General features: G+C 42.2%; 1 protein-coding gene across 1 annotated transcript; it reads right to left on the bottom strand.

Annotated features, from left to right (window-relative positions):
• Positions 1 to 40,734: 40,734 nt before the first annotated feature.
• Positions 40,735 to 65,385, bottom strand: BEND2 (BEN domain containing 2). The gene is made up of 12 exons (XM_027689242.1): positions 65,121 to 65,385; positions 60,110 to 60,256; positions 57,168 to 57,328; positions 55,034 to 55,105; positions 54,775 to 54,849; positions 51,896 to 52,000; positions 49,379 to 49,892; positions 47,665 to 47,865; positions 46,605 to 46,741; positions 45,786 to 45,999; positions 44,482 to 44,685; positions 40,735 to 42,609 (listed from the first exon to the last, which is right to left on the bottom strand). Exons 1-12 carry the CDS (start codon positions 65,383 to 65,385, stop codon positions 42,398 to 42,400), a joined length of 2,307 nt encoding a protein of 768 aa, XP_027545043.1. The 3' UTR covers positions 40,735 to 42,397.
• Between the last annotated feature and the right edge of the window lie 6,704 nt (positions 65,386 to 72,089).

Below are 72,089 nucleotides of genomic sequence, written 5' to 3'. Positions count from 1 at the left end.
AAGGTCAGTGTGATTCCCAGAGTGTTCAGCTTGACCCATTAAATTTTGAATTAATCTTTCTTTGCTTTTTTCCACTCTTGTAGGAAGAAAACATTCACGAAGTACTCAAAAACAGAGGCAAGCTCTGAAACATAGTTTTGTATCGCAGTCTTGATGGAGTCAAATCTGTCTCCTATCCAATTCAAGCAAGAATTGAATCCTAATCATACAAAATAGAGGACTGTGAAGTGTGGGCTGTTCAGTGTTGCTGAGCAGTTTGGCTTTAGCAGGCTCAAGGGCAGCTTCACTTGCACTGTAGTGGTGAGGCACTATATGGAAGAGCTGGGGGCTTGCTCCTCTAGCAGGGCAGGGAATTTGCCTACCCAGTCCATTAGATATGTCTATTTCAAATGAACTTTCCCATCACCTGCCTTTTTACCCTCCTCTGAAGTAGATAGCCATTAAAGCGTAAAAAATAATGTAAGAGAGAGAGAAACATTAGGATTAAACCCCCGGAGGCACTTTTCTTCCCATGTGGTATAAAGTGCCTTGGTAGTCACTTAGCCTAGACACCCACTAAAACCAGACAATGTGAATCCTATTGTTTATGCTTTCTTTTGCATTTCCAATTAAAAACCTGATGGAATTCCACAGCCTGATAAATTTTAATAGGTCATTTCTGCTGACTCTAGAGGCTTGAGGCAGACAGACCTGTCCCACTGAGATGGCACACAACACCTTGAGCCTGAGCCATCGGACAGTTGATCATTGTAGAACGGCCAGTGGGGTTTAGGATCATACCTCCTGAGTGATAAAGGTGATTTCCCTCTCCAGAGAGCCTACAGAAACAGAGATGTAATAGTGTGGGTAGTGCCTGGGATAAGGGAGCCCAAAGTTCAGGGCCTTGATTCACTTGATTCAAACAAGAGGCTTGAAACAAAAGGTGCATCTATGCTGCACTGTGAAAAGTGGGGTGGAAAGCCCCAGCCCAACAGGATCTACCTCCCTGCCAGAATGGGCGGGTTTTACAGCTGTGTCAATAGAAAGCTGCACCCAAACTGCTGACCCCACTGGGCAGCAGGGCTTGCCAAAGTAGGCACTTCAAACGGGCTTGTGTTTGAGTGGAAGGTGTGCCCACGGCGGCATTTTGGACTGTGATGGTCTAACTTTAAGCACCCTCATCAAAGTGTCTAAAAGGCAGCAAAAGGCTGCCTCTAATCTAAACAGTAGTGTTTATTATCAGCTGAAATGCCATAGGTACAGTAGGACCCCAGCTGGTGGCCCAGAAGAGCACAGGTTACCCACAGATTTGTTGCCATATCTGCCAGTCTCATGTGGATCTCATCACATCTACATCATGTGGATGTCTCAACCTATGATATCTAAATGTCTTTAGAGACCCCTGATAAGGCAACTGTAGCAAGCCCTGAATTGCCATTGATACCAAAGGGGAACTTAACTGTCCAGCTCACATAGATCTATGTGACAATTCCAAACCAAATCACACCCACTGTCTCCACAGGTACCCTGGATTAGTCCCTTAAGACTGGCTTTGGTACAGTCTGTAGCTCACTCCATCCTGTCAGCTAGAAATTACCTCAAGTCACACAAGCTGTTGCCCTAAACAGGCCTCTGGCTATTTTGGAGCCCCTCCACAGCTCAGGCAGAAATTCCACCTCAGAAGTGGCAGATTTTACCTCTATATCTTTTGTTTCAGCAAAGCAACATGTTAGAAAACTACCATCTGGATTTCCTTGAAGATGCTTGAAAACGGCACTGATTTTTTTAGAGGTTACTGCCTATGCTGAGGTTGCCATCAGGACCAGTACTCCATCCCTTGATTGCTCCCTTCACCATGTTGTTCCAGAAAGACACAGGAGTTGGTCATAGGCCTGAGTTTATTCTTTCCAGCAGCCCCTTGGCAACCCCCATGGGGGTGGGGGTAGAGAGAATAGGCAGAGACACTGGCTGCTTCAGCGGGCAGGGGCCTCCCAGAGAACTGGGATGGTGGTTTGGGCGGAGGGCACAGCCAAGGGATGTGTTTGGACAAGAACTTCTCAGAAGGGATGACGCTCATACTGGCATCTTTACTGAAACACCCAAGAAGGGTGTCCTTTCAGCTGTAACCTGAGTGTTAACATTGTTGTCTGCTAATGAACTGTATCTTTTTTAATCTTGCAGATGCCCAGATATGTAAAGCTGCTCCTTAAACTGCTCCCGGATGAATAGGTCATAGGTGGTTACTTCCTTAGCACTTTACATTCCTGGGAAACCAATTATTTTTATTTCAGAAGCAGTGAATCCTACAAAGCCTGTTCCTAGCTCAGAAATGTAGCTGAAAGCATAAGTACGCTAAATTAGGAGCATGATCTAATTGATTAGTTTTACAAAAATATGAGTTCCAAATTGAAGCAAGGTAGAAGCTTTCATTGTCTTGACTGTTTTAAAGCATGAGTGTTTCCTTTTTAATATTGCCTCTCAATAAATATTCTTTTTAATGAATTCCAGTGATGTCTTGTGCATTGCTATAATTTTATCAGGCTACGTTGAGACTTTTTTGGTTTTTTTTCCTTGAGAGGCTTACATGGGTATTCAAGGTACTTGATCTTCGGGGAGGGTGATTTGGGAGGCCATCTGATCTAATGTGCTGGGCACAAGCCTGGGATGGTGAAGACCCAGGTGCTAATCTCCATCCTGTGACCTTGGGCAAATCATTTCATCTTCCTGCATTTATTTCCTACCTTTTATCTTTCTTTAACACTCTTAATTAAGCCAGAGTGCTACAGATAATACTGATAATAACCAATTCTTCCCTTTCATGAATTAGACATGTTCCTCTTAAAATGCCACAGAGGTTGGACTGTGGTGAATATGTGCAATTACCTTTAGTGAAGAAAGTGGCCCTTGCCCACAACCTCCCTGAATTTGTATGAACATCTGGATTAATTATATCCTGTCTTCAGTAATCCTCTGGAGAATGAAAATAATGAAGGGTAAATACCTTTTATTAATACAATTATGAAGTGTAATATGAAAAAAGCTGAATGCATCATACATTTCAGTAACTACTTAACGGAGGACACAACCAGAACAAACACCTTGTCCTCAGACATGCTCCATGCTGAGTTTCAGCTGATAGGTCTTCTTACAGGGAAGCAGAGCTTCCCACACCACCAGCAGTACATCACCAACACCCCCCTGTTTTTGACATGGAGACATGGCCAGGTAGCAATCAATGGGTCCTGTGATACTGAGAATGTGCTGCTTGGAGCTCAAATTGTGTGCCAAGAGACGTTGTTCCTCTCCTACCCCAATGCTGCAGATGGAGGGAGGACTGGGATCCATGAAGTCAACATGAGCAACCACAGCAGGCTGCGTATTTTGGAGGGGTGGAGGCAACTGCCAAGCTTCCAAGCCACCATTCAGTGGCTGAGGATGTCTCTGTGGAAGTCGCTCAGCCATGATTAGGAAAGTAAACTTTCAGCAGAAAATAATATCCTGGTTAAGCACTCTTAGTGCCTAAAGTAAACAGTGGCATCTTTGTATTGAAAAGAAATCAGCAGGAGAAATCTAACCTGTGAAAGCCATCTGGATGAACACAGTGGAAAATGGATCATGACAGTCTGAGTGCAAAGGGATGTGATGAAAGGTATATTTGCATTCAAACAGATAAAGTAGATGAAATGTAAAAAATCCAGAGTACTCTTAATGCAGCTCCAGTGTGTTTAGTTGAAGGTCACAACAGTGGGGCACTCAAGCACTCTGAGCCCCCCAGCAATGTTAATGCAGCCTCCTTGCAGAGCCACACCACAAATGGCCAGGGTGGTCTCTCGCTAATGCCAGCTCTCAGACAGACAATGCACAATGCATGGTTATTACTTGAGAATAGCTGTAGGAGCACTTTAAAGAGCCACTTATGTAGGACATTATTATCCAGGAAAGAATTGGAAAAAAGAGGCAGTGTCTGTATAAAAGCCTCTGGAGCAGAGAGACAGTTCTGCCCCCTGTCTTGAGTGTGGCATTGCTCTGCTCCTTCATTCATTGAACATGATTTGCTGCACACAGTTCGCTAGGAATACGTTCAGTTTACAATATTTTAAAGAATGGCTTGAATTTCACCCTCAGAGAAATCCTTAGGACATAATAAGTTTTTCAGATTACAAAATCGGCTGTCTGCTTCTCATCCTTCTGGTAGAAAGAGAGAAAAATTAATGTATTTTGCAAATTGGTGGGGTGTGTCTTTCTTTTCTCTCAGCTCATTTACTGCTAGAGCCTAAGACCCTGCAAGGAAAGAAATACACACTTAGTATCTAAAATCCAGTTGAACAAGCAGGTTGGGCTAGACAAACTCAGAGGTGTTGTCAACCTCGACTCTCCTATGATCCTGTGTAGAAGTGCACAGTCTTGCTGCCAAAGAGGTCCCACAGCTTTGCTATCCAAACACCACTATTTCCATGCAAGTGAACCCTAGTCTAGTCATCTCTGGGAAAATATGGTGCATCTCTACTACAGAACTTGTGCTGTCTTTATTTTTTGGCTTCCTATTATCTGATCAGGAATTAGAGGAAAATGAATTCACTTCAAACCAGATTGAGCTTCAATTCTTTATAAGTGAAACAAACAGACCTTCAAAGTTGTGCAGACATGCCTAGCTCCAGCCATCGCAATGTGTGCAATTACTTTAAACCCTGAGAACAGGATGTAGCAATGGGACTGCTGGCTTTTATTTTCTAAGAAGCACGTGTTGCCCCCATCTCTGCATTGTTATAAACCCTCCATGTCTGTGTAATTTTTATTTTCCGCTCAATTAAGTAAAATATAGTCCCCAGCAAAATATTCAGAATGTTTGGACTGATAACGCTTTACAGAGGCAATCACAGCCTTCTGAAGATGGGGAGGAGGGGTGTTGCCCGAACATGCTTCACCTCCCTTTGCAGCAGACAGGGCTGCTTAGTGCTAGTCCTCAACTGCCTGCTTCCCAGCTCACACTGAGGTATCCAGCCCCTTCCAGTTATCCCTCCTGGTCTCAGTAGCCGTTCAAAACAAAATTTTCAGGTATCTCACTCTCTAAATGCCTAAGGTTGACATGATCTTCAGGGGCAAGTCACTTCCCTACTGGGAAGGTAATGCATGTTCACACACTATCATTTTCTCCCTTAGCCTATGCTGCTATCCTCGTCAAACACACATGAGCACACACACACAGATGCGATGCTTTTAAAAGCACAGTCAAGAATTAACCCTGTGTTCACATCAAAGAGCATAAAATACCCCTGCTTTAAAAAACTACCAAAATCATCAACAAACTAAACTGCATATGCATCAAGGAACAGTTAAGGTATCCAAATAATCCTAATTCTTACCCTGCTGAGAGACCAACCATCTGCCATCTCTTATTTCCTGTGCAGACTGCTGAAAATACATGCCACAAAATGCTAGGTCTGTTTTTGTTTACATATATACATGCATATATATGTCTAGTATACAGTACTAAATGTCGTCATGCCAACCTTTATATTTTTTCATGTGAGTACTATAATTTTATGATCTGGCCCCATGAGATCAATGCATAGAGAGCAGAGCTGGCAATGCATCTAATGGCATTGGGTAATTCCCAGGAATAAGCCAGGTGCTTGGCAGCCTGGAGCAGCAGACGAGGAGGAGGAGGAGAAGGTAGTACCTGCCTCCCAGGGGACGGGTGTGAGGTTTTAAGCCACTGTCTGGCCCCACAAATAAATGCCACGAGTCCATGCTCCCTGATAATGTTTCTGAATTCTCCAGCAACCTCCACCTTTTCAATCAGACCAACCAGAGCACTGTGAACTGCACACACAGCTTCAATGAAGCCATGTCTGAAATGTTTTTCACAGTCGAGGTAGCAATGGCAGAGAGAACAGACCCAGAATGATAGACAGAGGAGATAAAGAAAAGGAATCTGAAGGGTAAGGATGAGGTAACAGCATATCAGAGACTCAGGTTCAAAACCACGTTCTCCATATGAGTGAGGTGACATGTCTGAAGTCATCTGCCACTGTCCCTGAGGACAAGTGCACCTCCTGTCTTCAGTGCTAACCTCCACAAAGATTTTTTGGCCACATCCTCTAACGATGAATCCCTGCTGGACTGCTGCTGTGGAGTTTAAGAGGTCCAGGTCCTTGGACCCCCAGGTGGTAAAGGCTTTCTACCAATATGCAGCAGGTCTGACACCAGATACGCCTCACTGCCTGTGCAGCCTCTCATAGCTGATATGAAAGCACACAGGAAAACTTTATACCAAAGGCACAGGAAAAGTGGACTTGCCACATGTCCATGGGAAGTCTGCTCTGTGCATTGCAGCATTAGCTGGGGCCCTCCATCACTTCTAAAAAAACTCTGTGCAGGTATGCAGCTGGTGACTGTATGGACAGCCTCTGGACTCTCTGATGACCATTTCTTACCCAGGTTTGCCTTGCTCCTAGAGCAGATGAAGCCTTCACTAACCTTTATGCTTGGCCTCATATGCCATTTAAGATCCTGTGTGCTCACACTGCTTACCCAGGCTTCCTTCTATGACTCCAGTTCACAAATGTTTTGTCTCCAAGGAACATGAAAAGGCTTTTCTGACAACATCACCCTGTGGACAGTGCTGGGGCATGAGAGAGGGCCTGACGTGAGGCTTGTCCATAGCTTAGTGTTCCTGGGAGGCTGCAACCACCCTTTCAGGTGCGGGGGATCAGTGCTCTTGTAGTGTTCCCTGAGTGGCATGCAGCATGTGCCATCTCATGGGGGAATTCACAGTCCACAGTGGACAAATGGAGCCAGCCTTGTTCATGCTGATATCTGCTGCCACTAGCTTGCATCTCTGCCTGTCTGCAGTACCACTGCAGGACTCTCCCACAGATGCTCCAGCAGGGACTGGTCATCAGCAAAGCACAACACCCTTCACAAGGCAAGCATCACCTCAGAACAGAGCTCTATCTCCCCAGGGAAGCAGAAAAATTAACAAACCATGTTAGATGTGTGTGTCACAGCCCTTGCTGAGTGTACTGAGGCCATTTCCCTTCTAACCACCTTTTTTGTGGTTAATTTCTGTGGCATGATGGACAGGGTTCAAAGAGCTGCCAGTGGGTGCAAGCCCTGCCACAAACTGACAGAGGGAAACTTTCTTAGTCACAATCCACTTGTCCATCTGGGTTAGCTACTTCAGTGAAAACAAGGTTACACAGGACACGGTTAAGAGCAGTCACAGGGTCTTGTCGGATTTCACTGCAGAGCCTCAGCCTTTGCTGTAATGACCTTCCACACAGGTCCTCAGAGGTTCCCTCTGGTAGATAACACCCTTATTTGGCCTCATGGTGAATACTGTGACTGTCAGAAATACTATTGCCATTGAAAAATCTAGTAAGTGCAGGCAAGTGCAACAGAACATCAACAAGTGTCTTCCATACTCAAATCCCTTCTTCTTCTCAAAAACTACATGTAACGCTCAAGCAACAGGGCCTAAAACCTGCCACATAGCCAGAACATCTGTGCTGAAGTTTGATATTTTGGAGTCACTGGGAAATAGTAAGTAACACCAGAGTGAGTAAGGTAGATGATTAAACTAGCACCCACATCTTCAAAATAACTGGGAACTGTAGGCTGATGCTTTTGCAGCCACATGAAGCTGTTACAGCCCACCCTGAAAGGCAGAAGTAACTTTTGTTTTTCTGCTAATAAATCCCTTGGAGGAAATTAAAGTAAATTGGTACTAGATGATCAGTGTTTACATATATATATATATATATATATGTGTGATTTCTTTTAGAACAATTTGGTTGCAAAGGAAAACAGGTATGTAGCCCTTTTGATTGTTGTTATCTAGAGTAATATGGCAATATAAAAACATAAAGATATTACCCAAGGAAATGTGTAAGGGAAAATAGAGAAAGAAAGATAGAGAAAAAGTAAGAGTTTATAGTCACCACTCGGACCTCTCCAATGAACTTGGTTCTTACTGGTGTCACTGATGTCTTGCTCCACTGGGGAGTGGTGGGGGAAAGAAGACCACAAAACATAAATTCCAATGGGTTTATATACCCTCAGGACCCTCCTGGTGCCTCCTCTGCATGTGTGTGGGGTGCTGTTTTTGCACAGTCATGCTGGTTTTGCAGAGGCTGTATGTGCTGGTTTTTGCAAAGCATTTTAGGCTTGGGTGAGGGCAGGGATGTGCTTTGGAGGCATCTCTGCTAAAAGTGAGGTCTTCTCCAATTTAGTGGTGAGTGTATGCACAGAGGGCCTCCTTTGACATGGCCTGGCTCATAGGAGATAAGCATCACACCCCTTGAGAGTTGCCACTGACCCTTTTTAGGTAAACATCATCCACCCAGAGACTCGTGCCTGGGCCTCCACAAATCTAACAGTTTGTGGACTAGGGCTTCCTCCCCTCAGCCTTTGTTTTTTAATCTCCTGGCTGGGCTTCTTTGCACAGTAGCAATGTTTTAAGGCAATTAAAAAATCCAATTTCTTTACAGTAGCCAGTGAAATGTCATCTGTTGTCAGCAAAATATGAAACCCACTCACTCTTCTGCTGTGCCCAATGCATTGCCATATACCTGCCATTAATTTTCTATACCCAAATCAGTTAAGCAAAATCCATGCCAGCTTCAAAATCACTTCAAAGACACCTTTGTAACTTGCATTTAATCAGTTTATCAACAGGTTGCATGGCAAGGCACTCATAGACATGGCAGTGCTTTCAGGATATGTCTGGTGAGAAAGGAATAACCTCTGTCAGTAGGAACAAAGAAATATGTTGAGCTTCTTGTTTGTTCACCCGATTTTGGTCCACTCTGTATCATGTTGCTTTTGCTGAGCAGCCTGGACCACCTGAGGGCAATACTGGCAGCCCCCATGGAGAAAAAGAGACAGAAAGAGACACCTAAATATGTGCCCAATTGCCCAATTGCAGATGCTGACATCTATCATCAGTAAATTGTTCCTGTCCAGATCCCAAAGGCCTGAAGACACACAACACAGCAAATATGGAAGCTACTCTTGCTCAGTGAAATTCATGTCTGCTGGAAAAGAAGGCCTCAAGCAGTCAGCATAAATTGCAGCAGCCCTGCATCAGCTCACACCAGGGAATAAGACCAAAGCATCTTGGCATAAATCTTCCCCAAGATACGCTCCATTGCTCTTTGCTCACCAACAAGGACGAGGGCATAACCATTTTGTTATCTGTCATTATCTGTTTTCGTGTTCTCACAAACAAATGGGTAATATTCCCTCTGCAGGTAGCACTCTCCAAGGCTGGCCCCTGGGAATACATCAATGCATTCATTGCAAGGACCTTTGCATTGAAACTGAACCCAGCTGATCTCTGTGGCGCTGGGCTGCAAAGGCAGGCTAACAAACAGAAAAGGGGTCAGTGAAGTTACGCCAGACATACCCTCTGCAATTGATTTCCAGATCTGGTTCACTGTTTGTATTATCAAAGATCAAAGGAGGATAAAAACTTAAAATATGATGCATGATATAAGTATTTCTCAATGGAATATTTTTAAAGTTTTCTGTAAGGCATCATCTGCTCTTTAAGCCTTGACTAACATTCCACTTTCACAATTTATAGCACAAATAATAACACATTTTCTTTCTTTTAGAAGTATCCGTGCAGGTTCTTAAATAGTTGGCTATCAGCTTGATGAACAAATACCTTATAGATAGATGACTCCCCTAACCAAGTCTTCAAGAGATAAGAGGATACCAACATTATGCATTAGCCCTAAGTGTTCTGCCCACAGACACAACTACTTCCCAGCACAGAGTTAGTTCACTCCAGCAACTTGCACTGCATTTCCTGCTGTCCCTTTCCCACTTTCTCAAGAAAACTGGGATGGAACAAAACAGCTTTTGAGGCCAGAGTTGATTACCATCCCCACATGCTTTACGTTCAACATGCCATCTGTGTTTTGTTTTCTTGTTAAGAGGGTTTTGTAACAGTTTCTATTATCTACTGTAACTAGAAGTAGCAGCAGGAAATCATGTAGTGCAAAGCAAGTATAGCGAGTGATTTGGCTTCACAATCACTGGCCATCAATCCTCCACTTGAAACTTCTCCATTGCAGGCCTTTTCCATCCTTGCTTTCACATGTTTATATGAGAGACAGAGGATGCAAGTGTGGGGCAAAAGCATGCATGCGGCAGAAAGGCAGGAGATAGGTAAAAAAACCCCTAAAATAAGGCATAGCAGGACTTGATGCTGTTGCAGATATCATTTGCAGACAGCATACAAATTAGTTATCTCATCGCTCATTTTTCTGAGGGGGACACAAACTTTTCTGCAGCTTTGGTCAGCCTAAGAGATTATCTGACTGCCTAATTTCCTCAGTCCTGTGCTCTCAGCAATTTGATTAACAGTTTCATTGATTAATAGTGATTAGTTTAACCAACGGACTTAACCTCAGAATTAATGTGTGGTTGGTAATTTAAGTGACTTGTAAAAAAAATTTCATCCTGATTGCTGTCTTGCAACCCATTTTCCATTAAATCTTTCTTTTAATTTCTAACCTTCTGCTTTCTGTACAAATCTACCATCTCACACAACTCCAGATTCAGTGTTTGTACTCCTCTGTATACACTAAGTGGAGAAAAAAGGAGGAAGCAACATGGATTATGATATCCTAGTACAGGATTATTGTAAAATTGCACTTGCTGCGTGCCAGTGAATAGGAAATTTCATTTTCAAGGGCTCCCTGGGGGGCGGAGATAAACTACAAAAGTCACAACTTGTCATAATTAAACACTCATGCCCATTACACACAAAGGAAATTATGCACATTTATCTAGGTCATCGAAAAATTCATATGGCAATACTGTACATGAACGTCCATTAACATCCTGTAAGAATTTAGTGGAAGTGTTCTCCCAGAAGCCATGCAAGGCTGTCTTGGATGAAGGCGCTGTAATAGCGTAGAAAAGAGAGTGGGGGAGGGATGGTTAATGTATTTCCAGCAGGAATGCAAAAGTGTTTAGATGGATATACCCACCATTCCTTCTCTGCCAAGTAAAGCAAAAATATGCTAATTGGATAAGCTTTTCAGATCATTATTCTATATAGTTATCAAGCAACGGCAATGGGACCGGTTTTAAAACTGATAAACAGCAAGTGTTGTGGAGTGAGTCTGTGATTCTGTGATTCTGTGATTTGGAAGTCAGCTTGGTTCATCTAGTGAAATTTGGTGTATTGGAAGTTGGTAGCTCAGAAAATATCTCCCACCTCATCTCTCAGATGTGTATTTTGAACATCTACTTGCTGTGGGAATGTGTGTGGGGACTAACAAATAAGAAAATATTTTGCTATAGACATCACTGTAGTCATCCATATTCCCTTTATTCCTGTCATCTCCTCGATGGTATACTGTAGTAATCTCGCTTGGTCTCTGGTACTTTTCAAAAGTCAAAATTATATTTTTCCCCATTGAAAACCCAGCAAGGATTGTTAGAAACAGCCCTGATGAGTTTGGCACTAGCATCTCTTGGGGAATTAATGGTCAAGTGTCACTAATGGCTCTCAGCTTTGCGTCAACACTCCAAGTTACTCTTAATCCCCAAGACAGGTTCTGCTCTTTATTGCTTAATTAGAACACAAACAGTTATCTGAAAATAACATCGATGGTCTGACTCAAACCCACAAAAGAAGATAAAATGCAGGACTTAAAAAAATCCCAGAAGAACTAACACACAGCCATCTGCATAAGTAGGTTTTGTTTTACAGCAAACGCTGTTAATAGAAATGGCTGAAAATATATTTTTTTTGGAATATGATCTGTAGATGTTTTGCAGCTAAAAGACCTGCATTCACTTGCTTTTATTCCTAGATTATGGTTTATGCTATTTGGACTACTGCCAAGTATGTGACAACTCTCCTGTGGGAAAGTGGCATGAATTTTAAGAATGAATGAGTAGTCCTCCAAGTGTTTGTGCCAGAAGCACCTCATTCACTAGTGGTGTTTGTTTTTTACTTACATAAGATGTTTTATTCATCTAATCAGAAAAATCTTACCATATGACCTCTGAAATTTGTGCAACACTAAGAGTCATCAGGTAGAAGAACCCACAATGTTGATATTCTATCAAAATACTGGGTAAAACTCTCAGCCAATAAACATGTCCACAGGAAATCAGTAGTTAGTCATGAACCATTTTTTAATTCAAAAGGAAGGGAGCTTGTGATAACATTTGGGGAAATTCCATTTTCTTTTTCATTCAAAATTCTTTTCAAGCTCTGACATGTTCAATAGTTTGGTGTTTGAAGAAGTGTTCCATCCCCAGCTCTAGAGGTAGCAAGGTCAGCCTAAAGAAGAAGGCTTCTAGAAAGCCAAATCAAATTAGCCACGAGAGTTTATTCTTCTAGATTCAAATTTTATTGTTGGACTGATCTAAGGATCATTTTTATAAATATCTATATTTTTTTTCTACATGGATAAAGAAATCCAAATTAAGCCCAGTGCTCTGTTTAAAATATATGGCTTGCAATGTACGTCTGACTGTAGGAGAAATTTCCAGACCTGAACTAGTAAGACCTATGTCTGGATGTAGATTCAAACACATGATTTTGCTTAAGAAACTTTGTTCCAGCTGCCAAAGAAAGAATTTTTATTCTTTAGCTATTTGTGGATCTGGACATACACCAGATACAGTCCTACAGTAAATAGGAACATAACCTTTAGACTTTTACAGAAAACCAATGCTAAAATGCAATTCAAATGATTATTTTACAATGCATTAAAACAACCTTTCTCTTCCAAATTAGCAGATAACTCTAGACTAAGTCACATTTCCTTCAAGAGGATGTTAGTGAAAATAAACTGTTATTTTGTAGGTTTTCAATGGTGTTTGTCACATGAAAAAAAAAAAAAGACAATGCAGCTATCAGTATTTTGAATGCATTTGGAAGATGTGCCATACCTATTAGCAGCACTATTATCCCTGTCGGCAGAGCTGCTGTGCTTCTGCTAAGCTGCCTCGGAAGGCTCACATATATACAATGCATCCTGTTTCCTCAAAAAAAAAAAAAAAATCACTTAAGCTGACTTCTGTTAATCCCCCTGGCCACACAGAGTGGGCTCAGCCAGGCTGAGGAGCAGAGCCAATTTATAATCGGATCTATAGTACCTCCTGCAAGACAGAAATTCAGCTTCACATTTAGAAAAAGTGAAAGGGGGGAGAAAAAATAGGAAGGTTTTCACAGCTATGCTGGTAACAAAATCTGTATAAGCTCCATACCAACAATGACAGTAATAACATAGAACATCTACTGAGCAATGTTAGTTACTCGGCTTTTTCTGTCTCCGTGTGTAGTGAACTGAAGTATAAGTTTTATCAGTGTATATATACTAGAGACTTATGACTTTGTACATGCAGACTGAGAACTTCTGAGAGATGTGTTGCTTCATTTCTTTCAGGCAGTTCTAGTTTTAGCCTTTTTTTAGCATGAGGTATGAATTTTACATATTGCGAAATACACCCCACATTTGCACTGTAAATTATTTCCCTAGGGCTTCCCTGGGGTAGAAGGCTTGTTTTTAAGCAGGTATCAATCCAAATGTGGCTGTGAGCATTTGTCAGTCATGTTCAATTAATTGGAAACTCTTAATAGCCATGTAGGACCTGAAACTTTTGTCCAGCTTAGTCTGTTTGGCTACACTTCATATGCTGGCAAGCAATTACTCTTTTGCACATATGGTACTGTGTGAAGGAAATTTCCCCAAGTGAGGGGAAATAAATTAGTACCCTCATTCTATGCACTGTATCTGCCACCATTTTCTAAACATGATGTGTTAGGTGTTGATCTTACAGTAACTTTCAAGGCAAAATAAAATTATGAATGTAGCATGGCTTGACCTACCTATGCCTCATTGAACCTACTTAGTCCAGGTTATAAGAGGAGTGAAAGGATGGTGTATGGGAATCAGGACAGCTCAGCAACCCAAATGCCCTCACAAGGCTCACCAGTGAGGCCTGAGGCCTGTTCCACTGCACCTCAGCAGCCCTTGTACATTTTTACAAGCACACCTTCATCTTGTTATGGAGACAAACTCCTTGAAATGGAGAGAAGGCGTGATTTGTTTCTCTCCTAAGACATTAAGAAATGCCACTTCCTTCTTCTTGCCTTTCTTTTAAATCGATATATGTATGGATGGTATTTCCTGGAAGAAATGTGACAGAAGCATGTCTTTGGGAAAGAAGGCATCAAATCAGATAAGTAGTAAGATCATGGTAGCCTCCTGCAGGAACACTGCACCACATTCTAAGGGCCACTGAAGAAATTATGTGGAGTGACACCCCGGGAGCTGAGTTGGGATGTGCCTGCAGGGTGGAGGCCACAGATGGGTAACATAACTCAGAAATACAACACATGGGAAAGGGCAGGGCTGTGCAGTGCTTCAAAAGTGAGCATAAGGCAACTCCAGCTGAGAGGAGTCAAGAGAGAGTGGTGAGGGCTGAGGCAACAAGCAAAGAGAACAAGCTGCACCACAGCATGCTTCCCAGGCTGGAAGGTGCAATGCCCAAGCTGCAAGGCAGCTGGCACTGGAACTGGGATGACCCTGGGATGAGCCGGCAGCTCTTGAGCACAGATCTGTGGGTTGCTGAAGAAGTTACTCTTGTGTGTCTGTTTTACAACAGCATTCCCTGAGAGTTAATGTGCAGTTATAACACACACACTTACACGCTTTCATACATCATCAGTTGTTTAAGTTATATCTGCATAAAATGAGTGTTCAAAATACCAAGCGGCTGTGTAACCAAGAGTTGAACAGACCTAAACACTTCATGAAATGCTAACAAAATAGCTATAAATCTAAAGCTTAAAATGCCCTGCTCAATACAAGCAGAATATTTAATCTTACTTTTTCCTCAGGACACACATCATTAACTGCTAATCAACTCAAGCTTCAGAAATCCCTGAGCACTCTTCTCAGTTTTCAAAAATGCAGGCAAGAAACAAAGTACTTTTTATTCCACCCTCAGCATTGGTAACAGGTCCCAGAGGTGTCCAGGTGCAGGCGACATCACTGCATTGCACACCGAACCACGCTGTGCTGGACATACTTTGCCTGTGTTTTATAGGACTTACACAAAGCCCTCCAGGTTGACAAAAACAACTGCTCCGTGGCACATAGTGTTACCCTGCAATTAGGCAGGGCCTGGGAAGCTGAAGCCAGCAGAACTCGCCTGAAGTCTGGGCAGGCAGATACAGGCTCGGTGGGGGCAGTGTGCTGCGCAACTGCTCGGGTGGGTGGGAGGTGGAGGAGGCCTTGCTTTGCCGAGCTAGCTGAGCTGTGGCATCACGCACAGAGCAGATCCCTGTTGCTGGAAGTCTTTATTTTCCTGTTGGAATCCGACCTGGGAACGGTCACCCTTTTTGCACAGGGACCGAGCTCACGCACACGCAACTGCTGTGCCCTTATTTGTAAGGGAGGGGTTGTGATTTAATTAGCCTGACGGGATGTGCTGTGCATTTCCACAGAATGAGAGAATGCTGCTTTGTTAAAAAGTATGCTTGCAGGTGCTAACAGGAGTAATTGGTGGATTCCCCCCAGCATAACGTTTCTGCTGGGGAATTTCTGCCCTGGATCCTGGAGCCTCTCACATCCCTGAATGAGTGCCCTGTACGTGCCCTCACAGCCTTGATTCCGCAGGCTCTCGTTGCAGTATTTTCCCTATCTCACTGATTCACTGGGAATATTTATACAGCATGAACAGTCAGGAAAGTAGGTTGCCTTCATTCGAGTTCATATTGTGTGCCAGAAAACTTGGCCACTTCCTTCCACTTCATCCTCCTCCTGCCTTTTGTCCTCCAACTTTTCATTCCACAACTGTTATTGCAGGAGACTGCTAATTAAGGTGAAGTCTCAGGAGTCAAAATATGGCAGAGTCTACCCCATCAGGTACAAGGAGCACCAAACTGTCTGTGTGGGAGGTAGATGGATACAGGATTAGATATGCAGGAGGGGCACATGCAGGGGCACTTGTACTGGACTCCTCCCAGTTCAGAATCAAGTTTGAAGGAGTTGGCTTCCCACTGATAACGTGTTAATAAATCCTTCCTACTGGGCTCAGCTGCCTGAGCAGTATATGGGTCTGAGCTGGCACTGGTGAGGCTGTACCTCAAATACTGTGTTCAGTTTTGGGCCCTTCACTTCAAGAAACATATTGAGGTGCTGAAGTGCACCCAAAGAAGGGCAACAGAGCTGGTGAAGGGTCTGGAGCACAAGTCTGATGAGGAGTGGCTGAGGGAGCTGGGGTTGTTTGGTATGAAGAAAAAGAGACTGAAGGTGGACCTCTACAACTATCTGAAAGGAGGTCGTAGCAAAGTGGGGAATCTGTCTCTTCTCCTAGGTAACAAGGGACAGGGCAAGAGGAAATGGTCTCAAGGTGCACAGGTAGAAGTTCAAATTAGATATTGGGAAAAATTTCTTGGGAAAGTGTGGTCAGGCATTGGAATAGGCTGGCCGTGAAGGTGGTAGAATTGCTGTTCCTGGAAGTGTTCAAAAGGCATGTGGATGTGGCATGTGGGGACACGGTTTAGGGGTGAACTTGGCAGTGCTGGGTTAACTATTGGATTTGATGATCCTAGTGGTCTTTTCCAACCTGATTCTATGATTAATAATAAACCTGTCCTTCACCATAGGGATGGACAAGCTCAGGTCTCCTTGACCTCAGATATCTGTCACCTCCTCACCCTCTGCCCATCATTTTCTGGAGGGATCTCCAGTTCCTGGTGCTCCACTCAGTATATCCTTTCTCCAAAACCATAACAAGGGTGATACTGCACTGCTAAGGGCACCTGCTCTGCCAGTAGCCCCTGGCCTCCAGACCTAGTATGATGCAGCATCTTCTGCCCACACTGTTCCAGGTTGGCCCTATCTGCAACACAATGGCTGAATCCACACTGTGTGTCACACCAACCTGCTCATCACAATGTCCTTGGCTCCTGGCTATCAGTTCAAAGGAAGGACCTAGGCTATTGAATCAGCCACCTCTGCACCAAATACTTCCCTAGTAAGGACTGCCATGATGCTCAGTGTGGAGGGGGGAGCAGGTTTTGAGGCAAATTGGACCCAAAAAATTAGTGACCTTGATGATTAGTACCAGGTACTTGAACTGAAAATTCATCTGAAGAAGGAAGGAGTGGAGGACTCTGGAGGGCTATGCTAGTTCTGCTGAAGAAAGCTGCCTGGAGTGTAGCTCATTTCTGTGTTGGTCTGTGCCTCCTAGCTGCAGGCTAGAGGACATTACCATAGCTGGCTTTTATTTTTCCATTCTACAGGGACCTTTTAATGAGGAGGCTTTGCCTCACAGACGTCCCCTCCTCTGAGTCAGTCTGGTGTAAGAGAAATAAGGATATGGCCCAGAGGGACTAATCACATAAATAAGATTTTAGGATCTGACTCAAGTAATAAATGAAAGACTAGCAATTTGGTATTATGAAACCCCAGCTGCATGAACTCTCAACTTCAGCCTAGTGCCTGTGCCAGCTTCCAGCTGGCTATCAGAAATCATTTCCACTTCAGTGAGACCAATGTTGAAATGTCCCCTTTATCCTTTTCCAAACCATGCCTACACATTCTAGCTGTATTTATTTTTACTACAATTCGAGCAGAAAAGGTGGCCTGACGTCACTCCAGGAGAAGTACAGCATTCGTTTAAATGCCTCAGACTGACGCCCGCCCACCCCAAAAGGCTCAGGGCTCTGCCACGGCCCTGTCCCTGCAGTCCTGACCCACTCAGGCATGCTGTACAGGGGCACAGAGCCCAAAACATGAACAAAAAGTGAAAACAGAATGAAGAAAAAAAAAAAGCCTATTTCACAGGTTTTTACCACAGTTTTGCCTAGGTTTGTGAGATATGGGCCTGGCTGGGTCTTCTCACCTTTTGAATGTGTTGCAGCTCATTCATCAAGAGGAAATGGCGGGGGGGCCAGGGGGTGGGTTTTGCTGAGCAGCGTTAGGTCACATTCACTGGCTGGCCTGGGCTTTCTGGAGAGGGGGAATGAAATTCTCCACTGCTCAGTTTGTGAGCTCTGATCACGACATTTCAGCTTTCTCACTGAGTGTGGCTTGAAGTAAGGAATGTGGTGCAAGCTGGGTGCATGGGCACCCACCCTGCCATGGCCTCATAGCCCACACAAGTGCTGCTGGAAACAGCTTTTTGTGGGAATTTCTGGGTGACAGCAGCTGCAGGACAGCTGCTCCAGAGATGGATGTATTTTGTTGTTTGTGGGAACCATATCTATATAGAGGTGTGGGGTGTGAAGCCTTGGGGAAACCCTTCAAGGCGGGCAGCAGGGCAGCTCCTATGGCCACCATGGGTGGCTGCCCTTTTACCAGTAATAATTTAATGTGGCCTTTGGCAACTGGGGGAGACACTGCCATTAGCGGGGTGTGGGGAAACATTGGTGGCTGGGGAGCATGGGAAGGTTGGCCCTGCAGGCCCCCTTGCACGGTAACTGGCCAGACAGGGTGTCTGAGGAGGGGCAGGGAGAGGGCTGCCATAGGAACCTGCTGCTGGCTTTATTTTTAAACAAACCCCCAAACCCCTAATTTCTCATGAGAGGAGGTTCAGTGCTGCAGGGAGCAGACTGGGGGTGCTACCACGGCTCCTGCTATTGGAGGGAACAGCCAGGCTGGGTGGGTTTGAGTCGGACCCACTCTTTCTCTACAGTGAGGGCCAGGGTGTTTCAGAGGGACAGAGGTCCAGACCAAGCTCGGCTTGGTGAGCACAGGGCCAGGAAGGACATGCCTGCAGAGGCCGCTGACCCAGTCTGTTGGTGGGCCAGGGCTGTCCAGAGAGGAGTATGGTTGAGTGTGGTGTACCTGTGGTTCATCAGAGCACTCTGGGCATGCAGCTCTCCGCAAGCCCGGCTCACTTCTGTCACTGGGAACTGGGGCACCTGAAATCATTAACCACTACTAAGAAGCTTGGCCATCATGCATGGTCACAAATCAGCATCAGCATATCCTCAAGTGCCAGCCCTTTCCTTCCCTAACACGTAGTCATCAACAGTAGGGTTTTTCAGCTTGTTTTAGTTGGTCTTTTCCTTCTTTTTTTCTTTTGTTCTTTTTAACACCTTCCTTCTTTCCTTCCTTCCTTTTTTTTCTTCTTTCTTTTCCTCCCTTCCTCTTTCCTTTATTTCTCTTTCTCCCTTGCTTTCTTTCCTACTCCCTCCCCTCCCCCCTTATCTTTTATTTCTTTTCTTTTTTTTTTCTGGTCAAAAGAAGCAGGGTTTCCTTCAGGGACAGCAGAACTGGAAATCTATTTGCAAGCCAGAAGCGTCATACACTCACAAAGTTGCCTGTGGAGAAGAATAAATGATGAACACTCATATCATTGCTGATCTCCTTTCAATGGCTATTAAAAAAAATCCTTCAGATAGATAGTGCTTTTTAATAAACCAACAACCCTTTCCCAAAACCACCTGAAAATAATTCAGCCTCTTGCTTCTGACATGCTATCACTGCTGCGCGCAGAAACCCAAACACTTGCTGCTTGTGAATGCATGGCGATGGCAGTACAGTGGCAATGGCTGGATGGCCATGCCACCTGCAGGGTTTTCTGGACTGCTGCTCAGGTTGGCCTAACTTTGTAGTAAAGCTGCCAGCAAGTTCTCGTGCCAGCTGCAGTGCAGCCCAGTTCCAAAGCTGTGCTGCAGCTCTTCTTTGAGCACTGTGACAGCTTCCCCCAAACTCTATCAAAGGATCAATGGTGTTTTAGGAATGATATTGTTTCTGCTGAGGAGAGCAATCAGCTGTTCCCCAGCACTGAGAATAGGTTCTCCTTTGCCTCATTATCCATAACACCATTAGCTACAAAGCAGTGTCTCGCTAATAACTGGCTTTCGCTTATTACTATGAAATTATTCTTCTGTGGCATATGCCATCTGTATTCCTCTTCCAAAAACGTGCTAGGGACTCCATTAGTGGCATCCACTGTTTATTGGGATCACAGCAAGCAGATAGTGCTTGAAATGTTCCTATTCACATGGGCATAAATATGTTAGAATTCAGAATAAACTTCAAAACACACAAAGAAACAAGAGGAGAAAGAACATTCCCTTTGTGTATTCACATCTTTGTTGACAAATGCAAATTCATCCACGGTGAGCTGCCCTGAGAAAGCACAGCCACCAAACCAAGGGTACTAACACTAAATAGACATTTTCCCTACACTTAGCCTGTGACTAAGCCCTGCTAAAATCTTTAAAGACCCATAACCAAAAGCAAACCTGTAGCCATTGCAGTGCTGTCAGAGTCAATATCTACTGGGCAATAAGGAGCACAAAGACATTAAAGTGATTTCATGCGAGGAAATTTAAAGAGTCAGTGGTTGAAAGTTGTGACTCAAAGATAGACTCAATAACTAGCAAGAAAATAGTGAAATCCAGGAAGATTCTTCCTCCTGTAGAGGAGGGCAGAGTTAGGGTGATTTTACACTACACCCTCCTTAAAAACAAGAAACAGATTAATTCCACTACAACAGTGTACAGACAGAGCTCTTATCTGCCCTATTTTTTGCTGGCAGATCTCCAGGAGGAAATTATTGCGGGGATCTTTGATGCTATGTGGCATCTATACATGCTCATGTATATGGGGAAAGCAAAAGGAGTGCAACCATTGAAGTGGGAACTAAAGCAGGACAATTCCTGAATAAACCAGGGGGGAGACTGGGAGGACGATTTGTGTGGCAGACTAAAGTAGTGTATGCTCACAAGCAGAGAGACATACACACACATTTATGAAAAAAGCATACTGAAAAAAACTTCAAGCATAAGCTAATGAAGGTTAGGAGGATATGACACTCAAACATATACCCCAAGGAAGAGTTTCCTGTCCTCTTAAGACCTGATGAGGTGATGAGGTGGGCACACACTTCCTGAGTGTCTCTCATGCTCAGCACACACCTCCCCACACTTGACACACACCTTTAGACACCATGCTTCCTTTGCAAACTTCTGCCCATCCAGGGGCAAGTATAGTCTTCTGATGGATGAGTGAAGGAGCAGCCTGGTTCTTGGGCTTCTCAAAAGTCTTTCTGCACATGTCACACAGCTCATAGGCAAGGACTGACAGTAGAGCTCCGTTGCCCAGCCTGCAGTTGCTGTCCCCTAAGTAAGTTCTAGCTACAGCAGAGCAACTTGACAGATGCTTAGCTTCTAACAGAGCCAGAGCAGACATTTTGGGAGCTAAGTAGGCACAGAAAAGTTTGGAATGTGTCTCATTTCTTCCAAATGACTTGTACACCCTCTCCCTATTCCCTTGTTCCCAGAGACTAGAGGTCTGGTGATGAATGGCCAAAACCCTTCCAAGGATTCCACCGTCCTGAAAGAAAATCATGTTGTTGAGGAGCATCAATGTGGTCAGAATGGGGGTCAGAAAAGCAGCTCTGGTTTTTTTACTCATCAAGCATATGGTGGGGAATTTGCAAGTGCAGTTTGTGCATAGGGTGGTAAACTCTGTGTGAGCCTTTAATACACACCAGAATGGTAGATTACTTGCTGTGAATGAGTTGTCTGAGCTCACTGCTGTGTTACTTGCTCACAACTTCTATCATCCTGCACAGACACATAAGAGTACCAGTATCTAACTTAACCTGAAAACTAGGTATCTCATAAGAGTGTTGGTTCCCTCCCTAAACAGTGAACAGAAACAGACACCTCCAGTAGATGACACAGATCCCCTCAAACAGGTGTTCATCAAGGAGCTGCTTTCTCTCCTTACAGTAACAATAGAGGCTATTAAATATAAATAACCAGCCCAAGCGCCCAGCTTTCAGATGGCTGAAGTGGTCAAATGAGTTGAATTCCACATACAATATATAATATTTGTATTCATTTTCTTGCTTTGTATAAGTATGTGTATCTGTTATAGTGGGGGCATGTGAAAGCACACACACATACACGTACACACACACGGAGAAGAGGAACCTTCCTCCACATAGCGCTGGCCAAGGCATCCATGAGGCATTAAGGGGCTGTTACCAGCCTGTACTGTGGTGCAAACTTGGCCATGGAGGTTGAGGTGTTTTCCTGATCTGCCTGAAATCAGCTCAGGGCCTACCACAGAGACTGTAGCATTCTCATTTTGAAGTATTTTCTTTCTTCTCATGTCTTGGCTTTGCAATTAATCAAATTATTTGGCTGTTATCTCAATCCTTCAACATGAAACAATTCATTTTAGCATTAGGATTTTATGATCAATAGAAAACTCTTAATCAGAGCTGCCAGCAGTGCTCTTTTTATTTAAGGCTCACAAAGATTAATGAAAATGTATATGATCTCAGTTGTGCTAATTTTTGTTAGCTATGCCAGGTACTCTGAACAGCCTGTAGGGGTGACTGGCTCTAAACCACTTTATGCATCACCATGGACATGCTGACTGACCAGCCCCCAGGCAGGGATGTATTCCCAGCTCCATACCCCTTCACCATGTGAGTACAAACACCCACTGAGGACCATGGGCTGTAGGACTTTATGTGAATCCAGGATCTGCCTGTCCCTGAGGGAACACACATTACTGAGGGTAACTCAATAAACAAAAAAAGGAAGCTCAGGCTGGCAAACAAAGCCCAAGACGAGTTGGCACATCTGGTGAACAGAGTGGGAGAAAAAAGGAATAAAAAGACATTTTAATTGAATTTATTCATATATTCCTATGGAAGCCAGTGAGAGCCTAGAAATGTGGGACACCACGTGAAAAAAGTACATTGTGTGAGCCCATTTCTGCCAGCTTGTGGCAAGTGGCACTACTAGTATTAACAAGTAGAGGGTTCACTTACTGTACCCCAAAGTAACAATGACCAAGCAGCTCAGAATAACTTAATACCTCCTCACTAGATTCTTTTAAGCAAAAATTCCAATTCAAATTTTACCTGTTTCTTACTGTTTTGGGGAGCAATTTGGTGAGGTCACAACCAATGACAGAGCAAAGATGACCTTACCACTGAGTGAAGGTAATGGTGAGCAGGGCTGGTCCTGCTAAGGAGAAATCCAAGATGGGTCAGACCACAAGTTCACATATATATACTGCAGCTGATTTCAACTCCTGATGGTGTTTAATGAATTCTGTCAAAATCTATTCTGCAAAGATGAAAAAATAATCCTGTGTCCTAAGAAGCTGGTGAGCTTCAGGGGAAAAAGCATGTCTGCAGCTAATGTGTTTGTGGCTACTCACAGGTCTCTTGAGGCATTGTCAGGTTGCCAAGTTAAATCTGAGCAATTTGGTGTGCCAGCACATGGTGTTATGTACTGCTGCTGCTGTATTTCCAAGGACGCAAACACTGCCATCCATTGGTATGAGTCTATCACTTCTGTGGAGTTCCAGCCTCATTAAAATAATTGGAATTTAAAAGACTAAGACACAAGATCCATGAATGGAACAACAATCTGTTTTCCATTTAGACATAGTAATAATAATAATTGTCATCTTTGTAATCTAAAAATCCTACAAGAAATTGAGAAAAATCATGAGGCAAGAAGTTTTAGAAATAAATGTCTGGGTAGTTACAGGACATGAGCAGATGTTATGTGATCATTCAATGAAACCACCACACAGGCTGATCTGAAAAACTGGCAGGTCTTGGAGAAAAAAGGCTTCTGAAGGGAGTAACACCAGGTCTGCTAAGTGAGAGAGAAGATGGGGCTCTATAATAGGCAATGCTAACAACAATTTTTGTATTTTTGTTTGTGTCTAGGAAAATTCATTTATTTAGCTTATTCTCTCCACTGACTTCATAGAACAAGGAGAAAAAAATTCACTAGTAATTCCTAAGGAAGATTTTTTCCTTCAGGAAAGGTGATGATCAAATATGCCAGTGGAAGCATATGTGGTATCCATCCCTTCTGAAAAAAGAGAAATAGTCTAATGTGTATAAAGGATACCTTGCAATAAAGTTGTTAAAGCAAAGAGGCAGAAAAATTATTCTCTTTTAAAACAGCTGGGCCACTGAGTCATTGTGTGGCCATGGGCAAGTCCTGGGACTTCTTTGCATCTCAATCACTCCAGCAATTCAACTGGATGAAAGCAGAATGGATGGCAGCATGCTCCAATATTCAATATGCTGCAGATGTCGCTGCTGAGAGAAGCATTTCTGGCAATAAGCTCACAATGCAAACCCAAAGAAACGAGGGATAGCTGTGGGCACCAGTGCGAACAGCGGCATTTGTGTTGTCTCTTGAAGCTTTTGCACTGTCGTAGATCTTAATGGTCACACAAGCCTACGGCTCAAAGTGTAATGGACTGGATTAGATGAGATTGAAAATTGCTGCTAGCGTGTCTTTCAGGTAATCTTTATAATAAATCCCATATATATATATAGGTAAAACAATATGAAACTCTTATTTGTTTACTTTACATATAGCCCCAGAATGTTTTGATGTATACATAGCCAAACCTGCAAACATGCCACTGTCTAGAATGGTCTTGAAGTGGCTCATCAAGAGATTAATCTATTTTTAAAAATATTTATACATAAAACCTTATTAATTATTCCAATCCCAGGATAATTCTGCAAGCTGGAATCATAAAAATAGCACATATGACATATTTTAAAGTAAACCCCTCTTCATGGGAAAATATCCTTTCAAGTAATAAATATTAAATGCACAAAACTGAGGCACACGGTAGAGAGATGCATAGGTTAAAATCTTATACAGCAATGTTGGCTTTAGACCCAGTTCAGCACAACATTCAATTGTATGTAGGTACTGAGATCCTAATGCAGCAGAGCACTAATGCACATATTTAATTGCCACTATGAATAAATACCTAAATAGGAATGGGATTACACATTTTTAGCATTCTTACTACTTCTTCATGTTCAGCAGATGTTTAATGCTTAATGTTTTACTGAGCTGGATCTAGCCTAAATTCATTAACAGAAAGATTTAAAATTTTTTCAAGAAATTTCATGGACCTTCCTGAGGTCAAAGCTTTTTAAGTTTTTCAAATACTGGAGATTTTGTAAATCCTGGAGATACTCTGGACTATGACTGAAGACCAAACTGTTCCACTGGTTTTTTTGATGATGCTTTTGAGGCCAGCCTGCATTGTAGCATGTGGAATCACTGCCATCTAATCACCTTTTCAGTCATGTACCAGAATGAATTAAACATCCAGGGAATGTGTACCAACACCACAAACTTGAATTTTCTTCTAGTGACTTCAGTGAGTGAATGGGCACTGGGGGACAGGTTAGCTTTCAGCAGACAGGGCGGGATAACTAGGATTGTTCTTGTGCTGTACATGTGTAGGAGGAAAAATGTAGGCAATACTGGTGCAGAAACCAATAGAGCACACATATCATGGTTACTGTATGCATTTCTGGTCAGCCTTTACTAAAACGGATATAGAGGAATTAGAGAGGATGAAGAGAAGGATGAAGGAGTTGATCAGAAGCACAGGACCTCTTACATGTGAAAAAAGACAAAAGAAATGAAATTCCCCTACAGTGGTCACAGAGGTGATAGAGGAAATTTATGCCTGAGGGCAATATAACCACAGCTGGCATGGGGAAAGTGGTCAGGGAGCAAATTTTGTTTTCTTACCACAAGAGTTAGGAGGCATCCCATGAAAGAAACAAACAGGCAGCAGATTTGAAAACTAACACAGAGAAGAAGCTGGTTTCATACTGTGCATAATTACAGCTGTGCAACTCATTGCCATAAATGGCTCAAAGCAACTGAATAGGGGATTAGAAAAATTCCCAAGGGAGAGCCTATCGGTGGTCTATTAAACCGGATCACAAACACAGCCTCCGGCTCAGCAAGTCTTGCAGTAGCTGACTGGTGGAGACAGAAAAGGTGGATGAGGAAAAGGGTTATGCTCTACCAGCCTTTCTTTGCATACTCTTCCTGGGTGCCAGCTTCTGGCCATTGTGTAATATTAGTTCTTGAACTAGATAAGCCTTTGGTCTGATACAGTATTTCAGCGAGTTATGTTCTTATGCACCTCTCAGGTGAAAAGGAACCCCACCTTCACTCCCTCATTGCATAACCTTGGGTAAGCTGCCCCAAGAAATGGCAAGAGGTGGGGTAAGTCCCCACAATCTCCTCTTTAATAAAGCTACTCTTAAACAAAGCACTGGTTCCTCAGGCAACAATGTCTCTCCATAGGAAAAAAATCACTATTGTATACTCTGTGGCTTCATTGTCTTGTCTTAAGATGGAGGAAAAAGGCAATGCATGCCAACTCATTGCCTGTTTGATGGAAAAACTGAGTTTATACAGATGAAGAGCAACTAAATTAGCATGTTGTAGTCACTAACTATGGTGACTTGAATGAGAAAGCTGGTGTCAGTGACAGAGGGTCCAAGTGACAGTCTGTAGGAGACACAACAGGTCTTCTGCATACCTTTTCATGCACAATCAGGTCTCAGAAGGACATTATTATTGTAGATGCTTTCCACTCATTTTTCTCAAAAAGTTATCATCTGCCAGTGTTTTTTTTATCTTGCCTCCAAAGCTGAGGACTTTTGTGTGTACTGAGGAGCATTTTTGTAAAGTTGCATCAGCAAGAGCAACCCAATTATTTGGGCTGGTGCAACTAAGAAACACCAGTATGAAAGCATATTGTGAACTCAGAAGTTAAATTCTTACCCAGGTAACAATGCAGTAATTTTGGAGGGGAGAGATGTGGCTTCAAGTTTTAAGTCAAGGCAGAATTGGAGCAGATGGGGTATGACGGTGGGACTTGCTTACTTGTGCATTGATTTATTTGCAAAGTGCTCAAACATCTGATCTGAAGTCCCCATTCCAGTTTGGTTTCCTGCTTCTGTAGCTGCTTCGTTACCCTTTTCCCTCATTGAAGAGATGAGTATTTTGTGCTCTGATGACCTGCTAAAAGACAGGACAAGAATCATCATGACTGAACAGAGTCTTCCCATTGCTCAGGTCTTCCCCAAAAGTGTTATGCATTAAATCTGAACATATTTTGCTGACTGTTGTAGAGTGCAGGGGTGGCTGAAGCAGGCTCGTAACTTCAACTTTGAAGAAAAAGCCTACAGGAAACCCTCCTTCCATCAAGAAAGGTGACTGCATACCCTGCATCTGATTCAAGCACATCACAGGTGATTTAGTGCATGGAGGATGAGACTACTCAAAGAGCTCAGGACTCATAGAAGCACCCAAACAAGTAATGCTTACACTTTTGACAGCATAGGCTTTCACAGGGACTGAGCAGGAGGGGAGTCAGCTCCCCTGGCATTTTGCCTCCCAAAAGCTCAAGCCAGGGCCTGAGAGAATTCTCTCATTTGTTCAAAGGCCTGGGACCAGGTCTGATGGATATGCCTAGAAGGGACCAGGCATCTTGAATCTCTAGTGCTGGTCAGAAACTTCTGTTCTTGTCTAAACCATGTTCACTGGCAGTGCAGAGTGACAGAGGTGTCTCCAGCATCTGCTGTTGACCCTGTTACTGTCATGTGTCCTACCCCCAAATGCTGGGACACCCCAAGACCAATGCTTGTGTAGTCCTCTCTGTGATGCCATGAAAAAAAGCCATTTAAATCCCCCGAATGAATAGCACAGGAGCTCACTGCAAATCTATCAGCTGTTCTTTGGCAATTATACTAACAGGGCTTGGCAACAGAAAATAAAAATGATGAAACATATTGTGATGAATTGCTCTGTCCCTATCTGTAAAGGCAACAACAAAACTTTTCTGTGCTGTGGGGCTTGTGCTCCTCAAGCTGTGACATTCCCAGACGATGCCACTTGCAATAGGGAAAAAGGGCCTTAACTTTGCTGGCGGGCCTGAAGAGAAAGCCATGTTTCAGACAGTGTTATGGCAGGCAGCCCATCTTGAGGAACACATGGTGAGGCTCTCAAGCTCATGACACTGTGTTTAACACCCTGCATTCTTTCCCAGCTTCACCCTTCACTTTATCAAGAGATATTTTCTGTCCAAATTATATTGCTAAAGGCATAACAGATGAAAGAATTCTGTAGTGGTCTTGGGCTGAAATAAAGTGCAAATGGCTTAGAAACCAAAAAACAAATGGGCAAGAGGAACTTCCCTCTTCCATTTCAAATCGGTGCACACCAGCAGTGCCATGAAAAACCAGCAAGGTGAGGGTCAGCAGGAGAGAAAGAGGAAAGCTTTCCTACCCACAGATCTGAAGGTGGTATGGAATTAGAGCTTATTGGTATTCCTCTATGGACACACATGATCAAGCAGAAAGACGCTGCAGGGCTGGTGTGATCATGCGGCTCTGGAAGAGTTTGTTGTGAGCTAGTAAGCGGAAATGGAGAGGGAGCATGCATCAGCTCCTGGATCTAAATCTGTTTTCAGGCAACGGAGGATCTGCCTGAGTCAGGCACAAGCTGCACAGCTCCCAGGAGGAGCAAACAGAGAGCAAAGCTTGGTGGAAGGCAGGAATTTGAAGCAGTCAGGCTGCAATTTTATCAGTGTTTTCTGCTCAACTGGCCAAACCCACCTCCATCACAGCCTTGGATGGCAACATTTATAAGCTAAGTATGGGAAGGGGATGATCACTGAAATGGCTGCTGTGCTGCATAGTGGTGCTGGTACCGGAGGTGCCAGGATGGCAGTGGGGCTTCTCCGTGAGGGACATCCGTATGTCCCTGTTGGCACTGGAACATCTCCTCCTGTGTGGCTGTGGTCACATCCCTCCCCTGCTTATTTGCCATGAGGCCATGGGCAACCCCCATGTCTTCTCTGGGCCCCCAAGTGCTTTTCAGCTGAGCTAAGCATGCCCACTGCCACCCACCACAATCTGTTGTGACTAAGTGGGTTGTTGCAATAAAGGTCTTCAGGCTGACAGCTCAATGTGCTGTCATTAGGCTTTGGCTCTCAAAGGCAAGGGATATAAATTCCATAAGAGAAGGTAGCTGCCTTCTGCAGGACTGCTTTTATGGGTGAGCGTAGCAATCACTGGGCCTTGGCTTAGCATGAAGTGCAGAGACCCCCTCTAGCCCATGTACAGTTGCAGTATTTCTCACCACAGAAGGTCAGGGAAGCCTTAAAGGTGGCAAATGTTTTTCCTCTTCAAAGCATTTACTTAATAACAGCCTCACCCCCACACACCCCTTAGGAGGAATACACAAAGGGAATACACACCTTCCTGTTATTTGTCCTGCATGTAAATCCCACACCCTTGTATGGCATTTTGTCTGTCTGATCTGGACAGACTGGCAGAGCTTTAGGACAGGACCAACATATACCCTATACCCTGTAGTACCTAATTTGCTCACTCTCTGTGTAATGCTGTGATGAACATGGGTGCATCCCAGCCTTACTTTGAACTCTTCATTCTCCTGCAGAGCCGCAAGTGATGTCAGGATCCACACAGACACAAGAAATGCAGGTGGGGACTTCCCCATGGGACCACATCACCAAACTTTTGCTTGTTTGGATTTCATAAGGTCTAGGAAAAGCATAAACAGTAAAGCCATGTGAGAAATGCCCGGATAAAACCTGTCTTTTTTTGCCCCCAAAGGGAGGTGAGAGGCAGGCAGTGGTTCCTCCAAAATTCTTTCCTCCCATGCCTATAGACACCTTGATGCTAGGAGCTGTTCAGTGGCTGATGCTACACCTGATCTGACTCCATATGATTTCTCTTCACTGTCTGTATCATTCCCTCCCAAATCATGGCCAGAAGTGCTGGAATTGCCTTTGCCAACAAATGGGCTCTTGGGCAAAGCAGACTTTGAGCTGGAAGGATCATTTTTAAACAGCTGTTCCTCTGTCCTTAAGACTGGGAGCAGTGGCATTCCTGTCAGTCCATTACTGGTGTATCTTTCCCTGGCCCAGCTGCCTGCATCCAGGTCCCTGTCCTTGTCCTTGTTTGATTGCTTCGAACCCATTTCCCTCAAGGATGATATATGTTCCTCTTTGCATTTAATGTTAACGTTAACATGACATTGTTAAAATTGGACACTCCACATCCAAGGTGCCCTTAAGAAGTGCCAAATTGCCTTCTGAAGTCTGACCAGCCCTCCTCACTAGTGTTTTGCCCTGATAACGTGAGAAGCTTTCATTCTGGCTGGTGTTACCTGGCACCTGTGGCCCTGTTTTTCATCTTAGCTGGGTAGCAACCAGAGGGGCTGCTCTTGTACCATGAGAGTGTGCTACCCAGGCTCGAAAAGCCATTTGGGGGTGGATCTCCATCACCCCCATTTTCTCCATCCACTAAAATCACTAGCTGGATTTCATGAAAAACACATGTCTGATGTTTTTGTGCCTGTCTGACACCTGGTAGTGCTATTCAAAGGTGAGAGGATGCCTGAGCTGAAAGTAAGGGGGCCACAGCCAGGCAGGTGATGGGCAGGCCCAGCAGGGATGCCCAAGCAGAAGCTGCTCCACATGGCTGTGCCTCATCCAAACTTTATGTGTCTCTCCTTTTCGTGAGTTCCACATTCCAGTCTAGCTAGGCTGCTGTTGGGCCTGCATACTTTGCTGTGTTTAATTTGTTCCTCTTGCCAGCACATACAGCTTAGGCAAAACACTTGAACATTTTGTCTTTAAGTATTTACTTCCTCATAAGCAGCCATCCTGGCACCCAGTCAGATTCCCAAAATAATCCAGTTAGGATTTAAGCTGCCTTCAGGTGTTGCCCAGCTGCTTCATTGTGAAGAAGCCTTGTACTCTGGACCGGGCCCTTAAAGCCAAGGAGGGACAGTACTTACTTTATTGCTGGCCTCATGCTCTGCCCCTCCTCTGGAACAGGGGGCTGGAACAGGGCTGCCCACCCCTCCTCTTCTGACTGCCTCCTGCTGCTGCTGCCTTTTTCCACTCACACTCTGAGATCATCTCTAGCAATACTGTTTCTAAGACATTTTGCCATCTCCCCCCACCACAGACAATGGAAGAGGAAAATGAAGCAATTCACAGTAACCACCCTAAGCAGAGGAAGGGGGCACAGGCACAGGGGACCACAACAGAAACGTGGGAAGTCCTGTTCCCATTCAAACCAAGAGGCCTGAAAAGGGTGGGGGGTTCATTCCTTGACCAAAGGACAGACTTGACGTAGTTGACACTGTACAGTTTATCCCCAGGTCTGTGTTTTCTGTAACACACTCAGAGGGTCCAGCTGTAGTGGTACTTGGGACTGGTACCTACCTGGTCTTTGGCAGAGTGGTGCTGACACTGGCTCAGGCTCTGTGCAGCTCTACCAGCGTGATCTCTTCTTGGGCTTTAGCTCACATAACCCAGCACAATTCCACCAGGACTGGCAGTGCAAATTAAATCCAGGTTAAAGTAGAGCTGTAGTATACTGCAAACCTGCATTCAACTACAGCTGAGCTGTAAACCTGCTCCTGCTGATGCTCATGGTAGGAAGTCGGGCCAAGGGAATAGTTTTGAGAGGTCAATCTCCAAAGCCAGTGTTTAAAAGGAACTTTTCTACATCAAATTTTACATACGCCTGTCTGTGTGTGCCTGCTATTGAAATAACACTAACCCTTTGTATTTCTACTTGAAAAAAATTGATATATGTTTTCTGTGCCTGTGCACATACACATGTGCAGTCACACACACGGACTGGGTGAGGGGCGCTAGATTAAGTTGACTGCAGGAAATGTAAGAAGCAGATTCAACAATGACCCCAAATATGGACCCAAATGTTCCTTCTTCTGCTACTAATTGATCTAATGGATTTCATATTTGTAACAAGGCAGCGGTTTGTATTGTTTCTTTTTGTTTGCTGCTTTAGAAAAAATAAGAACTAATAGAACACAACACGTACCATATTTGCAGATGTAATTGCCATGAAATGCTCCCCCGCCCCCAAAGCAATTGCCAATAGTGGATTACTAATAGTTTGGAGCAGTTGCACTGTAATTTATGATAGCAAACTATGGGGAAGAAATCCTCAGTCACTATGCACACAAATACAAGGAAATATATGCATATTCATCTATTTTAACAGCAACAGGATTTTCTAGATCCTCAAGTGCACTGTGATGTCAGAAGGGAAAGCATAATTTGCTTTTATTCAGGTGTGGAAAAACAGAGACAATAGATCAGTGTCTGAGGTGGGTGTAGATCTGCTGTGTCACTGTCACATGTAGCTCCTGTGGTGTCTGCTCCCTCTTTGGAGGCACACCCTTGCCTTCCTTGGTTATGCTGCGCTTCATCTCTGTCCATCCACACTCTCCCCTCTGCAACTGCTCTCCCTGGTACTCCTTGTTTTCTTTTCCCCTTGGTCCCACTCAACTTTCAGTGACTCTGCAATCCTTTCCACTTGTGAGTGAAATTTGATTGAATCCTTCTCTCTTTTTTTTGAGATTGCCAGGCACAGTGGGGAAGCTAATGACATATCTGCCTGCGCCACAGTAATTCTGGCCACTTCAATAAAAAATAAAAGGAAAAAGAAAAAAAGAATTGTATGCTCTACAGCTCTCAAACTGTCATCTTTCCGGAGTGCTAAATAGTCTTAATAAGTAAATAAAATGCAGGCTATTTATCAGGGATCAGAATGACACCTTCACAGCTGTTCCTGTCTCTTGAGGAAAAATATATAATTAGGAGGGTTTGGTGTTTTTAATTAAAAAAGCACTTTATTTGAAACCACTCTCGTCTACTGAGTAAGCTATAACTTCAAAATACATTTTCTCTACTGGATAGAAGAAAATTTCAGAAGGAGCCTCTCTGGTTTATTGGATGGGTGTGTATTGGGATAGGTTTAAAAACATTTTAGTGTGGCTGATGGACCATGACCTTTTAGTATCAGTTAAATCCAGATTTAATTTTTTAAGAGGTATGCTATTGAAAGGCACTGGCAGCCAAGTTAGAGAAGTCTGCCATAGTATTTTCACAGGATCATTCCAAGGTACTCTGTTGTTCATGCCAAGCAATAAAACCTTTCTTTTTGTGCACATTTCTCAACACTGCTGTGCTCTCAGCACAGGCAAATTATCTCCAAAAGGTGCTATTTCACAGCGAAAACTATATTTTAAACAAGAAAGTTTCACTTTTCTACATTAAGATAATGAAACAAAAAAGAGGATGGATTTACATGTGTTGTACATATAAGATGAGAGAAGAGGCATGTACTTAAATATTGCTTTAATTATTTTTCACTTGTATTCCTCCATATGTTTGCACTGCAGTCAGTGAACAATAGAAGAGCTCTCCTGTGGTTAATTTTACACCTGTGAAGTCCCCTGGATACACACCAAGATTGCATGGCCAAGTGCATAAAGTATCCTGCTTATCTGGCCAGTGAATTCATATGCTCCAGGGAGCTGGAGAAGATGGGGAGAATATGAGGAATTCTATTATTTGCAGTCTTTAGCAGATTTTCATTACTTTTACACTTTCTATCTCCAACACCTGAGGAAAGAAATCCCCACAGTTTCAGGTTTTCAGTGCAAACATGGGAAGAATTCTCTGCAGTGTCTGCTCCATGCAGGCAACAGAAGAGGATTCTGGGGCTCCCTCTGGGGTTTTTCCCAATGCTCCATACCCCATGTGCAGGACTGGGTGAATGTGTTTGAGTGATGCCCCAACAGAGCCTGCTCCCAGCACAGCCTGGCACACTGCAGTAGGGAAAGCTGCACCACAGGGACACGTCCGATTTTCGTTCAGCCCTGCCCCATCCCTTTCACACTGCTTCTAATGATCTGCCATTTATCATCATCGTTTCAAAATCCATGGAGACACTAGCATTTTTTTCCCTACCAGAGTACTGGGTTTTCCGGCAGAGCCTTGCAACAGGCTTCAGAGTGACCTTGTGCCAGGCACAGCACCTGTGTTTTGGCTGCCCCTTGGCAGGCAGGACAGTGAGGCTGCCTGGGACCTGCTTCTCACCCATGAGAACTGGTGTTCTGGGTGTCCCTCACCTTCTACAACAGGCTCATACCTCTGCTGCAGTCAGTCATCACACATTACCATAATAGAAATAATTAGTGCTTCACAATCATGCAGATTTAATAAGCCTGGGAGTCTGACATTAATATATCAATAGCATAGTTTACAGTACATCATTGGTATTCTTTGGGAGCCACGACCTATATTCTGATATAAAGGATCTTCAACATTCCTTTGCAAATAAAAGTAAATGTTAATTAAAGTACATTTCTTCAAAAGGCCTTCTTTAAAATGATCTACAATTCCAATATTTGTTTTACGCCACACACAGATAGGAAGGCTCCCAGTCTCACAGGAAACATTGTAGGAATGTACGAAGGAAAAAGGAAAAAAGGAAAAAGTAGATTAATTCTCTTCTATAGCACATTAGAATACAGACTGTGGTGATGGGCTACAAGAAAGCTGAAGTGAGGAAGGTACCTATTACAGTCGGTTGAAACATTATGCTTTTAAATGCAGAAAAGGTTTGTATCGGTTTTTCTTTATGTGAAAGGGATGGCTAACACATACAAAAAAGAAATATAGTGTAACATTTGCATTGTTTTCAAAATAGAGGCCTGGAGGTATTTTATTTTTCCTTTCATAATTTTTTCTCTCTTAAAGAAAACTCTTGCATAGTTTATTTGAGGCTGTATCTTTCTACACAGTCCTCTGCAGTATATTTTCAGTTACATTTACAATGCACTTCAGAAGATGAGATCACATTGAAAATGCAATGCCTTTTGCAGACACAAAAAGCGTTGCTCTTTTTGCACTGAACAATTCTTTTTTTTTTTGTTTTTGCAGTTCTTCCAGTTACAAGGCCTACTAAAGCTCAGCTAGAATATACAATCTCAGTGTAATATCCCAAGACATTCCAATCACCAACAAATGTTCTTGCTTTTATTAAAAACAAAACAAAAACCAAACCCGCAGAGTCCCCGGGGAGTCAGACTCTGCTATTGTTCTTCCATTTCTGATGCAAGTCAGGAGATACCAGACAATACAGATTACTGAGTCACCACTCACTAAGCTGTATTTGCTTAAACAACAGCTCTCCCAGCTGACCTTTCCAAGTCAGCAGAAAGAATATAAAGACAAAAAAAAGTGCTCAGTGTTCAAAAACCCAATTGCTTTTATGTAGCTAGGTATGCTGTGGAGCTGGGAAAGAAGGGAATCAGATGGACATTTCAGTGGGGAACATCTTGAGTTGGAGTTGAGTTGGATGGGTTTGTTCTGTGACAAAGTGAGGACAGAGAAGGATGGCTCATGGCTACAGGGTGTAGGCAGAAGAGGAGGAGTCAGACCGAGGAGGCACTAGATAAAGGAAATATCTATATTGTAGCATATAGGATACTTAACTCAATCCTAAAATAAGGATAAGTGGGGTTTTACCAGTTAACAGGCACACTGGACTTGGAAATTGATTCAGGACAAGGGGTTCAGCAGCAGTCTGCTTCTTTCAGCACTTTTTCTTTAAATATTCTAGAATTCATCAAACAGAAGATAGATTACGCTTTATAATATAAGCCTCCTGAGGGGATGCTGCTAAAAGGCTGTCAGCAGAAAGAAAAAAAAAGTGTTCAAAGTGTGCATGTAGGGTTAGGGACTCCACATTTCAACTCATCTGCAGCTGGAGATGAGATGCATTTGCATTTGTTCCCCTGGCTGAGAACTAATATTCATTACAACAGCTATTTCAAAATAGTTCTAGCTTAAAATTTTTTATTCACACATAACCCATGTAAAATTAAAATTTATATATATATATTATGCATACATATATAAATCTATATAAAAATTTAAAAATTCTATACAGTTATGCTTCAAACAATCTTGACTCCCTCCAGTAGGATCTGCAGAGAGAGTACTTTCAGTTTCATTTGTGTTTGTGTCAGACCTTCAAATAAAGGCCAGAATTTACTTAATTACTGGGCTTTCTACTCAGAAACCCTTTTGCACAAAGCATTGTGTATAGAAGCAAAAATAAAGTGACCTCTGGCCCAGAAAGCTTACTTGTCATGGTTTCAGCATCCATCTACTCTGTAAATGCGTGGCTTTTGTTAATGATCACTGTCATTTTCTTGACATGTAACTGAATAGACTTTCTTTGGAGAAATTAAGACAGACAGGAGAAACATCTCTGTAATCTAAAGTACTGAAGATTATGTTTCTGCATTTTGCAAAGCAGTCAGGATTCACTGGTTGCTATTGTAAGTGACCATGTTCTTAGATCCCTGCGACAGAAGGGAAGTTGGGGCTTTGGCTCACATTCCCCCAACAGAGATTTGTTGAAGCTTCAAGTATTGTCACTCCTCTTGGTCCTTCTTTTTGCCTTCATAGAAGTCAGCAGAAGAGTATTTGGGCAGGCACCTCAGCCACTGCTGTTCAGAGTCCAGGGTCCTTGTGCAAGCTCCCATGCCGAATTAGCAACTGGACTGGGTTACTCACACAGTTGGGATGAGGTCAATAACCCCAAGAGGAGGGAATAGCTAAATTTGCAAAGCTTGTCTGAGTGCCCACAACACTCATTTCCTACACTTGTTCCTTGCAATCATTTGATGAGTTATTATATATTTTTTTATTATTTACATGGTCTTTCAAGTGTGTTTCCAAATGTTCATCTTTCCTACCTTAAGAAGTCATAAATAGAAGTTACATTCTCAAATGCTGTTTGCAGAACTGGGCCATAGGCTTAAGTGTAATAAAATCAAAGCCAAGCAAAATTTTGACTAGATTTCTTCCAGACTAAGCAAGACTAGGTTTTGCCCACAGTGTCTGAGAAAAGGCTTTCTTAAAACAAGTGCATATTTAAAATGAAATTGAGAAAAGCCACAAAAATATGAAAGATTTCAATAGTTGGGGTGTGGTGGGCTTTTTTCCCCTTTCACAAAGATTATGTCTTTGTTATCTTGTCATACGAAAGGTGTCTTTTACTATTTTTACAGTTGTAAGAGAGAAAAAGAAATTACATTCAAAACCAAGTTCTCCATGGAAAAACATCTCACTGGATTTTAACAGATATTTGCTTTCATTTATCAGTGAACACTGAAGGCATAGCTCTATAGAACTACACCATTAAAAAAAAAAAAAGTGGACAAAATGTGCTCAGCTAGCACCTCCACAAGATCACACAGCAGTAAAATAATCCTCAGTTATAATCTGAATACATGCAATGATGGAAAGAATATTTTATGGAAAACTATCCTACTGGAATTTAAGAGTTCTGCAATGTGTGGAAAACAAATATACTTTAATAGGTTGCTGCTTTCAATGACTGAATTTATTTCCAAGAAGGTCATAACCATAAAGTAGAAATCTAATTCTTCTTCCAGAGCAGTGGCAAAAGGGGAATAGAAAATAGTGACATTGAAACGTTATCTTTGACCTCTTAGAGGAAGTGGCAGAATGCTGTTGAGTTTTTGTTGTTGTTTTGCTGCATCTGTTTTGGTTATATTTTTTTTAATGTTTCTTAAAGAAAAAAAAATTCTGTACTTTTCTCACTTTTCTCAGTTTGGAGTCAATGAATTATCTGCAAATACATTTTAACAAAACCAATTATGTCAGTAATGCATTACCATTAATTTCTCAGGGTTTTCATCCTTCTCTAACAATTAGGGGGAAAATGTGCCTACCAACTTCATTTTCATGTCCCAAGTACCTGACTGCTCTGTTCACTCCTTTCCTATAGGCATTAAAATAGCCATATAGGCATAGCAGTATGCAAGTCAGGAATGCAGAATATGATTCTATTCTCTGCCCCCGCCCTCCTCAGTGTCAACTTAAGCAGCTTTTCCCTTTCTTTCTAAAATTTCCTGCCTGTGTAACTGGTAAGGGAAAGGAATTATCTTGTGGATCAGAAAACTAAGCCAATCCCTTTCAGCACATTTGTTGCCAAATCTGAGTGAAGATTGATGCTCTGGACAATAAGAACCAAAGTAGGATGTAACGCAAAAACTCCTCTCAAAATCCAGCTTACTTAGACCCATTGCTTGCAAACTCCTTAACAATCTTCATGGTAATGCAGACCTCAGAAAGCAAAGTGATGCTTACTGAAACAGGCCTGACTTTCTCATCTGCTTTTCAGCCAAGCAGATAGGCCTGCCCTAGATGATGTTATTCCAGGTCCTTTCACCAAATCCTCAGATGGCCTTCAGAGTCAAAGCCACAGGGAGCAACTCAACGCTCTGGTTTCCTGCAAGCACTCAGGGTTTGTCTGTATGCAGTTTAAAAAGTATGACATTAGCAGGCATTAACTGGGGCAAAAGCATACATCAAACAAGCCCTGTTTGCAGCAACCGGAGCTTTAACTCCTTTGGCTTGAAACTAACTAAAAGCATGGACAGCCTTCTGCATACTGAAAGGCAGTAGTCAGCAAATATTGGACATCTGATTTTGTTAAAGTCCATACACCACCTAAGCTAAGCAATTCATGGCATTCAATAGAAAAGACACACAGCATCCTATTTGCAGTACAGTTTTTCATCTCTGGTTAACAAGCTCTGCTCCCCAAAAGATCCTGCAGAATTTCGTATCTGGTCAGATCTCTTCCTTTCCCCAGATCTTTTTGGCACTTAGTATGCTTTCACTACTACATCATTCTGGTCTTCCCAAAGCTAGAACACCAGTTTGTTTCATTAAGTTTCACCTGCCCAAATATTTTGGGATATAACCACCTCCCACATTTACAAATCCTCTTACTTGGGCTGGTTAGTTACTCTGCCATGTAATTGGAAACTTTCCTATGTCCAACTAGGTACCCAATGATATTTTTAAATGTCTTCTGGCCTACAATATACTTATACTGCCTTCTGAAACCTGACACTACAGGCAGAAAGATGTCCTTCTGTATAGCCTGTGGTCACTTCACACAGTTCTGGGAGTTTTCCAAGCCTCTGCCTGCCTGCTGATGGCTCTGGAATTCTCTTCCTCAATGGGTGTGCTGGTTTTGGCTGGGTCAGAGTTTATTTTCTTCACAGTAGCTAGTAGGGGCTGTGTTTCGGATTTGTGCTGGAAACAGGCCTGATAATGCAGGCACATTTTCCCTCTGGCTGAGCAGTGTTTGCACGGTCAAGGACTTTTCTGTTCCTCACTCCACTCCACCAGGGAGAGGGCTGGGGGTGCACAAGGAGTGAGGGGGGACAGAGCCAGGACAGCTGACTCCAACTGCTACAGGGATATCCCATGCTATATGGTGTCATGCTCAGCATATAGAGCTGGAAGAAGAAGGAAGGAAGGAGGGGACGTTCAGAGATACAGCCCCCTGTGTTAAAGACTTACAGATAATGCTAAAAGTAACTAAAACAAAAATAGCATCTCACTGAACAAACAATCCCAACTCAAATTAGATAATTTTTAAAAGGAAAGACTTAGCTTAAAAGAATAAAGCTCAGCTAAAAGTGAAACTTCAAATTTTCAGTGAGAGCACCAATCAAATTCTCAGAACTGCGTCATTCTGTCAGGATATTTCGTGCTTGTTTCAGTCAGGGAGGTTTTCAGTTTCTCAGAAAAACTTTTGGCTCTCGGTAGGTGGTGCTATAGCCCTTCAATCCACTTGCGAGTAAATGCCCTGCTTCCATTGCTGAAGTGAATTTCGTGGAGTAGTATGATCAATGTCACCTCATCACTTGAGGGCAAAGACTAGAGCGGTAATAAAAAACTAAAAAATCTATGCTGCAGTTGTAAGTTAAATACTTACATAAGCCTGTAGTTGAGGTGGCATTTAAAGTCAGCAGTTCTCATTGCACTTCATGCGCAGACATCATTGCACCATACACTGACAAAACGGTGATTGTACAAGAGAACTACAAAATTATCACGTGTCCACAACTATAAAAAATACAGATAAAGAATGGCACAAATATCTATTACTTCTACAGCCTATTCTAAAATTCTATGAACACTTTCATCAAATGATCTGAATAAACACTTGAAGAGAATAGCAAGTATTGATATTGTTCTAGGGGATGAGTTCTGGCTACAAGAGCTGAACACATCTGCAAGATGGATTGTTTACATCCATGCTGTGAAACCTGCAAAAATTTGGATCAGAGCCCAAAGGGGGTACCAAGAGGCCCCAGGTGCCTCGAGCAACCTGGCCCTGTCCCTCTTGGCCACCTGTGCCAAGACCTGCCTGCCATCATCCCTGCAGGGCTATGCTGTGGGCTGGATGTGCCAGCCCTGTTCCCTGAACCCCCCTTTCTGCGCAGGGGAACCAGGGCATCCTGCTCATAGTCAAGTCTCCAGTCCTGCTCAGCCCTGGCTCCTGCAAGAAACTCAAACCCACCTTGCAGTGATGGCTCTGCTGCTGCCAACTGGTCACCTTGTCTCCTCTGGCCTGGGCAGTGTCCCTGCCAGCCACCACCCCAGCCCAGAGCACTGTTTTGGACAGGGCATGGCACTGCTGCTTGGCCCCAGCTTGCTCTCCCTCACATTAAGTTCTCCCTGACATGAAGTGCAGTGAACAACTGCATCAATTTGTGAGCCACGAGCATGCAGTGATTCACCTCACCTGGATGTGAACTCTGTTTCAAATGAACAGTTTGCCTCCCAGTCCTGCTTTATTCCTTGAATAAGGACTAACACAGAAACTGATCCCACTGTATGAATAAGGCCTCATCTACTCAGAATTCATCAGTTCAGTTTAAAGGACTTTCTTAAAAATTTTACTGAACTCCTGTGCTTTTGTGGAAATCTCTGTTTTAGAGAGCTCACACACAGCTGTAAATGAGAAGTCAAGTCCAGAAGAGTTTGCTTTGGTTTACTGAATCAGTTAAGGCTGTCTAAATTTGGAAATCACCTCACCTCAATCAGAAGATATCGCAAAGCCCTGGGTTTTTAAAGGAGATCAGAAGAATCTTTCAAATGAAACTGTACTTCAACTGTAGATCTACAGTAACAAGAAATACTCAAGACACACATATGTAGTCAAGGAGCTATATGTGATGGTTTTATTTGTAAAATATTTTATCCTAACAGCAAAATACTGTAATTTTATCTTATAAAACTTAGCAAAAATGAATACATTTGAAACAGAAATAAGAAAACTATTTCTACTTTGATTCAATTATTCAATTCTCTTTTCAATACGGAAGCAATAGGTATGCACCACACTTTACAGATTTCAGTGCCAAACAGATCATTCAATAAATATATAATTCTAGTGAAAAAAAGTCATAAAACTACTGAAAAAATATAAGCATTTTCAGCTTTTTCTAAGGTTTCGAACTAGTAATATCTACACACACCAAAGTTCTTGGCAAATACTGACTGTATAGATCAGTAACAGAAAAATTTGTTAGTAGCACACCAGAACAATCAAATTTGCCATACATTTCTAGTAAAAAGAGAAAATCAGAAATTCAGCCTACTTCTTGATTCATACAGAGGACTTCTGCAAGGAGGTGGCAGGGGGAACTTAAATTACTAATTTCGTATCTGATAAGGCCATTGCATATCCTAATTTACAGTTAAAAAGCCAGTCCTAAGCTATATATAATAAATACTGCGTGTTACGAACAGAAGTGAAAATAAATAAACTTCACTGTTTTATGCTATTGCTAACAAATAAACTATAAAATCTTTGCCTAGGAGAGGACAGTTCTGCTATGTACATAGCCATAATTTTGGAAGCCACCCTTGCCTCAAATTTCAGAGGTAAAATCGGTTCTCTGTGCCAGTCTTCTGAGCAGCTTCTTTCTGTGAAGAAGTTGGACCTCTGAGACTGTGCTCAGACATGATGCAAGTGGCAAGGCAAACTCACACACCAGTCTGCCAGTACATGGACACTGGGAGGACAGTGCCTGATGCTGGAAAAACACGTAACAGAGACCGTATAGTGGAGTTCAGGATCCTGGAGAAAGTATTACCTTTACATTTCATCAAGGAAAAACAGTTTCCATTGAACAACAAATCACTGAACTGTTTGTTCTGGGTGCTTTTTTTGCCCTTTCGTAGAGCTAAATCAGAGCAAAGCACTACTCCAACTGTACTTACATGGTTGTCTGCCTCTTATCCTACAAAAAAGTCTGCTACAGGAGGCAAATAGAATCATTAAGGTTGGGAAACACCCCCAAGATCAAGTCCAGATACAAGTTAACTAAATGCAATTAAAAATATTTTTCCTTTCCAATATTTTTGCTTAAAATATCCAATTGACAAAGCAAATTTCATTCCTCACACGTAATTAGATAACTTAGCTGGCTATGATTCATCCTTCAAGAAGGATCATTCTTTCCTCTTCTCTTTTCCATCTGCTTCTGTTGACCTGATGCACAGTGCATCTTTTCTAATCAGATTAATCTTTCAGATTCAATGAATCATGAGAAGATGCTTTTAAGATAGAGCACATTGCAAATGCGACAAGGAACAGTGAAAGTAATTTCTGAGGAGTACAAATGCTACTTATACAAGGAGTTAGGGTTCCCAAGTCTTCTGCTAACTTTGGTCTCATGAAGTGATACTATAAAGCGCTGCTGACAATTCGGTTTAATGGGACAACTCAATTTTACAGGCTTTTACACAGAATTTATAAAAACCTGATGAATTAAGATTTGAGACAGATATAGAGGGCTTCAATCCGTGACATGATAGTGCTACTTTCCATTGGCTTTACTGGAGCGGGATTCCTTGGAGGACTCTGCACTCGATGATGGCACTGCCAAGGCTCTCTGGCGGATTCCAACCGTAGCCTTTTTAAGCTCATGTCTGAGACTGCGGATTGTGCTGTTTATGGCAGCCACACATGCCTTCCAATCAAATCCACTCTCATTTAGATCAAAGGATGGAAAATTCTCTTGAAGGAAGTCTAAGAATAAACAAGTATGTAATAGTGAGTTATCAATTATTTATGCAAGCTATATACTCTCTTTTGATGTAATTAAGCCAAAACAAGTGTGTGCTACCAAAACAGGACAGCTTCATTTTATTAACCTTCAATGCTGTAGCCTGAGACGCAGTCGTGCCACACCTGTGGAGCTCTTAGCATGCACTGTCTGGATCTTAACAACCCTTTCAACCTCCCTATATTCCAGACATGGAGGACAAGCAGTTCCAAGATTTGTTAGGAAATCCATGTTGCAAAAAAGTGTGATGAATCACAGAACAAATCAGAAGGGACCCATATGGCTCAGAGTGCAACTCCCTGCTTCTTGCAAAACTACCGAAGACTAAATCATATCCCCCATAGTATCCTAGTATCATGTTAAGAGTGTCTTCTAGATGAAGGTAACTAGTCAAATATGCAACCTTACTAACTCAGTGAGCACTATCCCACAGTAATGCTGTGGAAGAAGCTCTTCCTGCTTTCCTGAACATTCCTTGCAAATCTCAACTTTAGGTGAGCTTTGGCTTTTTCAACACTATTCCAACGCTCCCAGGCAAGGTTTCAGCTCAGATAGAGTTAATTTTCTTCCTAGTAGGTAGTACAGTTTTGGATTTAGGATGAGAATAATGTTGATTAACACACTGATGTTGTTGCTAAGCAGTCCAGGCCTTTTCAACCTCTCACACCACCCCACCAGCAAGCAGGCTGGGGGACACAGGAAGCTGGGAGGATGCACAGCCAGGACAGCTGACCCCAACTGCCAAAGGGATATTTCCATACCATATGGCCTCATGCTCAGCATATAAACTAGGGGTAAAGCTGGCTTGGGGTCATTGCCTGGGAAGGGGCTGGGCATCAGTCAGCAGGTGGTGAGCAACTGCATTGTGCATCACTTGTTTTCCATAATCTAATTCTTCTATCATCATCATTATTATTATTTTCCCTTACATTTCTCTCCTATTAAACTGTCTAATCTCAACCCATAAATTTTGCTTTTTTTTCTTTTTTTTTCTTCCCCAGTTCTCTCCCCCATCCCAGTGGGATGGGGAGGGAGAACACGACAGGAAGGAAGAAGGTGGGCAAGCAGCTGTGTGGTGTTCAGCTACCTGACGGGTTAAATCACAACAGTTAACTAAGTTTCACTTCAAAAGCTCTCCTTGTTTCTAATTTCCATAAACAATTTTTTGCTCCAGATGTCAGTCATAAATTCCCTGCTTAGTCAAACTTGTCTCCCCATAGCTCTACCAGTTCTCCTGTCAGGATGGACTCTCTTGTGCTTGCAGAATGCTGCCTTAAAGACCTATCAACTTCCCTGAGCTTCTCTCCTATTTAAAGGAGTCTCTCACAAGCTTCCACCTGAGAGTTTCTCAAGTAAGCCGAAGTCTGCTCTCCTAACCTACTCAGACCTTTTACTCTACTCAGGATCTTGAGGTCCAGGATTTTGTAGTCTCTCCAGGCAATACTGCCACCAATTATCACACATCAAACCTTTTCATGAAGGGTACCATAACCTGCTATGCATGACAACTCTGCTTGATCTACCTAGCCCCTATATTAAGAAATCATCCCAGATGTCCACCACTGCTTCCATCTCCCACTGCGTTGCCCTTTTAAGCAGATGTCATGGAAATGGAGTTTTTTCACATGAACCAGCTTTGTGATCTGGAGAATTTCTTGAGCTACTAAAATATAACTCCGTCTACATCCTCTCTATCTGTTTCACTGCTGGCACTAATACCTGTCAGAATGGTTTCACAGACTAATTTCTCAGGTTTCATGCTTTGTTTATAGGATATAAAGTTAATCACTCTTGTTAATTTCCCCAAATTACCATTTGAACGGAGATTTTCTTACCTCTGAGAGCATTAATTTTGTTGGAATCCAGGGGGCTCATGCCACGATCAAGACTACCATATACATTGCTTTTTACCAGCACATCTTCAGTGAACATATGACGAATTAGGTAGCGAGCTGACAGCTCTGGCCGTGTCTTCCCCTTGGCTACGTAAATGACTGAGAAAGGCAACTGGACGTTGCGCCACGGACTCCCAAGAGGTTCTAGAAAAGATGATAGGAAGGGAAGAGAGATATTTTACTCATCCAACACTGACCATGGTTCAAAGTGGCTGTATTACACCAAAACTAACACCATAAGTTCACCCTGAAGCTACTCTACTTGCTTGGAAAGAACAGAGCAGAACCACAACACTACAGCTAATGCTAAAATGAAACATATTGCAGATAAATGTCCAAGCAGCCAGAAAACCCTGTTTTACAACCATGTAACAGTATTTCTGATAGGTCTTCAGCAATGCTAGCAATATAACCTGCATTATTAATGATTGTTTTCTAACTTGTTTTCATCTTACATGAAAAGATTATGCTATTCCAATTACATAAGTAAAAAAAAGTTCTGCTATTTCAGTGGTGTTTAGATCCTGTAAATGGAAACAGAAAAAGAGTGAATAACTACTTCAATCTGACTTCACTACGAACACTAAAAAAAAAAAAAGAGATCTGTGGGATCAGACTAACAAATGTTGGGTGCAGAAGCAGATCTGACACAGACCAAAAGTGATTCTAAGCAAATAAATTATCTCCAAGGGCAACTAACCTCAGCTCATTTTCCTTGAGACCTTCTATGCCATGCTGTACATGGATTTTTTCACAATGCATTTGTATATTGTAAAAGTATATTTTACTTTCATTAAAAATATAAAGGCAGCTTTAAGGTTTTTATTGTCCTAAAGAGTCAGTTTTACAGAAAGGTGTGCTTTTCTTCTGAAATTGCAATACCATTTCATAGATGTTCTGAGCTAGCTTACTCCTTTAAAGTACAATACCTACCAAATAAAAGAAAAAAGCTAGGACAACTGAACAGAGTATCTGAAGATGAATTTTCCAGTCTTACAGTGGATATGCATTACAGGACACTGGTAGATGCAGACAGACATATGTTCTATTAGCAAGATAACGCTTTTGTTTGCTCCCTTGAAGACTTACTATACATATACCATATGACTGCCTTAAGAGGAAGAGTCACATAGTTCAGAAAATCCCTTTATTACATAATTACACCTACAGTATCATCTTTTGCCTATCACTGACCACTTAAAACATAACAAACAATTCCAGAAAATGGAAAGTTCTTAGTTTACCCATAGGTTCCAAACACTGTTGTTTCCTGACTGAAGATGTGTGGAAAGCTTCTGGAAACTTATCCAATCCTGAATTCCGTGATGTGTCAGTTGTGGAGCTGGTCATTTTCTGAGAGTTTTGTGAATTGCCTCCACTATCTTCATTATAACTTAAATCTACACAACGAGATGTATCTGGAGCATCAGCTACTTTTTCTTTCCCCTCAGTTGTCTCCTGAAACATTAAATGAGGTTAGCATATGCAGCAGGAGAAACCTACCAGTTTTCTAATTAGTGTTCCAGTTTATATCCCATTTAGTATAAATTAGCTTTCAGATATTTACAATATAGTTACTCCTGAATTTCTATCATGAAAATAACAGGTGAAACAGGTAATAAATATTCAGAGATATGCAAAGAGCATTTTAGAAGCAGAGGTAAATGGAGGTGTTTTGGGAGTTATTTTTCAGTCAACATAAAGGCATGGCTGGATATCTCTGAAAGAAAAGCTTGTGAAAACAGTGCTACCGGCTACATGTTTAACCTCTCAATCAAATTTGACACTACGTCTGGGCAACATTTGCAGTGCCTTCCTTTTCATATCCTATGCTTAAACATCTCTTAACTGAACAGTGGATGCAGGAACAGGAAGAGGCAGAGCAAGAGAAAGGCACATGCTTCCAGTATTCCCACACAGAACTCGCACTACAGTCAGCAGGCCTGTGCTGAGCAACACAGAGACAGAACCCAAGGAATTTCCAATTAGAGCACTTGCATGATGAGGAATTCAAATCATTAATCTGAGAAAATGCACAAACTTAGTACTTAAAAAATTATCACCTTAACAGAACTTCCTGAGTTTCTTTTTGTTTCAGAGCGTAAACAGCGGATCATAGCATTGACATTTGTGATACAGGTTTTCCAGTCTTTTCCATGCTCACTCAAATCATAGGTTGGAAAGTTAGTTACCAGAAATTCTACAAATAAAATATAGAAAATGTTTAAAGTTTCATGACATAAAATGGCATTTAGAAGTATTCTAATTTAGAAAGAGAACACAAGCTAAGAAATGCTTCATGTTTACCGTTCTCCATTTACAAGCTTTAGATTTCCATCTACAAATAGCGACAGTAAACTCATGTTTTGAAGCTAAGCAGCATTATGAATTCAAGATGTTCAATGATACTTTTTTGAGGTGTTGTGAATAATGTTATTATATAAAGTATTTCCTGGTAGAATTGGGGGAAATGTGTGATTTATCATACTAATTTCAAAAAAAACTTCAAAAACAACAATAACAAAAGAAGCCCACAAAGAACAGAGACAGGGTAATGCTGCAACCATTTCACATCTTATATAATCTCACTCTTTTAACCCCATAACACATACATACCATGGGATTTGTGTAAATGGCTTGACATTTTAAAAAAATAATACCCTCCCCATCTTTACCATTTCTCAATCTAGAGAACTGAACATAAGAGAAAGAGTATTTAAAAATCACCCGTTAATGTTTGTCCCAAGTATACCCTGACCATAAAAAAAACCAACCTAACCAACCAAAAAAACCCACCCACAAAACCCATGCCACACGCAAACACAAAATAAATTGCAACAAAAAATTTAGAGAGAGCGAGTATGACTGATGAACGTGGAGTACACAAAACCAAGAGAAATACAAATTGTTTTATCCACATTGAAGAAACATGAACAATGAGAATTACAAAGTAGGACTTTCAAAACAAAAAGACACTGCAGAGTGGAGCACATCCACTACGGCATTTATCTGTTCGCCAGTTGCTAGACAATGCTAGAAACATACAGAAAAGGACTTCTTGTAAGTTAAAAACTTTGTTAAGTATTAAAGAAGTAAATCTGTGCATTTTGAAAGGTAACATACCTCTTATTGCAGCAATTTTGTTTGGATCCAATGTCCTGCGCCCTCGTGCACTCGCTCCCATAATGCTGCACAACAGTGTTTTCTTGGGGAACAGGACACGAACCAGGTAGCGCGCGGCGTACTTCGGTTTAGTCTTTTGCCGAGCCTTCACCAAATCGTTTCCAAGAACTTTTACGTTTCTCGCTGGGTCACCAACAAACTCTTTTGTAAAACAAAAAAAAATTAAAGAAAAAGAATTAAAAATCCCAAGCAACTTGTTAAAAACAGAACACTTTTTCAAACTCTTTCTCTTGACCTCTAAGGTACTCTCAGAATATGTTCTTCGCTATAGTTAATTCTACTACATATTATTACTTATCTTTGCTCTTCCAAAAGAAGCTTTAAATTGGAACGGTAACAGAAATATCTTTTTGATTTACATTATAATAATAATGGCCAGTCTTCGCGAACGAAGATTTTGGGAAAGGTCTTTTACCTTTCAAGCCTGCGCAATGGATTTTTTTAGGTGAGACACAGCATGCGCTGAACTGAGCCCACCCTTTAATCCTAAGGTTCATCTGCCGGGGCCAAGCGATGGACAATGGCAGTGAGGTCCTCAGGACATAGGTTTGTTTAGAGTGACCTTCTCATAGATGGATGGCCTCACAGGGCTAACGAGCTCCATCTGCCCGAGGGACCGGGGAATTGAACCTGGGTCACAGCAGTGAGAGTCCTGCATGCTAACCACTAGGCCACCAGGGGTCCCTATTTACATTAACCACCAACATAACAAACTGAAATCAAAACACCCAAGAAGATACATTACACACCCAAGAATCCACAATGTTCACGCTGGCCTATTTTACACAGGTGCAGATACCTTGTACGTTTTCAAGACAATGACTCATGAAGAATGGCATATCCATACATAGTATTGCTAAAACATACATGGTTTACAAATCTGTAGATAGATATCCAAGTATTTCACTTACTATTCACGCAGTTCTTCAGCTGTATGAACTTATTTTTTACACCAAAAGCAACAAAAAACTCATAGCTCAGCCTTCCACATAAGTCAGGGCATTTATACTTTACAAAGACATTAGTTTTTAAGACACAGTGCTACTTTTATATGTGCATATTTATTATAATGCAATGATCCATGGAATCATTCTTTTTCTGTGGAATTAAGTATTGTAAAATAAACCAAACACTGGAGGATTTGAGTATAGAAAGGATGTTTCACTGATAAAATCCTCCATGAGAAGAAAACAGGTATTTCCTTCACACAGATCAGGTAAACTGCTTTCTTAAAATGTGCCTACAGGCATATGCCTCACTGAGCTTTAGTGGCAATCTCTTTTGCCTTTTTAAACACATGCATAGCATGCATACATTACTTATGAACTATACAGAGTGTCTCAAGAGAGAAAAAGAGGGTCTAGTCTTAAAAGAACCCAAACCACCTACTGTGAATCAAAGGCTTGTAGTAGTCTATACAACTGTATGTGCACCGCAGAGGTTTTTAAGTGATCTCTGGTATATTAAACATTCCTGTGACCTTTGTTTCAAGAGTTTTAAGCAGTATTCCATTACAGAAATGTGTGTCAGTCAGCCAGTTCTGCTCCTTTATTTTTGCTAAATTATGATAATGAAATTTCTTTAGGCATATCTTTTTAATACTAGTAGCAGTTTTTTAGTCTTTGTTTGGAATATTTATCACGAAGGAACTCACCAAAGCTAGGGTCGATGAAGACTGAGGAAGATGGTAGCTCTTCACTAATATTCACATCCCCAGATGCATTTCTGTAGTTCTCCACTGCAGCATTATTTTCTTGACTGGGCTCAGATGGTGCTGGCATCGATGATGATGCCACTGGTGAAGATGCAACGTTGACAGTACTTTCCACAATACTGGGTGCAAGATTTGATTGTGGTGAAAGGTCAGGCATCTCATTAGTTGCTGTGTATGATGAATGCAATGAATGTGTTGAAACTATAGTGGGGAGTGGTGGGCTCTGCCTACCAACAGGCTGCTGTGATTCAAACTGAAAACTCTGCTGAGCATGTTTTACTGTGGAATTGACTTGAGCATGGCCATTTTGTAAAGGAACCCTTACAACTGGACTATGCCTTCCCTGGCCTGGTGAAGAGAGATGAAGACTTAAGTCCCTTTCCATGGATTTTTGTACTCTTATTTTTCCTTGGGGCAAATGACTGGAACTTCTGTATGAAAATCCAACTGGTTTCTGGAAACGTGATTCAGAAAACAATTAAAAGGTTAAATTAGACATAGCTGGTCATTTTTTATTTTCTTTTTAGCAAACCAGGAAAACTAAATTTTAGCAATTATGCTATTGGCAGCATACTCTCCCTTGAAGTAGTCACTGTCATTAACTCAGAGCTGTTACTTTTTAGCCTTCCCTCTGCTTTCCTCTATTCTCACTTGTAGTTGCAACACCAAGAATTTATCTGATAAGCTTGAATGTTTCTCAATTTTTTCCACATGGGGTGATGGCATAATTGCTTTCTAGACAAATATATAATGAGAAAAACTTTGTAAAGGTTCTTAAAGATGCTCTATAGAAAGGTAAATAGGCAAAATAAAATCTAAAATTTTTCAGCCATTGACCCAGTCTGATGAATTTTCAAAGGATGTCTTCACTGCCACGCTAGGTTCCTTTCAAAGAAGGAAAAAAAATTTGCTTTTTCTTCTTTCTTTACTTGCTAGTTGAAAACACTAAACATGCAGATCTCATCTACAATGGAAGATTCCAACTAAGACAAACTGAGAGATGGGCTAAGTTTTTCACCACTTTGAGTACTTTTATCAAAAAATATATGATCCCTAAAGCATGTATTCTACTTCAAAACACAAGTCGGTAGCCACCAAATGTAGATGACACATGTTGGTTTGTTTTTCTTATTTTGTTTAATTTTTGGTGGGTTGGTTTGCTTGTTTACAGAAATCCCATTATATTTCACCCTTGTAACATTAAAAAAATCTATGACCTGAAGAAAGGCTTATGTATCTGAAAGCTTGGCTGTTTTTCCAGCTTTTGGAATTCATATAAAAAAATAAACATACCTTTACCACAAACCTTTCCTTATTTATATGCTTAGTCCTTCACAGATACAACAATGGTACAGCTACAAAAAAACCCAACAGCATTCCTGTTGGTTTTAAACAGCTGGCAGATTGCATCCTACAAGCTTATAGTGATAAAACCCAGGAGGAAAAAAAAAGGCAGTGCAGGTCACTTTTAGGCCAAACATTAAAGCAGCTGCCATCCCACATGATCAGAGTGGAGGGTAAGAGCACAGAGGTCTCATAGGGTTCATGTGTAGGTGAAAAGATCAGTTTATTCCCTGGATCTCATGGTTTTGGATGCATGGGCAGTAAAAGCTTGGAGTTGAAAAAAACCCCACATCCCAAATAAAACCTAGTATCCTCCTGATAGCTGAGATGCATGAGAAATTCATTGCTTTTACCCACCCTTAAAGCAACTGGCCTTACTCCTGTCTTGACATCTCCTGACAGCAGGATCACCTCTGCCACATTAAAAGCTTTGCGGTATCATTGACAAAAAAGGTCATTATGGATTTTATGACCTTCTTCAAAAATTATGTGTTATGCTTTCCTTTTAAAGAGCGTTGTTAGAAGTACTAACATTGTGTCTCCTTAGTTAACAGTGGATTGATCATTCAGGAACAAAATGAATAGCGTGCACTCAATATCAAACCTTATTAAAAATGTTGAAAAAGGTGCCTTTACTAAGAAAAACAATAATTCTAGACTGTAATGGATATGACAACACATTGTTGAGATCTAAAAATCAGTTAGTCAATTGAACCAGCCTGACCGATGCTTAAACTTTCTTTTAACTGCAGAAACCAGTAAGACAACACATCACATGTTGCAAAGGTGCAAGAGCAATGTACTGAAGTTTAAGATGTACCAACACAATTAATTTCTGATCATTCCAATACAAATAGAATTTTACAGCATCTATCACAGCATCCTGGATTTGATGGGGGCCACTATCAATCTGTGACCACCAGTCAATAACAACACAGGAGACAGAAGCTGGCAGATGGTAAGAAATCTCAAGTAATTTAATTGAAATAGATTCTAAGTCTACTACTTTGCTACTAATTTTAATTTTAGTGAAGGAGTTGTTTTTTTAAATAAGCATCAGAGGAAATGAGTGAGTTAAAGAAAAAATAAATGTCTTAGGTCTTTAATACTCACAGGTTTTAGCAACAGTGGCTTTACACGAGTATGCTGCATTTCCGAGACCTTTCGATGAAGAACGTCAAATTTTTTATCCAATTTCTGAATGGCATCATACATGGCCTGTTGACAAATGTAAGAGTGAAAACAGTACCGTTTCACAAGAACCCAAACTAAATCTAAAGAAACCAGAAAGTTCAATTAAAAGCTAAATTCCCTCCCTAAAACTGGCTAAGATCTGTAGATAATATACACATTCTGTAATCGTATTAAAAATCAATTTAGACAAAAAATGCAAGTAACAGTGGTAAATATTACAGTAAAAAGAATTCTCAGAGAAGTTTACTCTTGTGACTCTAACACAGCTGGCACCTGAAGGTTGCTCTTACTGCTTCCAGCAGATATTTTATTTGTACCTATTTTCATGTTTTATGATACACTGACAAGTTTCTGACAAGTTCTAAGGCACATTAGGTATTACGATACACTATTTTAAGTCCTAATAAGTTTCCAAACACACAGGTAAAAGCCTTACTGGCAGCCACTGAAATATTGATTTCTCTAACACCAATGGGAAATATTTAGAAAAATCCTGTCTGTAAAGTCAAGTCCCAACTGGAAGGAACTGAATGTAGCCAGGGATGCCACAGACAAGAAGAAGGGCTTCTGTAGGTATGCAGGTGACAAAAGGAGGGATAGGGCAAGTGCAAGCCCACTGCTGAATGAGAGAGGCGACCCAGTGATACAAGAACAGAAAAGGCTGAGCCATTCAATGTCACCTTTGCCTCAGCCTTTACTAGCAAGACTGGCCTTCCAGAATCCCAGGTTCCAGAGACCAGCAATAAAGGCTGGACCAAGGAACACGCACTGAGTGTAAGAGGATCTGGTCAGAGAATACTTAAGCAAACTAGACACACCTAGGTCCAAGGGGTCTGATGGCATGCACTGACAAGTGCTCAAGGAGCTGGCTGATGACATTGCAAGGCCATGCTTGACAGCCTTTGATCGACCAACGTGAATGGGAGAAGTGTCCAAAGACTGGATGAAAGCAAATGTCACTCCTATCTTGAAAAGCAGCAAAGAAAGGGACTAAGGGAACTACAGGCCAGTTAGCCTCATCTCCATCCCTGGGAATGTAATAGAGCAGCTACCCTGGAAACCATTTCTGGACATATCAATGACAAGAATACCACCAGCGGTCACAGCATGGTTTCACCAAGTGGAAGTTATTCTTGACCAATCTGATAAACTTCTACCTTGAAATGACTGGCCTGCTAGATCAGAGTAGAGACGTGGACATTGTCTACCTGGATCTGAGGAAGGCCTTGAACATTATTTCCCGTAAGATCCTCAGGGACAAGCTGCTGATATACAGGCTGGATGAGCAGACAGCACATGGATGAATGGCTTGGCCAAGAGGGGGATGACCAGCAGTACAAAGTCCAGATGATGGTCAGTAACTAGCAGAGTACCCAGGGGTCAGTATTGTATGCAATCTTGTTTAACATCTCCATGAATGATCTAGACGATGGGCAGAGCATACTGTCAGCAACTCTGCAGATGACACCACACTGGCAGAAGCAGCTCATACACTACAGGGTCATGCTGCTGTCCAGAGGGACATCAACAGGCAGAAGAAATGGGCTGACAGGAGCCTCATGAAGTTCTAAAAGGGGAAGTGCAAAGTCCTGCACCTGGGAAGGAACAACTCCAGGCACCAGTACATGCCAGGGGCCACCCAGCTGAAAAGCAGCTTGGCAAAAAAGGATCTGGGACCTCCTCATCCTTTTGCGGATCCTGATTAAGTTTAATGTGAGCTAGCAATGTGCCCTTGCAACAAAGGTGGAGAAGGGTACCCTGGGCTGCATTAGGCAAAGTATTGCCAGCAAGATGAGAGAGGTGATTCTTCCACTCTGCTCAGCACTGCTGAAGCCATATGTCAAGTGCTGAGTTCAGCTCTGGTCTCCCCAGTGCAAGAGAAACATGGGCGTACTAGAGAGAGACCAGTGAAGAGCCATGAAGGATGAAGGGATGGGAATGTCCCTCCTATGAGAACAGGCTGAGGGAGCTGGGACTGTTCAGACTAAATAACAGAAAGCTCAGGAGCTCAGTACAGGTGTTATAAAAAGGCTTCATGTAGCCCTAGTGCAAAGTCACTGGGAGGAGGGGATAACAGTGGAGTAAAGGAGATGGAAAGGTGCCTGCAGGCAGTAAAAGAGGCTATAGTTTCCCTTAATGCTATTTGTTACTGCACACATTCCCAGACTGGCAAGACTGTTACTCACACAGTCTTAGTCAACCTCCATCCACCACATTTTTGAATGTATTGCTTAAGGAGACTTATAAGACGTTCACACTTGGCTAAAAGCCACTCACAAATTGACTTCCCTAAAGCACAGCTGGAATGTCTTTCACTCTATACTGTGACCCCAGTCACACAAGTGCTCACCTGCATAACTATGGGGTGCTTTTAGCTTTCAGTGTGGTTATTTTCAATCTCATATGCTACTGCTTCAGAAGTTAAAAGGAAAGAACTCATAAAAACAACACTAGTAGAATTTTGGCACACCTCTGGCAAGCAATACATACTTTCAATAGCTGGGTGTGTATCATAGTCATATCTTTCCCATTACTGTGAAGGTCCTCCCAGTAAATCACTAGAGTTTACATTTTGTATAAAAGCTTAATATTTGTAAAGTATTCTTGCCAGCTATGGTGTGAAAAGTTCAGAGAATATGAATGAGAGTAGTTTTTCATTGAAAATATTGAAGTGGGCAACTAAAAAGTGAACAATTGGAAAGGATCAAGTCACAGGTTGTCACATAAAGAATACAAATCTTCCTGAAGTTTAACTAAAGTTGTTTAAATGACATTTCAGATATAAAGAAAAAAAATACCTGGCAATAACTGAGGACCTCCATAAGTGTAATCTGTTGATATCCAGCATAGGAAGCTTCAGATACAATACTCTCCTTTTTCATTGAAATAAAACAAAACAAAACAGCGTGTAAGCTACTAATGTATACACAGGCTTAGGATATCACATTAAGCAAATAAATCCCAAACTCAAATCTCACATGTTACTTCAGCCTACCCCAAAACACACATCCCAAAGCAGCTTTTCAAAGTCAGTCAAACAAAACAAAATTAACTTACACATTCATAGTCTGGTTCATACTCATAAATGACACTGTCACTATCTTCATATTCTTCTTCCCTGGTTCTCACCTGGGAAATAACATAAAAAGCATGTAATGTTTTGAATAATGAAGGTATTCAAAATATAAACTGCGGGGAGAACCTCCTAGGAATCCAACTTGGAAACTTTCAGTTGTAGTTATATTCCCTCCCCTGGCTACAGGAGAGCCTAAGAAAACAAGACTTAACACAGTCTGGTTATTTATGTACTGCTGTGTTAAGGAAACTTTCCTGTCTGACCATTTGGGAACCACTCTGTCAGTCACATTCCACCACCAGAGACTTTCACTGCTGGCACTGAAGCCCCTTTGCAGCAGGTGGTTCCAGTGAGCTGACGGGGCCCAGCTTGACTCCCTGCATACCCCACTTTCACAGCCAGACAAGGCTTCCTTACCAACTTGACAACGGGCTTGCCATAGCAGAGCCTCAAACCTCTGGTTCCTTTAAGTTTTTTTGGCATGGTACAACAACAGAATAACTGGAACTTGGAACTCAGCTGGAGCTGAGTATCTTGGAGGGACTGTGTGTGTGTGTGTATACACACACATATATATATACACACACATATATATACATATAAAATAATATGTGTTTTTATTTGGTTATTCTAAGGCCAGAACTTTCTCATTTAACTATACATACTATACAGCCAGGCTTATGTAATCACAGAATCACTTAGATTGGGAAAGAACTCTAATATGAGTCTAAATTATGAGACTTCATGTATATTTTTACTCTGAATAAACCATTTTAAAAAAAGTGCTTATCTCAGTGGGTATAACTGCAAGCAGAACCTGTAAAAAATGTCTAGAAGAGACAATTTTCTCACTGCTTGTAAACTGCTCTTATACAGGAAGAACGGCGCCACCACCTGGACAATCCTGACTTTTCTTTTACTGGATGGGTGCCTTTCCCATCCACCATCCACTGCAGGTGTAATGAGTCTGCTGGTGGTGTTTCAGGGTTTTTTCTTCTATTTTTTAAACTAATCAGGTCTTATTTTAAAAAAGAAAGGGTGGGGGGTGTTTCTTTTGTTTTGTTTACAACAGGCAGAACTTCAGTGACTGGTAAAATTATGGAGAAGACTATCTGGGAGTTACTGAAAAACACCTGAAGGACAAAGCAGTCATCAGTCACAGCCAGCATGAGGGGGAAGTCCTGCTTGTTAGAGTTAACTTCCTTTTATTACAAGATGACCCCATGTGGTTGATGAAGGAAGGCAGTTGACGTAATCTATTTGGATTTCAGTAAAGCTTTTGATACTGTCTCTCACAGGATCCTTCTGGACAAAACGTCCAGCACACAGCTGGATAAACATATCCTGTGGTGGGTGAGCAATTGGCTCATGGGTCAAGCACAGAGAGTAACAGTGAATGGGAGAACATCAGACTGGAGACCTGTCACTAGTGGGGTTCCTCAGAGCTTCGTGTGACACGTATTGGTGCCATCCTGGTGTAGAATTGGCAAAAGTAACCCTCAGAAGGATTTTTAATTTAAATACAGTATTGCCACAGGGTGTGGTTTAACAGCCTTGGTCCTAAGAAGCTCTGGAACATGAAAGTTGTTGAATCTATCAACTGTTTTCTGCTTTTGGGAAAGGGATGTAGGACTTTGGTTAATTTCATCTACTACCTGATCAACAAGATTTTTTCTTTTTAATTGGGCCTTGTGCCCTTCAACATCTTCATAAATGACTTGGATGCAGGACTAGAAGGAATACTAACTAAGTATGCCGACGAAGGAATACTAAGTTTGCCGACGACACTACACTAGAAGCAGTTGCTGACTCTTGAAGGCAGAGAGATCCTACAGAGAGATCTGGACAAATCTGGGCAATCACCAACCATATGAAGTTTAACAAGGACAAGTGTCGGATTCTGCACCTGGGACAGGGCAACCTTGAATGTGCATATAGACTGCAGAATGAGAGACTGGAGACTTGCTAGAAGCATTCAAGCACTGCATGGATATCCAGCCTATCTTCTTCACTGGGATGTCATCCAATGATCATACAAGAGTGAAGGAAAAGTGACATTTCAAATAACATTGAAATTGGCCTCAAAACCAAGAGCTACTGTTTGGAGAAACATACCGCATTCTGTTCCACTACAGTAGGACAAACTCGTTTTCTTTTATTACGCAAAACCACAAAATCCACTTTTTCAGGGCTGTGACCATTTCCTCTCTGCATCATTGTAGAATGGCTCATTTGTGAAGCCATTTGATCAGTCAGCACTGGTAAGCCTTCGCCTCCTAGGAAAGTGAAGAGAAAGCAAAGTGCATCAGCAAGTTTCCCACTGCATTTAACATCTTACTACAGTAAAAACAGGCACAGTCACCCTCATTTTTTTTTTAACTTTCAAACTGCTTGGCTATTTCAAATTTGTTTAGCAACATATTTTCAAACACTTATTAATCCAATTCATTTAGATCAGAAATGAAAAATTCAATTTAATACTGTTTCTTCCAAAGTCTCTACAGCCTCCATTTCATTTTGCCTTGCTTTTCCCTCGATTCTCTGTTCTAATTTCCATGTCCAATTCAAAACCCCAACACAACCAGCTCCCTGAAAATTCAGGCAATACACCCACAATATAAAACACAGTTCCCATTTATTCAGTCCTCAGCTGTCGCCCCCCTTCATTTATGGGGTTCCCCCCAGTTTTGATACTGAAACACTGTGCAACAAAAAAGATCTGCTCCAGGTCAGGGATTACCAAACACAAACCATTCATAAGTGATACACAGAATGCCTCCACTCTCCACGTGTGGGCCCAGCACAGTTAAAAAGTCATTACCAGTGTGAATCAGCTCTGTGCTAATTCTTTTGAAGTCCACACAATTGCCAGACCCGCCAGAATTGAAGAATGTTAAAGGATTTTCACAAGGAAGAGAAAGGGTTCTACTGCCAAATTTGTCTATACATCAGTTACAGGTTTCTATCTCAGATTTTCAGGAAAGGGCTATAGCAGCTCTTTTAACAAGAAATAAAAAATCCTCTTATGAGCAGAGGAAGGAAAAACAGACAAAAGTAACTACTTCCCCTTGAATTCTATATATTTTAGCTAGAGATGGGCCAAGCACTATATAGATAACAAGATACAGAAAAGAGAATATATTAAAACACAAATAAAGAAGCTGAACAAGACCTTGGAAATAATAAGAAGAGCATCTGGCATAAAAAGGCAACACCAAGTCTCCATCATATTATTCTGCCATGATGAAGTTTTCAGATGGCATAGGCCAAGTTGAAAGGGTATGGTGAGGAAGTTTTGTGGACAGCTACAGTAAATTCCTCCCACATAAATGGTGCTGCATGAGAAAAGGTACAAGGGTACTTCTTACCACTTTAGCAAAATAATGGAACTAATTTCATGTCCCAGTTGGAAACTAGAACTAGTATCTCAGAAGTGAAGAGAAAACTAATCCCAGGAGACTGGGACAAGCTAAGAGAAATACTGAAAAGCAAAGACAACTGCATTTCTTCTATGCAGCAGAAGAGGAAGGGCCAGGAGCAGGACAGAAAAATACAAATATATCCAGTATCATAAGCCAGAAAAAAATTTTCCTTGCTTTAAAAGCCCAGACAAATGCAGCAGAGCTGGCAGATACAACCTAGGCAAGATCTGTGGTAGATTTAACTAGTATAGTTAACATAATTTTGAAATCACAAACCGGGTAATAAAAATACATAAGGTGAAGATTAAAATCTATCTACTCTCCCCCAACCAGCTCCAGAATTTGGTTCCTTTCCCAGACCACCTCATGCCTCCATGCCTGCCACACAGGCCAAGCCAGCACTCATCTCCTAGCACTCAGCACCTCCAGAACGGAGAGCCCAGGACACGACAGAGAGCACTCAACACCAACAGAGGCAAGAGGACACGGTGAAAGGAGAAGGGCTGCAGGATTAACACACTGGCACAATACAGTCCCTCAGATTTCATACACTTTCTGCAGCCAAACCAGAATGCCACTTCACCTGGAGAAACACCAGATCCCTGAAATCACATTTTAAGCATATTATGTTTATTATGTTAAACTAATGGTCTGCATGGTGAGGTTCCCAAATTTAGATATAGGCCTGAATACAGTGACCTAAAAAAAAGTGCCAGCAAAAGTGATACTGAGTTTGTGGGCATAAATGGCTAAGAAAAAAAGTGAAATAAAAGTGTTCTGCAGCTGGTGGGGAGAAATAAAGACCTAGATCCATGTCTCAGTGATATTGAGCTTGCTCTGCCAGATACGCATCCATAGGCAAGACCAAAAAGACTAAAGGTTCTCAGAAACACCCAACAACACTAGAAAACAGATGTAACTTGCCTTTGTGAAGATAAATACTGATGGGATTCTCTATAGAGTCAACTGGCTGAATAATAAAAAAAATCCCCCAAACTAGTAAGTGCCATCACTTAGTTCCAGTCATTTTCCTCACTGGTAATACTGCTACTGGAATTACTAAATGCTCGTAACAGCTATGAATGATTTTTGTCTGGGCCAGTGAAGCATGGGCTAAGATTTTTAAGAGACTTTGATCTTGCATGTTAAAATAAATACAATGAATTTGAGACAATCACCAAAGGCTACATATAGCTAATAATTTATGACCTTAAACAACCATCTTACTATCAGTAACTCCAGTACTAAACTACACTGGGCAGTTTATCTAAAACCCTAATTTTTTAGGTTAGCTTTTTCCATTACATTTATTTTCCAAATTACTTCCTAATTCATTCCTACGTACATTTACTTCATAAGTCAGTAAAAAGCTGTCTTTTTAAAATGTAATATATCGTATATAACATAATACAAAATATTTTAGCGGGTTCACTATTTATAAAGACCTGTAAAGTAATAACTAAAAGATACCTCTTTTAAATGCATTGCCAAGCAATTTGTCTGAAGTAGCTTTCTAATAAATCATGTTTTAAAGGTATGGCAAATATAGAAAGCATTCAACAGAGCAGCGCTGAACACACAGCCTTAAAACTAGCCATTAACTACTACATCACAATAAAAATTATCAGTAATTACCATAGGCAAGTTGACCCACGTGGTGAACAGCACTGTTTGCTTCACAGTTTTGTTCCACTGACATGCAGTTTTGTGTAGACAGTCCATGTTCTCCATGGTCCATTATCACTGCTTCAACATCATCTTCAGACTTCACACATATGTAATCTATTAGCATATTCAGAAAGAGAAAAAGGTAAAATACACCATTCTGCATTTCAGATGACAACTGTAGTGCCCGTATCACATCTAGCATGATCTCAATTGTACCACAGGGTATTTTAAATGCGAAGTCACTTTTAAAAATATACACTGAGGTTTTAACACTCAATAGAAGGGAAGCAGCTTACTATTGCTTAGTTGGTGGGATTCCTGAAACTACTTAGTACCCAATTCTTCCTACAGTGTCCAGCTTCAAAAGTAACAGTTATAAGCCAGTAGAACTTCTACAAAGTCCACTATTTACATTTTCAAGTATATGAAAAAAATACTGAAACTTCCAGACCAAATTAATCTTTCATAAATAAGCCTTGCTTAACACACTTGAAACAAAACATTCTACAAATCCTAACCGTGTATTTGGTATTCAGGTCAAACCAAACATCAGCTGTCAAGGAGATGTCATACAGGAACACCAAATCTGCACTACCAGATTTTTTCCAATTAAACACACTACATCAAGAGAAAAATGTCCTTGTTTCAGAATAACTGTATTAGTTATTATTGCTAGATCCAGTGTTTTTGACAGGGTCAGGAAAGGAGTGGAATTTTTTCTTCATGAAACAAATTAATGGAAGTAACCATACCGTGAACCACTAAAGTTAGGACATAAAACTTAAATTCAGCCAGCACACATGCATAATGTCACACTAATTATATGTAACACAAGATCTCTATCCTGTTCATTGCACAGGATGGACCAAGGTCCAAGAATTAATCGGAACTGTATGAGTGTAACAGTGGCGTGGAGTTTTACTCACTGTTACCACTGTAACAGTGGTCCGGGGTTTAATCTCCAATTCACTCCAAATCCTGCTCTCTTCCCTCTGTTTCAATTAAGTTGAATTCCCCAGTTCATTCAGTTTTCCTTCTGGCCAATACTCCTGCCTAATCCAAAAGAAATAAGACAGGCAGGGTTTGGATTTGGCTGTCATCAGATTAGGAAAGACTTGCCCTAACTGAGGGTCTGTTCAGAAACACCCATCTACTGCCACACAGTCAACAGCATTGTTTATAGTTGTGAAAGAAGCCAAAAAGCTACCTGGGGCAGAGCTGACCAGCACAAAGGAATTTAGCTGAGTGGACACAAACTAAGATATGCTGCTGAGGCTGCAACTAAGAACAGTTTTTGGACAGTTTTCATCAGCTGCATAGAAAGTAAACAACAGGACTACTCACAAACTTAATTTAGGTGCAGCTTTTAGCAAAACACCTCAGTGATTCACTGATTGAAGTTCATTGCAGGCTCACATGAGGAGTTATTAGCGTGTGTTGAATTAATTAACTGCCTCACAGGCACAAATTTTTTTGTTGACAATCATTTAGTATTCTACCTACTTAGGAAGAGAATTAACAAAGAGTCAGGAAAAGGGCATCAGCAATGAAGCAGGAGGGATCAGAATCCTCCCTGGCAACTTCCCCAACCAGTATGCCAGATTAGTGCATGGCCTGACAAACATCCTACTTACAGCTGGGCCTCTGCTGTCCCGCAATCATCTTTCTATCCCTAAATAGAGGGGGTGACACACGTTGTATGCTATTTATGCAACCCTACAAAGTACAGACTTTACCTGTATATTCATAATCTTTGCCACAAATCTCATGCCTCACGTTGGCCAACAGGAAATAAGGCAGCCAAAGAAGCCTACCTGATCAGCAACTATGCCACTCAAATCTACAGCAGACAGAGCAATGGCTATAGAAGAGGGAAAAATTCTGTGGAACCAGAACGCAGCAAAGAGATGGCAAAATCAAAGCAGCTCCATCTGGACTAAAGGAAGGCCAGTATGATCAGAAGTCAGGAGAGTTTCTACAACTGGTTTAAACTGAACACAAAGCCCAGTCTTCCCTCTACCACTCTCCCTGACATTAAGTTTTAAAATCAGAATTTCAATGGTGCAGTGGACTATGAGCAGAAAGCGCTTCCAAAGTTGGTAGCTACAGCAACTCACAGCTGGAGCGTAAATATAAACCAAACAGGAAAATACAGAAAGGTAAGCCACCTTGATTAAAAAAAAACAAAAATCCCCAACCACATCTAATTGATTACAACACATTTCCACAATGATGTAGAAGCAATGCAGCCACAAGCATTAGTCCCTCAAAACTTTTGACCTCTCAGATGGTGGCCAAAATCCTCCTCATCCCTGGGGCTTTTAATTTCCATTACCCACTGCTGAACATAGCTGTTCTCATACAGATAAAGGAAATCTTAAAATGAAAGATGAATACAAACTACAACATAAAGAAAATTGGGACATAAACACAACGACACCACACACAGGACACTGATGGTCACAGATAGAAAGAATGATTTTTTTCTCTAAAATAATCTAAAGATTGAAAGATGTTGGTATTAAACATATAGAAATACTAAAATCAAGCAAACAAACAATAAAAAAAACTTGGAATCTTTCAAAGGCAGTTAAAAACAAAAACATAAAAGCCAAAAAAAACTGTAGCAACTATGAGTTACTTACCAAAATTAATAAAGCAAAGCAACCCTACTCAAATAAATAAAGAATTTAGCTGGATTTAAACTAACCCACAAAAGGAGAGACAGCTAGCATCAACTTGGATCACAATTAGATCCTGCTCTATTTTATCGTGTGACACACTAACATACACAAAAAAGTGAACCAACACAACGGAGAGTCCAGGGACACCAGTGCCTTTCAGGGTTAGTATCATCCCATCACAGCTTTAGGTAACCATTTGGCTATTAACTCAAACTCACTGCAGACACACCTGAGAGTTTTAAGCAAATTTCTGCATACCACGATAATGGAAGCTACGAGCACAGAAACACAACTAGATCTGATGCATCAGCTGAAGCCTGAAGACAAGCTGACAGACTGTTTTTCTTTCTCCAGGTATGTTACTAATTAAATACATCATGTAAGCCAGTGGGATAAGGAAGGACTTCTACTGAGTCAGACATTACCTGACGAATGCTCTCACTTATTGTAGAAACAGAAATGTAGGTGACCATCAAGTATGGGATGGTAAAGGGACATGGATGAGAGAGCTGAAAGCACCAACTTGTACTAAATCCTATCCAAACCTCTACTACACAGTTCCTGGATGGATGCTTGCAAAATCACCAAATCAAACTTTTCACAGAAATCCAGTGGGTTTTCTTCATTTTCTAAGAGTTCAGTTAGACACGTTTCTGTATATATGCAATCATGATCTCAATAGTCCTAGATGCAACAGCCAGCTATGGAAGCTATGTGTAAGACAAACTAGATTTTACAAAGATGCTTAAATATGGCACTCAGAAAAAAAAATTGACTGCACCTACTTCAAGTCACATCCTTGAATTTAGCATACTTCTGATAGTTTTGTCCTAAATCTAGATAGACTCTCAGGGATCAGAGACATCAGAATACTCTAGCACAGATAAAAATGCTTATCAACAGTCTCTGAACACTGAAACAACAGTTAATATAGAATGCTGTTGTCGGAATTTGCATGAGTGAAATTTGCAACAAACTAAGACAACAGAACCAAATGTTAAGCAAATACAAATCATATACCATGGAGAGATATAATAAAAACATACTTCCTGTGGCTTTAGGTCTCATATTTGGATCACTGTGATGCCAAAACCACCAAAACTCAAGGTAAAACAACTCTCTCACAGAGACCTCTGATGTTCAACAAGATTTCAGCTCATACTGTAACTTCTGACTGAAGAAAAGTATTAACGACACATCTTTTCTATTGCCAAGAATTAGTACAGACTTAATATTTGTTAAGATTATTGAGTTACAGACAAAGCCAATGAGCAGACCAAAGGGTTGAGGACAAAGGAGAAGGATCAACAAACGCATGTTTGTTTAACCAGGAGTGTATCAGGATTGCTATGCTCCCACCCTCCTACATCTCAGTCCTACCCCTCTACTTCATGCTGGCACTTGCATTACTGCACGGTGAACTGGCTATTTCTTAGTCAGAAAAGTTCCTTGAACCATGAAGTTACACAAGGAAATTGGGCATCTGAGCAAGACACAACTGGAACTTCTTTAGTGGGTAGGTCTGTGACAGCAACCACAAGCTAAATGAGCTTAAACTGACGTGAGTCTGTATAAACATCACTCCTCGGAAGGGCGAGGTGCAGCATGTAACTGACAGAAACTAATCTGTTTTGACGCAAAGTACAGGAAACCCATACACCTCTAAGGCACTTAAATTGCACTGAGCATTGCATTCCAACGGGAAGCTCTTTAGGTCAGGCCTTTCACTTTAGGCTTTCACTTTCACTCATCTCTGCCGTACTCAGGTTTTGTACCTGAGTAAATGCAGCGCTGGAGGAACCTGCCAGGGCCGACAACCCGCTATTCCACCCCAAAGTCTCCCCAGGATTTCGTCACTACGTTCACCAGCCACTAGAAGACTAAGGAAAGCTAAACCTTCCCCCTCCCCCCCAACACTGACCTACACCACGAGGCAGCCAAGCTGTGGCTGGACGACCCTACTCCACAGCACCAATTTCCCTGAGTGTCCCCGGGGAACACCCGATCGCCAGGGGCTCCCCGGGAGCGCGCCCGGGCCCCTCCGCCTAGCGGGTCCCGCGGCCGCGCGCCCCCGCCAGCCCTGACGCGGCGGCGACGGGCAGGAGTGACAGCCAATGGCAGCGCTCGGCGCGCGGGAACGGGCGAATCGCGACGGGCGCGGTGGGCGCGGCCCGGCCGGCTCGGCAGCGGCGTTGGGGCTGCTCCGAACCATGGGGGAGCGTCCACCGCGCCCCGGCGGCGCCGCGTCCCGCCCGCCTCCCGCTGCGGGGCGAGCGGCCGCCCGGGGCCCTTACCCTCCTCGGACATGGCCTGGTGGGGCGGCAGAGCGCGGGGTCCTCCTCGGGCGGGTCGGGCAGCGGAGCGAGCCGAGGTTCGGGCACGGGCAGGGGCAGGTGTGGCCGGAATGCGTCGTTGGAAACGGAAGCGCTTTCTCCGACGTGAGCAACAAACTGTTTTAGAGCAGTGCGGCTGCGCGCGGAGGCGCGCTCGGCAAACGGGAGCGCGGGGGCGGCGCCGCCACCGCCTTGTCCCTCGGTAGGCGCGGCGTGAGCGCAGCATTCGGTCTGTCTGCCTGCCAGTCCATCCGCTACGACCCTCCTTCAGCAGCCAGTCCACACAGCCAGTCCGTCTGTCCGCCCGCTCCCGCACAGCAGCCCGTCAGTCCCTCCGCCCGTTCCCGCAGCAGTCCTCCTGATTTCCATAGTCTTGTGGGGCAGTGGTATTTGGAGGAACTAAGAGAAGAAAGGCATTTAAAGTAGGTCTAAGAGGAGTACAATCTTTAGGAAGTGAAGCTAAATTAAAAGGAATAATCTGATACACTAGAGGTCATAACACCTCTGTTCTGAGTTACAGCATGCTGTTTTACAAAGTTTTGTCTTGAAAATATAAACTGGTAGGCATTCCTCTATATTTCTACCAATATGGTTTCAGTGGCTTACTAATCATCTAGAAAGCAGGTTTAGAAAAGAAAACTGAAAGGAGTGGAGGTAGGTGGGAGGTTGTTGTAGGGAAAGAAGTCAGCTGTTAAATGCATTTGAATGCAGAACATATTTTCAGAAAGAGTGAGAAAACCTGACCTACTGTGGTGGTATATATTCACAGGTATATCCCTTGTACATACTCTTTAGGTCTGTGTGCATGTGAGTGTGAATATTCTATAGCAAATGTACTGTGAAATTTGCTGTCTGACATTCTGAAGTACTCTAGATTTGTAAGTGAGGCCTGTGAGTTACTGTTGTGCTATAGTAAAGTCTAGTAATCTGTTAAATTGTTTAACTTTAGCTATCGATTAAGTGCTGTTAAACCTTTGAGCCTAAATTGTCTGTCCAATCTGGGACTAAGTTTGGCAGAGGGGTCCACTCTGAACCTTGTGGCTCAAGAGAGGGATCTCCCTTTATTCCTTTTTATTCTTACCCTTTCCTATCCTTATCCTTACCCTTCCCCTCCAACCCTCCCCCAAACTCCATATAGATAATTTTGGGGTTGATTTGGGGCTTAGATTGATTGATTTGAGGTTTTAGTTTGCTTTTTCTCTGTGTGCTTTAACCATCTAGTAAATAGCAGAGCGAACCTTGTCAATAAACTTTGTCGTGCTTTCACTTTTATATTAAACCTGACTTTGCTGATACCTTTGCTGGTGATTCTTTCAGTGACCTTAAAATACTCATGTGCAACACCTACAAAGAATTAATTTTTCCTGGATCAGTTTTCACAGAAAATTTCCTGAAGTTAATTTGTTGGCCATCTTTCCTGATTCTTAGAGTTATTAGATCCAGTAAAATAAAAAATATACCTTTACCTACTTTATCTGTTTCTGTCATGTTTCATTTTGGGTTTGAACTTGGTATTTTGTAGTGTTGGACATTTCAAATGATAAGTGAAATTGTGCATTAATGCCAGTTACACCAGTCTTCAGGAAGCCCCAAACTTGTTTTGTGTATTGAGGAAAGTAACAGAAATTATAGCTTAAATTTACCTTACCAGGATTTGTTTGATGGTACAGCTGGCTTGGCAAAGTAAAATGCACACAAACGGATCACAGTATTAGGATAAAATGATTGGGTATCAGTATTGAGAGGGTATGGTCTATGTTTCATTCACTTTGCTTTGGGTCAGCTCTTAAATTATCTACCAAACCCAAGAAAACAGTGAAATGTGAAGCCCCATCTAGAGGTTTCATTTTTGAGGCCCTCCCATTCTTAAATGGTCATAAACCCATTTTTTTAATTACCCATAATGAAGGAACTATGTAAGGGGTGTGTAACTCCTGCATAGTAAGGCTTTATTGAACACCAAGAGAAGGTACTTTCTAAAAGGAGAACATTAAAGGATGAACACTAAATACTAGTACTAATATAATAGTCCTGTGCCAGCCTTTTAAATACATAAATCAACTTAACTGCTTGGGCATTGAATGCCATATTCTTGGAGATTCTGAAAGTCCTTTACTCATAAAAATAGGTTTTTAGCTGATAATTTACTTTTTTTCAGTTCTAGAGGCTTGTAATAGAACTAAACCACTTGACCTAGATTCAAAGTGAGTTGTTATAGGCCAAGCCATATAACAGTCATGTTACTTAAGTGTCTCAGAACCACAGTGTGAATTTCCACAGGAAACCCATTGGGTGATTGCTTATTTTGTAGATGTGTGGGGTTTGAGCGATAGAAAAAGAAAGCAGCCTCATGTTAAACTATCACAAAAGCTTTATTAGAAAGCAAGGCTTCTTTTATTTGTTCAGGTGTCATTAGCAAAAAGGCTTATTTTCCTGCCTCATTAGCAGCACCTCACTGCTAGGAATGGAGAATGTTGCTGGACTATGGATGAAAAGTCTCATGAAAAATTGCTATAATATGGATGAAAAGTCTATGAGTTGCTCAAGAAATGACAATTCTTTGGCCTTGATTCTTCTTTTTTTGGGGACTGTTGGGGGCATATCTTGCTTCTCCTCTCACCCCAGCTAAAGATGCCAGTAAACTAAAAAGGGAGCTGCAGGGGCAGTTGTTTCCTCACAGGAAGAGCTTATGGTTTGCAGCCTTTTTGTGAAATGGCAATAGTAAGAAGTATTTATGTCAGAGTTTGATAATTTTCTGTTAAAAAAAATAAAATTGACCTACTTAGAGGGAAAGTGCACAAGAGCTACCCCTCGTGCTCATGATGCTGTCACTGCCTTTGCTGTTTTGCACAGCTTTATATTTTATCTTCCAAGAAAACAGTAAACTTCACTGAGAATGCTGAAATTTCTGAGAAACTTCACTGGGAATGCTGATAAATTTCTTTTAACATTCAGAGTGGTTTTCTGATTTTTCCACCTCTGGGGAAATTGCTAGTGAATCTAATGGCAAAGTCTGTATTTAGCTGCTTACCTGTTGTCCTGACCTTGACCTTATGTTGGAGGATATGTATTCCTTACGAATACATTTCCTCAGTACTCTCTTTGGGAAGTACAGGTGATATGATATGAAACCTCTCTCCCATTCACACTGAAATAGTTAGAACAGGCATCTTCAATTGGCAGAGCTGGATTACTTGCATTCAAGGAGTTAGAATAATGTGTTGAGGGATTATTATGACCCATAATGTTGGGCACTAGAAACGTTTTGGGAGAATGCTAATATGCCAGGAGTTAAAAATACAAACGGGATAAACTGGGTAATTAAAAACCTGTCACCCTGACTTTAATCCCAGGAAAATACTGTAACGCTTAATACACACTTGTGGCACCAAGTAGAGAATTAAAGGAGGCAAAAATAGGTTTATAAAAAACAAAGTCTGTCAAGTAAGTGCCTATAGAAATCCAGTGATCATATCCTCCATATCTGGGGAGGATCCCTTGCTTCCCAGACTGTATCTGTCTTACACAGAGCAATGGACAGACACAACCAGTGGTGCTTCCAAGAGCAGGCACCAACACTTAGTACTTGAAATGAACACCTGCACCAGTCCCCTCTCTGAAACACGATTTCTGTTGTGGATCAGAGCTTCTCCATATCTAGTAAAAGTTCCAGCAACAGATAGAGGTTAAACATGCCTCCTGCTTGCTGGCTCAAGGAGGACTCCCCTGGGTTGTGTATGTGGCCCGAGCTGCCAAGTGTTCTGACAGCACTGTAGGAAGAATGTATAGGAAGATTTGTTGGGTGGGGGTTGAATTCCACCCTTGGGAGAAGATGCCAACATTTTTGATGTGTCATTCAAGTATTAACACCCATATCCTTTGAAAATTCTCATACCCATGAGTCTTCCCATGCATGATTATATACATTCCTTATATATGTGTGTGTATATATATATCTACACAGCATGGTGGGATGCTTTGCTGAGAACCAGTACAGTACAACCTGAAAAAAGCTTGTATTTGCAGTCATACTACCTATAGTATTGAGATTATAGTACCACTGGATGGGCCTGATGGTTGTATGCTGTACACGCATACCCAAACGTACACAGTGACACCTGGATTTTACAAAGGCTTACAGAAGTCACTGACTTCACATATATTGTAAATAGTTACAATGATTTCACCTTATGTGAGAGACCTAAAACCTGAAAGAGTTAATGTCTCAAACAGTCCTCAGAAAAGGAATGCTAATGAGGAAGGTTATAGTGGCTGTGTGTGCACCCATCTTCCAGAGGAACTGGACCAGAGATGGTGCCGGTGGTGACCCAGATCCTTTTTCACTACCTCTGTTTCCCTATCTTTCCTTCTTCATCTTTTCCTGAAAGGTTCAATCTGTGGGCTGTTCAGGAATTGCTGTTGTCTTGTGCTGTTCAGAAATGTTTAAATTGCTGCTACCACAGGCCATTCAACCTATCATAAATTGTTGCTGCCATAAATAAAACTTTTGGGATTGTTTCAGTTAATTTAGCCCAAGGGTATTCCGAAGGTCGGCTATATCAGAGCAGGTGGTCCAGGACTGCCTTCTAGGGACTCAATATTTTAAATTTGCATCACAGACAGGATACCCTTGTTTGTGCTAAAGCAACCAAGGCCTACATGGTCATGCTAAGGGCTACATGGTCCTTAGCATGACCCCTTGTCTGAGAAGAGCCGTATCTCAGGGAGGAACAGTACTTTGTAGGTTTTGCTAGGACCTCCCTGGGAGGTTTCCTATACTTGTAGGTTTTGCAACTAAGGATTGTAATCCTCTCCTGGAGTGGTTAGGGGGTTACAATGCCCAACCTTCTCCCCCTTGTATGGCTTGGGCCCGTAGCAACTAGCATGATCCACAGGCAGTGGCAGATAGGATCACCATCTTAGCGACAGAGCAAAGGCTGAGACTGGGGAAAAGCATCAGTCTGTGTCGTACTGGGGGCTCAGTTGCTGCCCAGCAAAACACGCACGTGAGCCAACAGGCAGAAAGTGAAATGATCGAGTTGTTGCAAGATTTGGTTAAAGTATTATAGGAAGAACTAGGAAATAGAGGCACGGAGCTTTTCCAATTGGCTTGCTGCTGAATGGATAACTACTCAGACTGGTGCCTTGGTAGAATCATTAGAAAGGGAAAAAATACTATGGGAGCAGTTGGAGAGGCCTCATTCCCTCATTGATGAGGAGGGTAGGGTGCCTGAGTCAGCATATCCCTCCGATGACTTACCAAATATGAAGAAATTATACTCATATGAGGAAGGCGCCCTAATGCGTCCCCTGATTAAAAGGGAGCCTGGGGGGAGCTCAGCAGGTCACCACACCCCCCATCCCTTATTCCCCTACGAATTTGGCTAAAATACTCCCGGGGCCCCTGGGAAACTGAATTTGAATACGTGTGGAGGGTGTCCCTCACTGGAGGAGGCCGTATCCTACTGAGTGAGGCCAGGGCAGGGGATTAAACCCTTTGGAGGACCCTTTTCCATTCAAACGCCCACGGATCCTGGAAAGCGTGCAAAAAGTGGATGCCTTCAGCTGATGCGTAACCGCCTCCGGATCCTGCCACAACACTCTCCCATGGAGAACGCCGCGGGCCCTACAGGATTATACCCCTTAGTCGGGGAGTGCCTGGTGCTCCCGCGCCGCACGCTGGGCAATGGCGAACAGTCCGCGGCGCTGCGGAGCAGGCGGCGGAAGGCTCGGCTCCGCGGGCCGCCGTCCTGGGCCTCCCCTTCCGCGGGGTGTTCGCCTGCAGCCCCGCCAGCTGCGGCCTGGGGGAGCGGCCCGGGGGAGCGGAGCGCCCAGTGAGCGCAGGGCCCGCGGCCGCCGCAGCCACGAGGGACGGACGGACAGACGGACCGCCGCTCCCGGCCGACCACGCGCAGGCGCGGCCGCGTTTGCCCGGCGGGAGAGCGCGGGAGAGGGAACAGCGGGATGGAGGGTGGTGAAGAGGCGGAGAATAAGAGTCCATTGTACACCCACACAGGCCCTTACGCGGCGTTTAAAGAGTGTGCTGAATGGCTTCCCTTTTGGGAACAGGACCGGGGGGAGTTATTCGAGTGCGAGCGTGGCAAAAGGATAAATGGGAAGAGATTTTGGACACCGGAAAGCATAAGCCCACCTTGGTGCAGCCCACCAGAAGGGAAGCAATCTAGCTCACCTATTTAATAATGTGTATAAAAATCTAAAGAGGGGGTGCCAAGAAGATAGAGCCAGGCTCTTCCCGGTGGTGCCAACCACAAGGACACGAGGCAATGGGCAGAAACTGATGCACAGGAAGTTCCACCTGAATACAGAGAAGAATTTCAACATGTGGGTGACCATACACTGAACAGATTGCCCAGAGAGGTTGTGGAGTCACCTTCACTGGAGATTTTCAAGAACCATCTGGATGCAATCCTGATGCCATGTGCTCTAGGATGACCCTGCCTGAGCAGGGAGGTTGGACCAAATGACCCACTGTGGTCCCTTCCAGCCTGACCCATTCTGTGATTCTGCAAATAACCAGATGGATTCCTTAGCTCTCTTGGAGGTGGTGATAACAGCAGGAGAGGAGGAAATAAAATGGGAACCTTCACTAGAGTGGTTGCATGTTAAATGCAAGCACTCAGGAGTTACAAGATCTCTTCCAAGAAGCTTGAGTTGAGGGTGGCTGGTGACTTGTAAGCTGTACAGTATATGTCTTGATCACCACCCCCTACAAGACCTCCCACTTCATCTGAGAGATAACAAGGCTCTATGGGAGACATGGCAAGTAGATTCTATAGGTCCTTTCAAGAAATCAGAAGGAAAACAGTGTGTGCTGGTCTGGGTGGAAGTAGTTTCAGGTCTCATTCAGGCTGAAACAGTAGCATGGCCTGTTGGAGAATGCACAGTAAAAGTGCTGAAGTGATGGTTCAG

Source organism: Neopelma chrysocephalum, unplaced genomic scaffold (assembly GCF_003984885.1).
Source record: "Neopelma chrysocephalum unplaced genomic scaffold, ASM398488v2 Primary Assembly neopelma1_76, whole genome shotgun sequence".
In the NCBI taxonomy this organism is placed as follows: Eukaryota; Metazoa; Chordata; class Aves; order Passeriformes; family Pipridae; genus Neopelma; species Neopelma chrysocephalum.
Note: the sequence above shows the minus strand (reverse complement) of the source record. Positions and strands in the feature narration are given on the sequence as shown.

What these genes read in the sequence shown, in the direction of transcription:
- BEND2 (XM_027689242.1), bottom strand. Translation starts at nt 65,385, where the DNA reads ATGCTGCGCTCACGCCGCGCCTACCGAGGGACAAGGCGGTGGCGGCGC. An exon ending in CTTCATCGACCCTAGCTTTG is followed by an intron (nt 47,866 to 49,378) that starts GTGAGTTCCTTC and finishes GTTTTACAAAAG; the next exon opens with AGTTTGTTGGTGACCCAGCG. An exon ending in CAAAATTAATGCTCTCAGAG is followed by an intron (nt 42,610 to 44,481) that starts GTAAGAAAATCT and finishes GTTTATTCTTAG; the next exon opens with ACTTCCTTCAAGAGAATTTT.